General features: G+C 46.7%; 8 protein-coding genes and 1 non-coding gene across 13 annotated transcripts; 3 read left to right on the top strand and 6 right to left on the bottom strand.

Annotated features, from left to right (window-relative positions):
• Positions 1–7,930: 7,930 nt before the first annotated feature.
• Positions 7,931–15,186, bottom strand: LOC100836134 (endoribonuclease Dicer homolog 3a). Of its 3 annotated transcripts, XM_014899557.2 has the most exons (16): positions 14,863–15,185; positions 14,290–14,395; positions 13,952–14,164; positions 13,551–13,819; positions 13,297–13,418; positions 13,147–13,200; positions 12,552–13,048; positions 12,369–12,466; positions 11,938–12,155; positions 11,635–11,844; positions 11,070–11,546; positions 10,674–10,955; positions 10,086–10,409; positions 9,839–9,989; positions 9,591–9,702; positions 7,931–9,482 (listed from the first exon to the last, which is right to left on the bottom strand). In XM_014899557.2, the coding sequence occupies exons 1-16, from the start codon at positions 14,978–14,980 to the stop codon at positions 9,275–9,277; spliced, it is 3,459 nt and encodes a 1,152-aa protein (XP_014755043.1). In that variant the 5' UTR covers positions 14,981–15,185; the 3' UTR covers positions 7,931–9,274. The 3 variants fall into 3 exon arrangements, with proteins under 3 accessions (XP_014755043.1, XP_024315034.1, XP_010231293.2); XM_024459266.1 differs by having other exon boundaries at positions 9,591–9,690; positions 13,147–13,418; positions 14,863–15,186; XM_010232991.3 differs by having other exon boundaries at positions 13,147–13,418.
• A 237-nt stretch (positions 15,187–15,423) lies between these two features.
• On the bottom strand, positions 15,424–16,644 carry LOC104582643 (endoribonuclease Dicer homolog 3a-like). Its single transcript, XM_024458783.1, has 4 exons — positions 16,390–16,644; positions 16,136–16,295; positions 15,798–16,016; positions 15,424–15,700 (listed from the first exon to the last, which is right to left on the bottom strand). Exons 2-4 carry the CDS (start codon positions 16,234–16,236, stop codon positions 15,424–15,426), a joined length of 597 nt encoding a protein of 198 aa, XP_024314551.1. The 5' UTR covers positions 16,237–16,295; positions 16,390–16,644.
• Positions 16,645–16,652: 8 nt separating this feature from the next.
• Positions 16,653–35,461, bottom strand: LOC104583148 (endoribonuclease Dicer homolog 3a). Its single transcript, XM_010234903.2, has 9 exons — positions 35,339–35,461; positions 32,488–32,593; positions 32,207–32,390; positions 32,018–32,131; positions 31,700–31,765; positions 31,457–31,526; positions 17,231–17,383; positions 16,899–17,073; positions 16,653–16,769 (listed from the first exon to the last, which is right to left on the bottom strand). Exons 1-7 carry the CDS (start codon positions 35,406–35,408, stop codon positions 17,379–17,381), a joined length of 615 nt encoding a protein of 204 aa, XP_010233205.2. The 5' UTR covers positions 35,409–35,461; the 3' UTR covers positions 16,653–16,769; positions 16,899–17,073; positions 17,231–17,378.
• Positions 35,462–37,602: 2,141 nt separating this feature from the next.
• Positions 37,603–40,032, top strand: LOC100840117 (very-long-chain (3R)-3-hydroxyacyl-CoA dehydratase 2). 2 transcript variants are annotated; one of them, XM_010232994.3, is made up of 9 exons: positions 37,603–37,807; positions 37,922–38,013; positions 38,127–38,174; positions 38,280–38,377; positions 38,520–38,573; positions 38,821–38,888; positions 39,256–39,305; positions 39,402–39,499; positions 39,604–40,032. In XM_010232994.3, the coding sequence occupies exons 1-9, from the start codon at positions 37,749–37,751 to the stop codon at positions 39,706–39,708; spliced, it is 672 nt and encodes a 223-aa protein (XP_010231296.1). In that variant the 5' UTR covers positions 37,603–37,748; the 3' UTR covers positions 39,709–40,032. The 2 variants fall into 2 exon arrangements, with proteins under 2 accessions (XP_010231296.1, XP_003568300.1); XM_003568252.4 differs by having other exon boundaries at positions 37,604–37,807; positions 38,280–38,368.
• Positions 40,033–40,434: 402 nt separating this feature from the next.
• On the top strand, positions 40,435–42,952 carry LOC100841328 (50S ribosomal protein L17). Its single transcript, XM_003568256.4, has 6 exons — positions 40,435–40,642; positions 40,774–40,828; positions 40,952–41,002; positions 41,813–41,904; positions 42,029–42,106; positions 42,542–42,952. The coding sequence occupies exons 1-6, from the start codon at positions 40,587–40,589 to the stop codon at positions 42,696–42,698; spliced, it is 489 nt and encodes a 162-aa protein (XP_003568304.3). The 5' UTR covers positions 40,435–40,586; the 3' UTR covers positions 42,699–42,952.
• A 556-nt stretch (positions 42,953–43,508) lies between these two features.
• LOC100839815 (probable monofunctional riboflavin biosynthesis protein RIBA 3, chloroplastic) lies at positions 43,509–46,726 on the top strand. 2 transcript variants are annotated; one of them, XM_024458967.1, is made up of 7 exons: positions 43,509–43,761; positions 43,907–44,166; positions 44,844–45,065; positions 45,174–45,499; positions 45,696–45,825; positions 45,967–46,263; positions 46,354–46,726. In XM_024458967.1, exons 1-7 carry the CDS (start codon positions 43,743–43,745, stop codon positions 46,600–46,602), a joined length of 1,503 nt encoding a protein of 500 aa, XP_024314735.1. In that variant the 5' UTR covers positions 43,509–43,742; the 3' UTR covers positions 46,603–46,726. The 2 variants fall into 2 exon arrangements, with proteins under 2 accessions (XP_024314735.1, XP_010231297.1); XM_010232995.3 differs by having other exon boundaries at positions 43,514–43,761; positions 43,863–44,166.
• On the bottom strand, positions 46,701–47,585 carry LOC100841029 (histone H2B.11). Its single transcript, XM_010232997.3, has one exon. It carries the CDS (start codon positions 47,262–47,264, stop codon positions 46,821–46,823), a length of 444 nt encoding a protein of 147 aa, XP_010231299.1. The 5' UTR covers positions 47,265–47,585; the 3' UTR covers positions 46,701–46,820.
• Positions 47,586–56,659: 9,074 nt separating this feature from the next.
• TRNAV-AAC lies at positions 56,660–56,733 on the bottom strand. Its single transcript has one exon. It is a non-coding gene; the product is annotated as a tRNA-Val (tRNA).
• Positions 56,734–57,295: 562 nt separating this feature from the next.
• Positions 57,296–60,642, bottom strand: LOC100840726 (ubiquitin-conjugating enzyme E2 7). Its single transcript, XM_003568254.4, has 6 exons — positions 60,440–60,642; positions 60,238–60,340; positions 59,039–59,136; positions 58,857–58,957; positions 58,175–58,252; positions 57,296–57,768 (listed from the first exon to the last, which is right to left on the bottom strand). Exons 1-6 carry the CDS (start codon positions 60,489–60,491, stop codon positions 57,691–57,693), a joined length of 510 nt encoding a protein of 169 aa, XP_003568302.1. The 5' UTR covers positions 60,492–60,642; the 3' UTR covers positions 57,296–57,690.
• Positions 60,643–60,948: the final 306 nt, after the last annotated feature.

Here is a 60,948-nt window from a genome sequence, read left to right on the forward strand (position 1 = left end):
GCCGAAGAACCAATGAAGGATATCTATATATCTATGAAAAAAGCAAAACACATTGAATAACCGTTTTTTTAAAGGATGCAACACCTCCGGAATAAATGTCTTATGTCCTACAGAGTACGATTGACCTCCAGGCCACTGAAAATTCAGAGAACTAGTAATTCTTACCTGCTAGTTAGCTAAGCTTGCTTGCTTGTTTGTTATTGGGGATGTCTAGTTACTGCGCACTACTAATATTGATGAACTTGATCAAGCTATGCGATTGGGTATTTGGTTGTGCCATCCTCACGTACGTGTTGCCTCCTTTCCAAGCTGCATGAATACAAAACATAATGACATGCACCTCGTTATAGTATTCGCCAACACTAATTCATGCAAGATGTCAGAAAAATCAACGAGTTCTCTATTCATATCTGCAAGTTAGTATAGACTATTTTCTATACTCAATACCCAGGCCTAGAATCCTCAAAAATGATATGATTAAACTTACCCGAGATATACTGCACTTACCATAGAACAGAGAAAATGCCACAAGAGACTTGTTCTATCTTATTGTGGTGTATGGAACCCCGGCCGTCAGCTCAGTCATGCTGAGAAATAGCCCTAGGTCTCTGGAGTTTGTTCCTTTCTTCTATAGTAGCCAGTAGGATTCACAATACTGTCCTTTTATACATTTGTCCAGATTGCAGGCGTACTCGGAAACTTCCTTGGCTGGCGAACCAAATATGCACCAGTTCGCAGTGCGCACATCCTAAAAATTCAGGCTGCACTAGGACCAGCCATATACACAGCAGGGCTCGATGAGCATCGACATCATCGGTCCATCGCGCAGAGACCTACTGCCGGCGTCCGCACCTCCCAACTCCCAGGCGCCGCGTGGCCCCTCGCTTATCAATTGGTTCATAATCACCAGATAAAGTTTAGAAGTTTGCATCCTCCAACTCACAACCAATTATTCATTGAGAGAGAAGACGCGAAGGTCGTGGAGCATGAGCAGTGCAGCAGAGTCCTGTGAGCTCTTTTTATCTGCGAACCCGTCTCCTCTGAGGCTGATCACATCACTATTTGGCACATGCAATGTTATGTTTGAAACGAAGGAGAACTCTTGGGTCGTAGCTTTCATCGACGAACCACCAGCGGTGCTACTGCAGAAGAAGGGAAAAATTATATGGTTAGTTTACACAAGCAAGTTACTTCAAAAGGACATTCATCAGTTACCACAGCCACAGATCAGTTCGAGGCAAAAGTACCTTGGTTGTACTTTCACAGAATCATTAGGCGCTGGCTATTGTAACTTTTTACACAACTCACACAATGCTATGCAAGGTCCTCCTTTACTCGTTTTCACCGAGAAGTGCACTGCATAAATGAGATAAAATACTCACTTGTGAAATTCGTGTGTATACTATAGACGAGGTCCAGATATGAATGAAGAACTCCGCACTCAGGAAAACCAACAAAACAGAACTTCTGAGAAATGGGAACACACCTGGTTTATCAAGTACAGGACCAGCTGGTTCCTTTCCCCTGGCTGGTGTTAGATCCTGTGTATCCACTGCATCAAACATGTTGTAGCAACAATTTGCACTACCACATTGCTGCTGAAATTGTTCCGTTCTGATGACATTCTTTGATATTATAAGTCCTTTTTCCTAAAGAAAAGAAATTGAACATCGAGGCATTGAACTGCTGTACCATAAACAATCACTGTAACAAAACGATGTCAAAACAGTGAATCATACAAAAGAAAAAGATGCCTCAAGGTCCCTTTAGTAACACGGAAGATACATGTGCTTTAGCATCTTTTTTGTTCTTGCCAAAACCACGCCTGACAACGAGCACGTCCTTGAGTTGTACATCCAGAATAGCCTGTATTTTGTCTCCATCTTTTTTTTTTTGCGGATAGTATTTTGTCTTCATCTGTACACCTAGTGAGCTGCCCCGGTGCAAGCCATCGACGAGGATCAAATGCAGCATCACTTATGTAACCCTATGGATCACATGCCACCAATTGTGGAATTAGTCCATGATAACAAATGCAAATGTGTACAGATTGCCTACAATCAGATACAGTTTACCTGTATTTTGTGTTCAACTCCAAGCCTATAAAGCGCCACATTAGATATTATATCAATCCTACTGGATGATAATTGACATTCATGCTTATTAGGATATTTCAGGAAAAGATGACAACTCACTGCATACTTCAGAACAGAATCCACCAATAATTCCAGACACTCCATAGAGAAGTCCTCAGAGCATTGCAGTGTTGTAATAGCTTCCAGAGTCTGAAGAACATGTGCAAATTGATTACGTCCATTTTAATAAAATAACACGTGAGTATATAAGTCAGTTCTCACCAGAAAGCTCGATATATTTAGAATCATATGCGAGTTAACTTCTTAGTTGACTGGCTAGCATTAGTGTCTCCATACAATACATCAAAGATGGGAACAAATAAAATGCTCTCAAAATGTCCTCAGCTGGTAAATTAAGGGGAATCAGCAACTCCGGGGGCATGTGAACACAGGTTGTTCACCTTAATTACATCTGCTGTGCCATCATTTTTGTTCTCACCATTACCTAGAAAAAACAACTAGCAAAGATGAATAATAGGAACAGGCTCCTAAAAAATAATCAATTAGGCATGAACATTGAGAACACAGTATATAAAGAATCTACCCATCTAATCAAATGAGCTTATTGTCAATCATGATTGGTGTATGAAAAATAAAGAAGCTTCGAGTAATAATCCTTCAAAGAACTACGAAGTTACCGAAATCAAAACTGCCTACAAATGGAAACACAAGGACCTTCATCTCCGATCTTTGAGGAAAGAAGGTTGTGAGGATTATGACTAGGTTTCAGCACTAGTAGTGGCTGTGAGGGATGAAGATGAACTATGCCATACCTGCACATGAGATATATCAGCCCAAACTGACTCAAACATATTAACACTTAAAAAAGTACATGAATATGCATACAAATAAGCATAAGCGAGTACACGATTATGCACAAGAATAAACATACTTCTTTTAAAAATATTCTGTATATGTCTAGAACCCTGTTTCTTTCTTATCTGATACACCATTAAATCCTATTTGCGGTTAAATCAGTAACATGAAGAGCAGTATATATCTTCCCTGTGTGAACTGCCAGCACTGCCACATTTCGAAGGACATGGGCCTCACATGATGTGTTAGCAAGATGAAGTAGATCTCCATTATTTTGGTCGATATCAAGTATTGCAAGTAAGTTCATTTTGTCATCAGAATGAACCTTTCTCATTAGTCTAACAGCTGTAGCAGCTTCATCGATTACTCTGCAGTAAATAAAAAACGGTCACGAGAGTCTAGAGTAGGATCCATAGGTAAAAGCAAATACATATTTGCATCATTCCAGATCAGTGTGTTGTCTTTGTTGAGAATAAACTCCCTCGGAGAGTTAGATGATTTTAATCCAGTGACAACTTTCCAAACAGGCCATTAAAGATAAGTGCTTGAAATAGCTTTGCCTGCTCCATCTAAGAAGAAGAAAAAACAAACAGTATGTTTCATATTAAACCAAAAGCAAAGAAGGAGCAACAAAGGTAGCAAAAGGAAAACACAAACTTGAGCTGGCCTGTTGAACATATAACTCAAGAAGGCCACATGGAGAGACTGAAGCTTTTACCATCTTGTCATGCAGGTATAGATTAATATCCAAATTAGCAGCTTCATTTGCTATTATTTTATCAATTAACAGAACCAAGAGTACTTCTGACCAACTTGATCACAAGAAAAGTTCAACTTGTAGCCTTGAAGCTTATAGCAGTTCTCTTGGATGCCCAGATACCAGACAAGGCACAGACTCTGGTTGTACCATGTAGCTCCTTCCGTTTGGTTGTACCTTCAACAAGCCAATAACAGATTGCCATCAGACATATATAGGTTACCTTTTTATCAAAATTATATCGAGAATCAATATTGCAAAAAAGAGCTCTAATATACATGACATGGTTTTAGAACTTAGCAACCACATACCCACACCAGCATTAGATGTGAGAACACTTGCTTTGTTTACAATTTCTAGCGGTGGCGGTGGCTCTTCAACAGATGGACAAAGGCAGTCATCAGGCACTTCTAGCAGGTCCAGCTTCTTACGTGTATCAAGACAAACAAGTTGTTTTGCTTTCTGCTTGCTTCTTGCTTTTGGAGCCACCAAAGGCGGTAGCACATCACTAGATGTTAGTGTTAATGTATACACAAAACCATCATCATGATGGGTACTCAAATGAAGGTCTTGTGGTGTGATACCTCTTACATGAGCAGAAATTTGAGCATTCCATACAAAATTAACAACTGGCATTTCAGATTTCCAGTTACCAAAAAGAAACATAACTGAAATGTGTATACACAAAACCATCATCATGATGGGTACTCAAATGAAGGTCTTGTGGTGTGATACCTGTTACATGAGCAGAAATTTGAGCATTCCATACAAAATTAACAATTGGCATTTCAGATTTCCAGTTATGCCAAAAAGAAACATAACTGAAATGTGATAACCATACTTGTCTGGAAGCTTGTCACAGTACTCGAAGATAATACTAATGCAAGAATAAACAGTTTGCTCCTGCGCAAAGCAGTCTCTGTTCAAATCAGTCTCGATCTTCGACGTCTTGCTTCTTGAAATGGCAGATGCCAAATTATTTTGTTCTGCATCCACCCTGAAAAAAAAACACTGAATTATGGCGCCTTGTTTTTCTTTTTGCAATCCCTTTCTGCAGCAATTTTAATATCAGAAAGCACCATCACACGGACATTACTCTGTTTTCTAGATCATCCGAAGACAGTAAATATATATCTGAAAACAAAAGAAAAACAAATTGTGTCGTACCTTGACTAAAACAACCTATGATATGCCTGTAAGAAATAGGGTATTTGCAGTTCCAGTCCAGATTGATTCACTAATCCTCGTAAACTTGGCAAAACACTTACAAGGGCAATGAATTCCAAGATAACATCCCTGAAGATGTCCGAGCAAAGATAAAACACATCAAAAAATTGGATAATTACATATGTATTCAACGTTATTATCATGTGACTCACCGTGAATGCAGAAAATTCATTTTTGCGCTTATTATACCCTTTTTTTTCTTACTATATGTTCGGCCATGAAGAGTTTGTACACCGTCAAGAATCACAAACGATGCACACGTTCACAGAAATTATGATATTTCCATTAATGTTTTTATGGATGAGTTTGACGATCCATAGCAACACAGGGACACATGTAAAGCGAAACACATTAAGAGGCCTGTGCAACAGACAGGTACTTAACTACTATTAATAAAATGTATTTTTGTCAAAGCTAGCCTTATGTTAACGAGCCAATACACCAACCTTTGTGAGAAAGAGTAAGTATGATATATTGTAAGGAGCAAAAGCACATAATATTTTCTTAGTTCTTGAATCTTATAGACATCTCAATACATTTTCCAAAACACACAAGCAGAAAATAATAATTCATCAGGTTCAAGAAAATTGCCGGAAGTAAACTTTTTATTGACACAAATCATAATTTACATCCAGAAATGCATTTAATACAACCAAGCCAATCAGCGAGCTGGTTCTAGATCTAGATCCAGAACGCTACGGGACAAAATGAGTTGATATCCTTAGACACTACATAAGAGTTGGTGGTGGTGTTGATGGAGATTTGTAGCTCTTCCTTGTGAGAGTACCTGAGGCCAAACTTGGTGATATGGAGCATGCAACCATTACAGTCACCAAAAGCATCCTCGTACTCCATTCCCTCGCGTACCACACACTCCACAAGGCAAAACCTTGCGTCGCCTCCCATGTAAATGAGCGTGGCAGTTGGGGCCGCTTGTCGCCTCTCCGGAATCTTGTGGAACAGCTTCTCCTTGGTCATCTTCCAGTATGTCTACTGCATCATCCTACTTATGCCTCTGCGGGAGGGAACCTGGCTGGCACAGACGTAGCCTTTATCGTTAAGCCCGACCCATGCGTCCAGCGTGGTGTCATAGTAACCTTCTCCATAGAAAGGAAACACCCATTCCTCATGGAACCTCCACTCGCAGCGCCTGGTATCAAAAGAGAAGGTATGGTATGGCAGATCATCACTGAGAGAACGTATGCTCTGCGCAGAAAAGAAAATGGTGCATCCGACTGGGTGCATGGCGTAGGAGCAGATCTGTTCATGCGGCTTGAAAGACGGCGGCGCAGGCATACTTTTCCAGGACCAGTCCATGGTTCTTGGCTCCTGAGGAGACAAGGACCACGGATGATCTTGTGTGTTACCCTTGGCTGTGGGCGACATTGCCTCGAAGGAGTGCTCGTGGTAAGATGTTAATGCATACAGCGTATCAGAAGCAGCCACAGAGATCCGGAAGCCGTGGCCTAGGAGTGAGCCTGGGAGAGGAGGGCCGACGGCCAGTGCTCCTATCTCCGTGTCATAGACGAGGGTGGGAGCCTCTTCGCAGCCAGGGTCGGTGGCGATGAGGATGTTGCTGCCCAGGACAGAGAAGCACATGTCGTTGGAAGGTACCCGTAACCTGAGGACGGCGGTGTGATGGCTGAGGTCATCCCCATCGTCGTTGTAAGCGTCGAGCTTATGGATGCTGAACACATCTTCCAAGTCATCCAGCACCAGATAGAGGTGCTTGTTCTTCTTCTGCACAGGGCGCTGTAGCCTTTTGCTGCCAGAGCTGGAGTGCTGACCCTCCTGTGCCCGCCGTTTGGATATACTTTCTTGCAGATTGCTCCCGTAATCGATCCCTTCCGCGCGCCCCGCGGCATAAGTTATACTCAAATTTCAATTTCTGGAAGCGAGGAGGCCAAAAGAACGGATTTTTATTGTGCCTGGGCTTTACTTTTCCGAGCAATTCAAGTTGGAATCGAATCCGAATTGCTACCTGATATCCACAGAGGCACAGAGCCCGAGCCAGACGCGGTCTAGGCGCTGGGCCGTGGGCCGTGGTGCTACCACGGCTCCGAGAGGAGAGATGCCGCGGATAAGATTCCGGCTGGGACCGGCGGCTGCGGAGGGCGTCGCCGAGGGTGGGGGTTGAATTGGAGCCCGAATCCGTCCGGGACCGGCTGCAACGGCGTGGCGGCGCTAGGGTTGGCTCTCCATGGACGAAACGGGGCGATTTCTGGGAGATCGGGTATTATCCGGAAGCTCCTCGCCGCAGCTCTCCATCACCGTCTCCGGCTCTCCGCCTCCGGATCTCCGCCGCCCCGCACCATCTCTGCCGGCCCCGTCCCGCCCCCATCTCGCGTCATTAACCGGGACTAGGGAGTTCAGGTGCCAAGTTTAAAATAGATTTTATTTCATTTTATTGTAAGGAAAACCCCACCGCGGTTCGGCACCCACCTGCTGCAGCAGACCGTGAAGCGAGAGGCCCGGTCTGCGAGCTTCAAGTAGGTGCAGGGGCCGCCAATGCAGGGGTCGTAAGTGACGAGAGCAGAGATTCCTCGTCAAGCCTCAACTTAGCACGACCAAAGGAGAGCACCATGAGGGAGGGTTCACCAGAGATGGAGGAGGAACTGAGGAAGGAGGGGCTCACCATTTGACCATTTGTCTATCCAAATTTTCCAGAGCTTGCTTATAATTTCACAACACCCAGAGTGTTCTAAAATTTATTTGGCTTGTGGATTGGTGGTTTCAATTCGTGGTATGTTCACCATGCCGTGCAATTCCTTTCGATCAGATGTACGTGTGCGTCCATGACATAGTTGAGTCCAGTTTACTCTAGCTGCGTCCAAGCACTCAATCGCCGCAACTTAACGGGCATGCATAAATATTACTCTTTTCGTTTCTAAATACTTACTCGTCGTGCCACCAGCAGAGGGAGTAGTGCCGCCGGCAATACAGTAGCTTTACATACGCCTTGTCCAGCTGCTGTACAAAACACATATATTCATCATAATTCCAAGTGCGTGCAGCCATCACGCTTGCCTCTGACCAAAATCAATATTATCATACAATGCCAGTGCCAGACTATATTACTAACAACCGGCTAAGCTCAAAGCTCATATTATCAGGAAAAACACTCAAAAGGCCAACAACCTTTCTGCGCATCCAATTGATGCATATACAAGGAAAAACAATATGCACATTCTGTCTGATGTAACTGGCTCCTTTACGCACGTTCAATCTGAATATGGTTCTTTCAGCATAGCTAGGCTCAAAAGGCAACATTCGACTCCACAGAAGTAGCCTAGTCCAGCTGATGCAGACAGCAAGGTTACACAGGAAAACTAGCGATTCATATCCTAATCATTTTTTTCTCAAATAAAGAAATGAGAAAAAAAAAATCCAGTTAGTGTATTGTCTATCAGCTGTCATCTCATCGAATGCAAGACCCATCACATTGCCGAAGTCTTGAAATACCCCGCATCAAAAAGTACCTTCTGCAGATCTGACGGTAGGTCCGGATACTCAAGCAGTAACACAGCAACCGGAGAGCCATGCAGAAACTGAGCCCTGTGCTCCCAACAGTTCCTGATTAATTGTAGCAGAACTTTACATTCTTCTCATAGATGACTCGTTTGCCTAAAATGTCTCTCCAGAACTTGTATTATTGAGAAGTCTGAAGCTGAAGTAATCGTATTGCCAGGATTCATACTTCACCATCGGCTTAGACTTCAGCATTCTGTTGAACTTGGTCCTCTCAGCATGCTCAAACTCTAAGAAGCTGTGGTATAGCGATATAATGCTCCAAAAGCCGCTTCTCTTCGGTCATCACAATATGGTTCAATAGCAAGTCAGCCTGCCAGAAATTAACCCCTTTCGAGATTAAAGACAGCCAGGATGAAACATCCCCAGGGCATGAAGGGCTGTGGTAAATCCCTCTGACCATTGCAACAAAGCTGCTGTAGTCCTTATCAGCATCCAAGTAACTGCAAGGTATCAAATTGAGGTGTTGAAGTGACACACTGCAGTCTGATAGATGGATCACAAAGTCCTTTGAACTGAACAACCCGGCCAAGGACTTGCGTTGCCAAGGTGCCGCGTGGCCCCTCCTTAACTCCCTTATCAATTGGTTCATAATCGCCAAAATAAAGTGTAGATATTTGCATCCTCCCACTCACACCCATTTATTTATATCCAGAAGACGCGACATATTTAGGAGCAGCCAATGTCTCTCTCTAAACATGCCCAACGAATGGGAAATAATATTTGATAGCATCCCCAAATAAAAAAGAAGAATAATTACTACATCATAGCTTTCACGGGCGACGATCTGTGGTTGCTGCTTGGATCATACCTACGGACCTACCTCCTGGACTTGCAATCTACCTTGCCGCTGAAGCTCGTGGAGCATGAGCAGTGCAGCAGAGTCCTGTGAGCTCTTTTTATCCGCGAACCCGTCTCCTCTGAGGCTGATCACATCACTATTTGGCACATGCAATGTTATGTTTGAAGCGAAGGAGAACTCTTGGGTTGTAGCTTTCATCGACGAACCACCGGCGGCGCTATTGCAGAAGAAGGGAAAAATTATATGGTTAGTTTACACAAGCAAGTTACTTCAAAAGGACATTCATCAGTTACCACAGCCACAGATCAGTTCGAGGCAAAAGTACCTTGGTTGTGTTTTCACAGAAACGAACTTAGGCGCTGGCCATTGTAACTTTTTACACAACTCATACAGTGCTATGCGAGGTCCTCCTTTACTCGTTTTCACTGCCAAGTGCACTGCATAAATGAGATAAAATACTCATTTCTGTTTAGGTGATGCCATTGGTGTGCATAGATGAGGTCCAGATATGAATGAAGAACTCCGCACTCAGGAAAACCAACAAAAAATAATTTCTGAGAAATGGGTACACACCTGGTTTATCAAGTGGTTCCTTTCCCCTGGCTGGTGTTAGAACCTGTGTATCCACTGCATCAAACATGTTGTGGCAATGATTTGCACTACCCCATTGCTTCTCAAATTGTTCCATTCTGATGGCATTCTTTGATATTATAAGACCTTTTTCCTAAAGAAAAAGAAATTGAACATCCAGGCTTTGAATTAAACAATCATTGTAACAAAGTGATGTCAAAACAGTGAAGCATACAAAAGAAAAAGATACCTCAAGGTCCTTCAGTAACATGGAAGCTGCGTGTGCTTTAGCATCTTTTTTGTTCTTGCCAAAACCTCGCCTGACAACGAGCATGTCCTTGAGTTGTACATCCAGAATAGCCTGTAGTTTTTCTCCATCTGTACACTTAATTCCTAGAAAGTACCCATTTCTGTTGCACCATTCAAGAAGCTCTCTGAATGGAGGCAACTCCAGGTTCTCAGGTGTGACGATAGGGGAAAGAAGAGGTTTAAAAACACCCCAAACTACATCCAAATCAAGTTTGGTATCTATAAGAATTGCACCCGCAATGCTTTCTACAATATCACCTAGAACCTACATGGCAAAGACAAGCAAACTATGACATATTCGCATAGATGGGTAGAAAAACATACTAGTTCCAAAAAAAGTACTCCCTCCGTCCCAAAATAAGTGACGTGAATTTGTATAAGAATCTATACGAATCCACGTCGCTTATTTTGGGACGGAGGGAGTATAATGGATGATTTTTCATTTTTGGCAGTCCATAGAAATAGCAATAAATATATTTAAGCTAACTTGAGTAAATCACAGATCAAAAACAAAGGAACGGAAACATACTTTAGGCCCCCTTAATGGAGCATCCGATGAAAGGTTAATTTCATCCATGGATGAATTTTCCAGACTATTTGCGTATTCAGTAATTTGGTCCAGTAAAATCTCTGAAGAATGCTGGAGAAAGTGGTGGAATTTGTGCTTTACTGCAACTTTTGCAAAGTTTTCATTGTTTACTGATGCAGACCTTAAATCTGTCAACTCCCCCTCATCGGTGTCTTTATGACTATTGAAAAGATGCCATGTTAAGAGAATATCCAAGGCAGCATCGCCAAGGAACTCTAGACGCTGGAATAGAGAAAATAGTGTAAGTTTTCCAGTACAGAAATTGCATAAAGAATGAAAGATAACCAATACGAATAACCAGCTAAATAAAGTTCATATTCAGACATAAATTAATACCTGGTAGGAGTATCTTTCTTCTGATTCCTGATGTGATGGGTGGGTAAGAGCCTCTAACAGAAGACCTTTCACCGAAAATGCATAGCCTAGTTTAGCCCCAAGAGCTTCAGTTAGATCAATTTTTGGAAGATATGTCTGCATAGATGCACTCAAGATGGTCTGCATAATCAATTCTTCCTCAATTTCAGCATCAACCCCCAACCATCTGAGAAAAGCCACAGCTGCTCTTAATCCACCTCCTACATAATATGCACCAATAATAGCTTCGACACAATCAGAAATTGTTTTGGAACACATCCATCTATGTCCCTTATCACATGCCTGGCCTATTTTAATAGTAGGTTTGTCATCAATGACATGAATATCCTTAGTTACAACCTCAGAATCAACTGGGCATTTGCAATGAAAAGGACGATTAGTGAGCTGCCCCGGTGCAAGCCATCGACGAGGATCAAATGCAGCATCACGTATGTAACCCTATCGATCACATGCCACCGATTATGGGATTAGTCCATGATAACAAATGCAAATGTGTAGAGATTGCCAACAATTAGATACAGTTTACCTGTATTTTGTGTTCAATTCCAAGCCTATAAAGCGCCGCATTAGATATTATATCAGTCCTACTGGATGATAATTGCCCTTCATGCTTATTCGGAAATTTCAGGAAAAGATGACAACTCACGGCATACTTCAGCACAGAATCCCCCAATAATTCTAGACGCTCCATAGAAAAGTCCTCAGAGCATCGCAGTGTTGTAATAGCTTCCAGAATCTGAAGAACATGTACAAATTGATTATGCAGATTTTAATAAAATAACAAATGTATGTATAGAAGTCAGCAAAAATATTAATCTCAATTTCTCACCAGAAAGCTCGATATATTAGAATCGTATGCAACTTCACTTCTTAGCTGACTAGCTAGCATTAGTGTCTCCATACGATACATCAAAGATGGGAATAAATAAAATGCTCTCAGAATGTCCTCAGGTAAATTAAGGGGAATTAGCAACTCCGGGGGCATGTGAACACGGTTGTTCACCTTAATTACATCTGTTGTGCCATTATTTTTGTTCTCACCATTACCTAGAAAAAACAACAAGCAAAGTTTAATAGTAGGAACAGACTCCTAAAAAACAATCAATTAGACATGAACAATGAGAACACAGTATCTAATCAAATGAGCTTATTGTAAATCACGATTGGTGTATGAAAAATGAAGAACCTTCAAGTAATAATGGTTCAAAGAACTATGAAGTTACTGAATTAAAAACTGCCTACAAAGGGAAATACAAGGACCTTCATCTCGGATCTTTGAGGAAAGAAGGTTGTGAGGATTATGACTGGGTTTCAGCACTAGTAATGGCTGTGAAGGATGACGAAGAACTATGCCATACCTGCACATGATATGTATCAGCCCAAACTGACTCAAACATATTAACACTTAAGAAAGTACATGAATACACACAAAAATAAACATACTTCTTTTCAAAATATTCTTTAAATGTCTTGAACCCTGTTTCTTTCTTATCCGATACACCATCAAATGTGCTATTAGAAGATAAATCAGTAACATGAAGAGAAGTATATATCTTCCCCGTGTGAACAGCCAGCACTGCCACATTTCGAAGGACATGGGCCTCACATGATGTGTTAGCAAGATGAATTAGATCTCCATCATTTTGGTCGATATCAAGTATTGCAAGTAAGTTCATTTTGTCATCAGAATGAACCTTTCTCATTAGTCCAACAGCTGTAGCAGCTTCATCGATCAATCTCCAGTTAATGCAAAAACTGTCATGAGACTCTAGAGTAGGATCCATAGGTAAAAGCAAATACATATTTGCATTATTCCAGATCAGTGAGTCGTCTTTGTTGAGAATAAACTCCCTCGGAGAGTTAGATGATTTTGATCCAGTGAACAACTTTCCAAACAAACCGTTAAAGATAAGTGCTTGAAATAGCTTTGCCTTTTCCATCTAAGAAAAAGAATGAAGAAAAAGTGTCGTTCATATTAAAGGAAAAGAAAGGAAGGAACAACAAAGGCAGCAAAAGGAAAACAGAAACTTGAGCAGACCTGTTGAACATCTAACTCAAGAAGGCCACATGGAGAGACTGAAGCTTTTACCATCTTGTCATGCAGGTATAGATTAATATCCAAATTAGCAGCTTCATTTTCTATAGTTGTATCAATTAACAGAACAAAATCAGAGTATTTCTGACCAACTTGATCACAAGAAAAATTCAACTTGTAGCCTTGAAGCTTAATAACAGTTCTCTTGGATGCCCAGGTACCAGACAAGGCACAGACTCTGGTTGTACCATGTAGCTCCTTCCGTTTGGTTGTACCTTCGACAAGCCAATAAAAGATTGCCATCAGACATATAGGTTAATTTTTTATCAAAATTATCTCAGGAATCAGTATTGCAAAAATGAGCTCTAATGAACATGACATGTTTTTAGAACTTAGCAATCACGTACCAACACCAGCATTAGATGTGAGAACACTTGCTTTGTTCACAATTTCCAGCGGTGGGTCTTCAACAGATGGACAAAGGGAGTCACCAGGCACTCCTAGCAGATCCAGCTGCTTACGCGCATCAAGACAAACAAGTTGTTTTGCTTTCTGCTTGCTTCTTGCTTTTGGACCCACCAAAGGCGGTAGCACATCACTAGATGGTAGTGTTAATGTACACACAAAACCATCATCGTGATGGGTAAACTCAAATGAAGGTCTTGTGGTGTGATACCTATGCATGAGTAGAAATTAAGAAAGTGGAATTGGAGCCTTCCATGCAAAATTAACAACTGGTATTGCAGATTTCCAGTTACAATATGTGTTGACAAGAAGAAACAAAATTGAGAGAATGAGATAGCCATACTTGTCCTTTGGAAGCTTGTCACAGTACTCAAAGATAAAACTGATGCTAGAATCAACATTTACTCCTGATGTGCCTACATTGCATCCATTTCTGTCTTTAACAGAAGACAGATCCGGGAGTAGATCCCTGGAATCTCTGTTCAAATCAGCCTCAACCATTGACATCTTGCTTCTCGAAATGGCAGATGCCAAATTATTTTGTTCTGCATCCACCCTGCAAAGAACATTGGAATTATATGTCGCCTTGTTTTCCAGATCACAAAGCACCATCACACGGACAGTAGTCTATTTTCCACACCATACAAAGACAGCGAATATGAAAAACAAATTGTGCCGAACCTTCTCGGAGTGAAGTCCTGACATTCTGTATTCTGCCGTTTCTGCCTGTCTGCTTGATCATCTTCAACAAATGGCTCCAGGGACCTCTTCAGGGGATTCATATTAACTGCCAATCCAACAACAGTTCATCGAGAGGGGTCAATGGCCATTCACCATTAGGTACCCCCACACCAAATCGAATGTAATCCATAACTCATCAGGGGGAAACGGAAATGAAGTGCCAGAGTTCAGAGTTCTGACAAATGACAAGCTAATTCGGGTCACTAAACCCCTCAAAACCCTCCCAACAAAACAGAGACCCGAAGTAGAGACTACCGAAAACAAGGTGCCGGAATGTTCCGGGAGCTTAAGGAGACTCCTAGATGGCCCGATTAAGCACCATGGCTTCAAACACAAATCGCGGCGCGCTCCAATCCGTCCGCCCACATTAACCCCAACGAATCAGGAATCAATCAGGTCGAGCACGCATTGCCAAACACAGACTCTCTAATCGGCACAAAAACCACAGCCGCTAACTTGGAGACGAGAAAAACACAAAATCCCAACGGGAAAACCACGCGCAAGGTTAGTTACCATCGAAGACGCCGGGGGCAGACTCCGGCAGCGCAGAATCGACGGCGCCCATCACCGTCGCAGCCGCAGCCGCCTTGCCTCCCCCTCCGCCCGCCGCTTCCGCCTCCGCCTCGTCCATGAGGCAAATCACCTGCCGCCGGCCAAATCGATCAGCAGTTACTGCTCGGGCTTCAAGCGAGCCTGGGGTGGGTTACCAGGACTCGGCTCGACTGGGATTCTGGGGCATGGGGGTTGGTAGCGGGGTCACTGACACGTCCTGGCGCACTGACAGGCCTCGGAACCCTTGTGACGACAGGCATGCGGGCGCGTTCTCTTTCCGTATCAGGTCATGGGCCGGACGTGGGCGCGGAATCTGCTTGTTTTCTTACCCAGGAAAGCAGAGGAAACTGGCCCGCACAAATCTTATTGCTTTTATTATTAGGTACAGACTTATTCCTCTCAAAAAAAAAGTACAGATTTATTATTTATTATATATTTCTAAATAACCGATCGAAGGCTTTCCAAATCAGAATTTATAAATTTCTTATCTACCAAATATGACATGCTTTTAGAATTTAGCAATCACGTACCTGCAACAGAACTAGATGTGCAAGCGTTGGCTTTATTCACGGTTCCCATTGATGGCTCTTCAACACGAGGACAAAGGCAGTCGTCAAGTGCTCCTAGCAGATGCAGCTGCTTGCATGCGTCAAGGCATACAAGTTGTTTCGCTTTCTGCTTGCTTCTTACTTTTGGACCCACCAAAGGCGGCAGCACATCGCTAGATGGTAGTGTTAATTTACACACAAAACCATCACCATGATCGGTGAACTCAAATAAAGGTCTTCTGGTGTGGTACCTATGACATCCACAAACAAAAATGGATTTTTGTGGACTTTTGCAGGTAGTATACGTGTAGCTAAGAAGAGACAAGATTGAAAATGTGATCATCATACTTGTCCTTGGGAAGCTTGTCGCAGTACTGGACGATGACATTAACGCTAGAATCAGCGGTTACTTTTGCTCCTGTTGTGCCAACACGGTATTCATTTATTTCTCCAATAGGGAAGAAAGCAGGGAGTAGATCCTCGGAATCTCTGTTCAAAGCAGTCCTAACCATAGAAATCTCACTTCTCAGAATCGTAGACATCAAATTATTTTGTTTCACATTTCCCCTGCAAAGAACACCAAAAATTACGGCTTCTCGTTTTCTTTTTTACCATCCCCGCAACCATTTTATCATCTCACAAGCATATAAAGTTTAGAATGGATGGCCAAGTGAAGAAGACTTCACCGTTCAATCATTAGTATGTACTGAGAGTCCTTCTGGCGTGCTCGTCCACGTGACTGCACATAACTACGAGTAGTCTTTGGCAAATCAAATCTTTCACGCATGAGCAGTCTGGGACATCAATACCCTCTTCTGCAATGTCTGTACTAAATAATAAGTTGACCTACATTTAGTTTAGAATGGAAAGAAAAAACAGTGTTAGATCACGTACGAATAATATGTTTCAGTTTTTCTCGAAATTAACAATTCTCAAGAACCTTTCCGGAGCGAAAAGAATCCAGTGTGTCCTTTTGCGTTTTAGGGGTCAGAGCATCCACCGAAGATCTCCCTCCAGTAAGAAAAGAGACAGTAAAATGTGAGAGGTGTCCAATTTTCTTCATTATCCGCTCGATGGCTCTAGCCGTGATCTTACGGTCCACGAAAATGAGGCATCGGAGATGATCAGATTTACTGTCAGGCACAGAAATGTGTCATTTTAGTGTGAAGGTGCATAGTTATATGTTATTATGTCAGGTAAAAAATAGCATTTATCTAAAAGAGTTAAAGATTTGGATGAGTTCGTAAAGCGTTGGTGAAATATAACCCTTTTTTGTTGCCTCCGCACATCCACTCTCAGAGTTCAGAAGCACGTCGATACCTGAAACAGGAATTCATCAAACAGATGATATAGTATGATTCATTTCATAAAGCGTGTCACAATGCAACTCTGCTTAGATCCTTTGGCTAACAGCGTAAGGTTGCAAAAATAAAGCATCAGCAGTTGCACCTTGCTGGAGGCGTTTCTGAAGTAGATGTGACACATCCCCCAAGAACTTCATATGAATCGCTGATATTTCTGCAATCTGTAAAGAACCATTTGCATCATTTTGCATATTTGTGGCATTACAAACTTCTTCCATCCAACCTTTCCTCTGGCCCCTTTCAATGCAGATTTTGGTGGCCTGCAAGAAAGAGGGATTAGTTAACTATATATGCCATGAAGCTCCAAAGGTCAAATGGTGGTAAAAATAGACGAAAAGTGCAATTAGCATTCCAAGCTAACAAGAACAACAAAGATCTCATTCAAAAGAAATCGGATCCAATGAAGCCAAGCGCTACCTCAGTTGCACATAGAAGACCAACATCATTGAGGCAATATAAGATTTTTGCTGAAGAAATAGATAGATGCCTCCGTGTTTCTGTAGCTATTTTACCACCTTCTTTATTCTGGTAGTTTGGCTTATTCTGCAACATTGTTATGGACGCATCATACTGCACAAACAAAAATGACTGTCTTTAGACATAAAATATTGAGCCACAAACTTTAGTAACAATAGAGCAGGGAAGCAAACAGATGTGGAACCTTGGACAACAGAAGTCCCGACTCTTCGTTCAAATCTTTGAAAGAGATTGTTCTGGGGTCATAGTATATGTTCACATCTTCTGCCGTCGGGGCGCAAATGTCTAACTCTTCTCTTGTCGCACCAGTGGCACCCAGGGTGCCACCGTTGCACGACGCGTGGGTCGCATCGCTTGGTCCCTAGGAGGATCGCACCCTGGGCGGCAACGTGCAAGCCGCCCGGCAAGCTACCAGCCCGGCAGAGCTAGCGGGGCTTCGGGGAATAACCCCGCCTGGGCACCTCCCGGGAAGGCACTTGCCGGGAGGGGTGCTCCCGGGCGCAGGTTTCCGCCCCGAGGGCGGGGCCGAGCAAACAGAGCAGCAGTGCCATGTGGGCGCACGGCAGGCGCCCAGTGTGCAGGGTCGCCAGGACGAGGAGTGAGGCGCACGGCGCATTTAATGAGCCGACAAGAGGGGGGTTATCCGTCTAGTCAGGCAAACAGTGGCTGCCCAGGGCTAGTTCTTAGGCCTTAGACCCCTAGTCGCGGGGCTGGCGCTCTTGCATGTATGCCAGCGCACCGAGGAGGAGCTGCCCGAGCTCCTTGCTCGCCACTTGTAATCCATGCACCGTGGCACCTGTAGTATCCCCTTGGTTATAAAAGGAGGACCCCCACCAACGGTCAAAGGGTTGGGTTTTTCGTTGGTCTAACTGATAGTCCAGCACTAGCATTAGCTCAGAATAGTAAGGAGTACTTAGCCAAAAAGAAAGCACCCGGAGACCCTTCCCCGGCAACTTGTAAACACACGATCTCCTGGTAATATCAGCTCAGACAGGCAGGACGTAGCGTTTTACACCGCAGGGTGGCCTGAACCTGGGTAAAAAGCGTGTGCATGCGTGTTTATTGTGCTTTTACGCTTCACATTGGCCTCGCCGACGATCGCCGGAGCGATCCCCGTCGCCCATTGCCGAAACCTAAAAAGGGGTGCCCGCGAATCCCCGGTGTCAAAGCCCCGTGCTACGACATCTCTATTGGCCACTGTGTAGATCTGTTAGAGAGAGAGAAAAAAATGTAAGAATTCAACTTGCAACTTGGGCGCGTGAGGGGAGCTCGCCGGTGACCGCCGGCGGCGACATCTACACCAACATCGGCCTCGTCTTCCTCGACGACAGAGCCAACCACCATGCCTCCCAAGCGGGCTGGTGACCCCCGGATCGACCCGCGTGAAGCCCCAGCGGCACACGCGCGATCACATGATGCGCCACCTGCGTCGCGGGTTCAGGAAAATTTTTCCTAAGCCCTCACGAGCGCAGCAATCGCAGCTGCCACCCCCACCTCCTCGGATGTCGGCAGATAATCGCCTAAGGGGGCCGGTGGCCCCCAGTGCCGGGGCCAGTCGCGCGAGCGGCCATGGTGCCGCCCGCGCCGGCCAGCGAGTCGAATCGCGGGCCGAAGACTCGCAGCGTCAACTGCGCCATGAGCACACGGCGTCGCGAGCGACACCGACGGGGTCGCACCCCATGCGCCCGGGGATCGGGCGGAGGGTAGCCGGTCGGAGAATCGTTTACCCCCAGCCCAAACCCCGGTGGAGGCTATCATCGCCGCGCGGGTCATGGTGCGGTACGAGCCGAAGCAGGGAACGCCGGCACATGAGGCATGGAGCGCGGAGCTGGATGCGCTCCTCGCGCTCGCCGCCCAACAGCCTCGCGACAAGGGGAAAATCCTCCCCCGCGGGGAGGCCCGGGAGGCAGGGACCCGGAGGGGTCCTCGGACTCGTCACCCACTGTCACGCGAGGTGACGCGCGCGGCATCTTGAATGCCCGCCAGCAGAAGGATCTGCGTCAGGGCCTGGAGCGCCGGCGTGAGGTAGAGCGCCAACGCCCGCAGGAGCAGGAGGATGCTCCTATGGGCCCCGAGGACGGCTGCACTGCGTTCACGTGCGAGCTGCGGCGGGTGACATGGCCCCGCAAGTTCCGAGCACCCGCGCTTGGTACGTATGATGGAACCGTAAATCCCAAGGATTTCCTCCTGACTTACTCGTTGGGGATGCATGCCATCGGCGCCGACGACAAGGTCAGAGCCAACTGGTTCCCGATGGTCCTAAAAGGATCATCGAGAACCTGGCTGCTCAACCTGCCTGCTGGGTCCATTGCCACTTGGGCGGACCTGCGCGAGCAGTTTGTGAGCGCGTACCAGGGCGGCTACAAGCGTCCGGGAACCATGGCGGAGCTGCACACCGTAGTGCAGAAGCCGGGAGAGACGCTGCGGAGCTTCGTCAACCGCTTTTCTAGTCTCTCCTACTCCATCCCGGAGGCGGAGGCTGCAGCCATCATCAACACCTTCGCCATCAACGTCCGCGACCCCAAGATGCGGCGGCTGGGTTCAGGGGTCATACCCTTCGTGGTTTCACCGATCATCAACAACATGACGGTGACCAAGGTGCTTGTGGACAACGGAGCGGGGCTGAACCTCCTATCAGCCAGGTTGGTGGAGAAACTCCAGTTGCCGGTGGAGCAGCTGAAGCCCACTGACCCGTTTCGGGGAGTAAACCCCGGGATCGTGCGCCCCCTGGGGCGCATCCCGCTGCCGGTGACCTTCGGGTCCCGGGAAGCGTTCAGGACCGAGCACATAGTGTTCGACGTCGCGCACACCCCGTTGCCCTACAACGGGATCCTTGGTCGGCCAGCGCTGATCAAGTTCATGGCGGCGACGCATTGGGCCTACGGCGTGATGAAGATGCCGTCCGTGTACGGAGTCCTCTCCATCAGGTGCGACCTCAAGGATGCGGCCTGGTGTGTTGGTGAGGTCGTCAGGGCCGCCGCCGCAGCCGACGCCGGTGACGAGGACGTGGCCGGAGACGAAGGCTCGCCGGGCGACGGCCCGGCAACGAAGAAGGCCCGCGCTGCCCCGCAAGAGCTTGCCAGGAGAAGCGCAGGCTCGAGCCTGTGCCCCGGTAAGGGCCAGAAGCTCAGGGAGGAGGCCCCCAAGGTGAAGAAGCTGCCCCTCCGAGTCGGCAACAAGGAGCGCACCGTCACCGTCGGTGCAAACCTTACTGCCGAATAGGAAAGCGCCCTCATCACTTTCCTCCGGGAGAATGCCGACGTGTTCGCTTGGAAGCCGTCGGACCTTCCCGGAGTCCCTAGGGAGGTGATCGAGCATCGACTCGCAGTGCGTCCGGACGCCCGCCCCATCAAGCAGAAGATTCGCCGGCAAGCACAGGAGCGCAAAGATTTCATCAAGCAAGAGGTGGACAAGCTCAAGGCTGCGGGGGCTATCAGGGAAGTTCTGTACCCCACTTGGTTAGCTAACCCAGTAATAGTACCCAAGGCGGGGGAATAAGCTTCGCATGTGTGTAGATTTTACTGATCTTAACCGTGCATGGACGATATCGTCATCAAGTCAAAGCGCGGGGACTCGCTGATTGATGACCTGCGGGAGGCGTTTGATAACCTCCGCAGGATCAAACTCAAGCTGAACCCTGAGAAGTGCACCTTTGGTGTAGACTCAGGCCAGTTTCTGGGTTTCTTGGTTTCGCACAGGGGGATTCAAGCCTATCCAAAGAAGATAGAAGCTATCGAGAAAATGGAGGCTCCCCGCAAGGTAAAGGATGTCCAGCGCCTCAACGGCTGCGTTGCCGCGCTGGGCCGCTTCATCTCCAGGTTGGGCGAACACGCCCTGCCTTTCTTCAAGGTGATGAAGAAGAAGGGTCTGATTGATTGGACCCCTGAGGCCAAGGCGGAGTTCCACGATTTCAAGCAATACCTGAAGTTGCCGCCCGTCCTCGTCGCCTCCAAGCCGGGCGAGCCACTGCTACTCTACCTAGCGGCGATTGACCAGGTGGTCAGCTCAGTGCTGGTTGCCGAGAGAGGGGAAGACGTTCCGGGAACTGAGGCTGCGGGGGCAGGGGGCTGAACGGCCCCCAGCAACCGCCTCGAACCCGGGGACCACCCCCGAGCCGGCAGCATCGGCACCGCGCAAGCGGCTCGTGCAGCACCCGGTGTACTTCATCAGCACGGTACTGCGCGACGCCCATACGAGGTACCCGCAGGTGCAGAAGCTCCTGTTGGGGATTCTGCTCGCGTCCCGCAAGCTGCGCCACTACTTTCAAGCGCACCGTGTGGCGAGCCCTCACCAACCGTGAAGCCACCGGGAGGGTGGCTGAGTGGAGGATGGAGCTGTCGGAGTTCGATCTGCACTTCACCAACTCCAAGAGCATCAAGAGTGCGGCCCTGGTGGACTTCGTCATGGAGTGGACGTCGACGGGTGTAGAAGAGGAGGAGGGGCCGGAGACCAGCCTGCCAGGCAAGCTGGAGGAAGGCCACTGGATCCTGTACTTCGATGGTGCGTTCAGCCTTCAGGGAGCCGGCGCTGGGGTCGTCATCGAGTCACCGACGAGGGATCAGTTGAGGTTTGCTATCCAACTCGATTTCCCGAACTCCACTAACAACACGGCAGAGTACGAGGGTTTGCTCGCCGGGTTGCGGGCAGCAATCGCCCTGGACATCAAGCGCCTGGTCATTCGCGGGGACTCCCAGCTCATGATCAACCAGGTCAACAAAAACTACGACTGCCCGCAGATGGCACCGTACGTGGAGGAAGTCCGCAAACTAGAGCGCAAGTTCAAGGGTTTGTGATTCGAGCATGTCAAGCGGAAGGACAACTTCGCGGCCGACGAGCTGTCCAAGATGGCAGCAGAACGCCGGAAGCCTCCGGCGGGGGTGTTCTGCCACAAGCAGGCGGCGCCTTCAGTCGCCCCCAAGCCGGTTGCTGGGGAAGCCCCTCCGGCAACCGAAGGAAACCCCGCAACAGCGGAGGTCCATGCTGCTGACCTAGCAGCATGCGTTGGCAGGGAGACCCCTCCCTGGGCGGTGGAAATCGCCCGTTGCCTGAAGGGAGAGGCCCTCCCAGAAGACGACATCGCCGTGGAACGAGTGGCCCGGCAAGCCAAATGTATGCTGTGGTGGACGGGAACCTCTACCGCAGGCGTGCAAATGGAGTCAAGCTCCTCTGCGTGCCCCGAGACGAGGGGCGCGCACTGTTGGAGGAGATACATCGAGGCACATGTTCCCACCATGTGGCCTCCCGGGCGTTGGCCGGCAAGGCGTTTCGGCACGGTTTCTTCTGGCCCACGGCCCTGGCTTACGCGGAGCAGCTGGTGAACATGTGTGAGGCATGCCAGTTCCACGCGAAGAAGAGCAACCAGCCGACGCAGGCCCTGCAGGTCATCCCGTCCTCGTGGCCATTCGTGGTCTGAGGGCTAGATATCGTCAGCAAGCTGCCGAGAGCGGTTGGTGGGTACGAGTATCTTCTCATGGCCATCGACAAGTTCTCCAAGTGGGTGGAAGTGGAACCAATGCGGAAGGTGACCGCCGAGGCGGCCATCAAGTTCTTCAAGAGCATCGTGTGCCGGTTTGGTGTGCCTAACGGCATCATCACCGACAACGGCACGCAATTCACGAGCGCGGTGTTTCAGGCCTACCGCGAGGGCATAGGCACCAAGATTCACTTCGCGTCTGTTGCTCACCTAGGAGCAACGGGCAGGCGGAGAGGGCCAACGCAGAGGTGCTGCGGGGCTCAAGACGAGAACCTTTGACAAGCTCAAAGGCCACGGGAAGCACTGGATCGAAGAGCTCCAGCCCGTGCTGTGGTCGATCAAGACCACACCTAGTCAGGCAACGGGCGATACTCCTTTCGCCCTTGTCTATGGGGCAGAAGCGGTGCTGCCCCTCGAGCTCAAGCATGGATCTCCCTGAGTACGCTCGTACGGCAACTCCAGCCAACACGAGCAAAGGGTTGATGATCTGAAATTCATCGAAGAGCTTCGATGCCGGGCTGTTGTGCGAGCCACGCGCTACCAGCAGGGACTCCGTCGTTATCACGACAGGCGAGTCCATCCCCGAGGGCTCGAGAACGGAGACCTTGTCCTGCGCCGGATACAAGAAACGAAGGCCAGGAACAAGTTGACTCCGAGATGGGAGGGGCCCTTCCGGGTAGTGCAGGTGACTAGGCCGGGGGCTGTCCGGCTGGAAACCAAAGAAGGCTTGCCAGTGCAAAATAGCTGGAATATTGAGCACTTGCGCAAGTTCTACCCGTGAAGTGGCGGAGCCCGACCCTCAGGTGATGCCGCCGATGCATACCTCTCGAACTAGTGTAGCCGGGCAACCCCCGTTTTTTAACCACTAGTTGCTGGGAATAAAGATAAGTGCTCTTTCTCGAATTTCAAGATTGCCTTGTTTATTTGTATGTTCCTCCCCCTTCCGTCTCCTGCTCTAGGTGCACAGAAGTCTCTTTCCATACTTGGTTGTGAGCAGGGGGCTGCCGGAGCCTCGAAAACGTTAACCCGTTGCCGGATCACTCATGCACTGGGCATGCAGTTGCCGGGCTTCCCGCAACGTGCATCACGGCATGCCGTTGCCGGGCTCCCCGCAACGTGCATCACGCAGTCGCTGCGTCTGGGAAATAAAAGTGCTCACATCCAAGTTTGGAATCGACCCTTCTATGCCCGGGGGCTGGGAGGCAGGAGAGTTATCCATACTGCTCTGTGTTTTTGTGAATTTCAAAAAAAAATTGCAGCGGCTTGGTAAGAATCTAATGTGCAGGGTAAAGGTGGACTCTTGCACACTGTAATGCTCGTGGACCGCCCACGGGCCGTGGCGTGTAGCGGCGCCTTGTGGTGCGGGGTGACCGCATCACGAGGGACTCGCCGCGCTCTTAGGCCCCTGATTCAGGAGGAAGCCGCCACGTGTGCCACAGCAACTTGGCATGCAGAGTGGCGAAGACCGTACCACACTTCAAGGGGCGGAGCGCCACGTGTGCTGCGGTGACCCGGCGCGCATGGTGGCGAGCCCCTCCCCCGCGCCTATAAAAGGGGTGTCCCAGCCATGGGGCAGCTCAGAGCGAACCCAAGGGAGAGGCTGCGAAGGCGAGTGGTGCCGCAGAGGCGCGATGGTGGTGCATGCCATCCGCGCTCAGCGCCGATGGGTGCACTGCCATCGCGCCCTTGTCGCACCCCTCCACCGAGCCCACGTTGAGGGGTGCCGCAGAGACACGGTGGTGGTACATCCCACAAGCGCTCGGCGCCGGCAGGTGCACTGCCGCCGTGTCCTTGCCACACCTCCTCTAGCGAGCGGCTCCGGGGTGAGGGTTGCCGCGGAGACACTGTGGTGGTGCATGCCATCAGCGCTCAGCGCCGACGGGTGCACTGCCACAATGCCCCTGCCGCATCCCTCCAGAGGGCATCTCCGCAAGGAGCGAGGGTTGCCGCGAAGACACTATGGTGGTGCATGCCATCAGCGCTCAGCGTTGACGGGTGCACTGCCGTAGTGTCCCTGCCACACCCCTCCAAAGGGTATCTCCCCGAGCAGCAAGGGCTGCCGTGGGGACGCCGTGATGTCTTCGCCACCCGCATCTGCCGGTGGTGGCGAGGATGTCACGACGTCCCTACTGCACCCCTCAGAACAGGTTCCCCCAAAGGCAAGAGCTCTTCCGAAAGCAAGGGTTGCTGTGGAGACGTGGCGGTAGCATCGTCATCAACGCTTGTCGCCGGCGGCGATCCTGCCGCATCCCTCAAACAGGCTCTCTCAAGGGCGGCGTTCCAGGCGCACCCCTCCGGCAAGCATACTGAGCATGGGACCGAACGAAAAGCTAAGTGCTTGAACCTGAATGATAGACTTTCTGAAAACTAAACGTAACTGAACGTTGCCTCGCTAAGTGTGGTCCCGAAACATGCGTGTAGCCGGGGTGTTAGAAGGACGCTTGCGGGGGGAGTGCGCTCCCGGTGCGGCTTCCGGGTCCGTCCCGGGAGGGCATGCCTGGGAGTAGTTATTCTGCAAGCGGAGTGGCTCGCCGCTACAGCTTGGCCCCAGGTCGGCACTGCGGGTCCGTCCCGGGCCCCTGGTCCGGTTAAGTATGTGGGCGCGAGTCCCCGGCAACACAAAGCACAACACACAAGGGCAAAGGGATCCACCCCGCGAGGCAACCCCGGGAACAAGGAACAATGATCAAGCAGAACTAAAGAGCTGAATTAACAAAAGTAGCAAACGATTACATGGACTAATAAGACAGTAATTGTTCAAACGGCGCCAAGCGCCACACTTGCAGGGAAACGAGAACAAAAGAAGTTAACACAAGGGAACGGCAAGGGCCGGCAGGGGGCTGCAGCAGCTAGTTGTCGGCGTCCTCTGTCGGAGGCTCCGGGGACAGCTCGGGGTCCGGCTTCCGCTGCATCCTCTCGACCACCTCGTCGACAAACCCACTCACCGCCTGGGTGTGGGTAGGTTCGTCCTCGCTGTCCGACCAGCCGTCCAGCAACGTCTCGAAGGGGAACTCCGGGTGTCGGAGGTGCACCCTCGGAAGGATCGTCCCGGCAACCTCCCGGGCACAGTTGGCGACCTCGTCGGCGCAGAACTTGGAGATCCAGACGTCGAGCGCCGCGAACTTCCCACCAAGTCGGAGAAGAACAGGATCAGTGTGGAGACGTCCGTGCCGTCCACATCTGCGGCTCGCGGCTCAAACCGAGGTAGCAGGTCGCGCAGCGCTTGGGCGATCTTGAGCAGCTTCTCGGTCTCCAGCTGTCGCTGCCCGATCAGCGTGCCGTGGTGGAGCCGGGCGTCGAGCGTGGCCTTCTTGGCCTTGCGGAGGCGGCTCGCTAGCGACGCAAGCTCTGCGGCCTTGGCCGTGATGTTCTCACCGGCCTTGGCGAGCTCCTCCCGGACAGCGGCAAGCTCGGTCTCGAACCGGGCCGCCTTGTCCTTGGCGGCATTGAGCTAGATCTCGTGCCGGGCTGCCGCGCCCACCGTGCTTTTGGTGGCCTTGGTCTGCACCTCCAGCTTGACACGCAGGCCTTGGATCTCGCCGAGGTAGTGGCTGATCAGATCGCTCTTCTCGTCGATCCGAGCCTGGGCCGTGGCGAGCACCTCCGCGTGCTCCTTCTTGGCTTCCGCCTGAGCCGCCACCAGCGAATCCAAAGCTTCCTGGAGCTCGGCGTGCTGAGCCTCCAGTCATCGGTAGAGCTCCTCTTCGGGAACGACCTGTGTGGCGGCCTCCTCCAAGGCTTCCCGGGCAAGGCGTGCCTCCTCCCTGGCGAGGCGTGTCTCCTCCCGCAATCGGGAGAGCTCCTGTCGCTCCTTCTCCACGGCCAGCCACACCTCGCCGAGCTGGCTCTTGGCGATCGCGTGGTGCTCCCTCACCTCATTGAAGGAGGTGACGAAGGCTTGCTGCTGGTCCTTGACAGCGTCAAGGAACCGGTGCCCCCGGTCGAAGATGTTCGGATCCCAAGTGATGGGATTTCAAGCCACCCCGGCAAGGGTGCCGAGGTCGGTGCTGAAGGTGCCAGCCGACAACGACAAAGCCCCCGCTGCCACATTATGGCTGGGCGGGGGGTCGTCCGCTTGCGGCGGAGCATCCTGTTGCTCCTCCTCCGCAACCTCCCCCTCACCCGCGCCTGGGGACTGAGGGGCTGGTGGGGTTGCCGCGGCCCCGGCAGGGATCGCCTCCTGCTGGGTAGCGGAATAGTACGTGCCAGCAGCGTCTGTGGCCCCGGGCGCGTCGCTGGACGCCGTTCCGGTGGCGGCGGTGGTCGCCGCAGCAGGGCTTGGCGCCGGGGCTGCCTCCGGCTCCTCCGCCGTCCCTGCGACCTCGTCGTCAGAGTCGAGGTCAACATAGCGCCCGCTTGGGCCTGCAACAGCGGGAAGGGTGAGAATCGGGAAGCTAAATGAGTTGCTTGAAGGCAGACGTGGGGGCTTTGGATGAATACCTTGCGGGGCCACTGGGCTTGCGGGGGGAGTCTCCCCCTCCTCCTCCATCCCGGCAGGTGTCGCCGGGAGCGTTGCCTGCGGAAAAAAAAGGGTACTGTTGCAGGATTAACTGGCAAATGAAAATGCAGGTAAGGAAGCGGGAGGGTGTTGTACCTGTTGCCGGTGCCACCTCCATCGGGGCTGGGTCGCCGGCAGATGCGGGGGCGGCGCCGCTGGCCCCTGTGTCGGCCGGGTCGGCGCCGCTGCCAGCGTCCGTGCATGCCTTCTTGCTCGGCGCGGCAGGCAGAGAATCGTCCCTCCCCCTCCTGCCGGCGCTTGCCGACGAATCAGCCTTCGGGGGGTTGCGCCGGAGCGCGAAGCCCCGGAAGATCCCCCACGCGGGTGGGGCCGTGGGTGCCTGTGGGGTTGCTACGGCTTGGGGCGCCGCGGGAACCATCGAAGGAGCCGTCGTGGCTCTGGTGATCGCTGCGGGGGTGGTCGTCGCTGAGGTGCCGCCGGCCGCCGCCCCACCGCAGGGGCGGATGCCGCCGAAGCTGTCGTGGAGGTAGCCATGGCCGCTTCGCGCGCCCTTGATCTGCGCACAATCAGGGGCGCATCATCGTCGTCCTCCTCCTCCTCGTCATCCTCGATCGGCGGCAACCCGACCCACCTCATCGGAGGAGGACGAGTCGTGGGGTTGGCCGGCCTCCGACTCGCTCCTGCTCCCCTCCTGCGCTTGCTTCCCGCGAGGTGCGGGCGACGGGGAGCACAGGGACAGAGTGGGGGAATCGTCCATCAGCCCCCACTCGTTGCAGGGTGGGAAGGAGCCGATGATGCTGCTCAAGCCGGGGATGCCGACGTGGAGGGCAAAGACCCCCGGCGGCAACTTCGCGTAGGGAGCATCCTCGCCGGAGATCCCCCTCACCCACACCTGGAGTGACTCCTTGTCCATGCCCTCCTCACGGAGGTGCATCCTGTCTCCGGCCCCCGTGTACGCCCACGCGGGGCGGGAACGCCACTGAAGCGGCGCGGTGCACCGGGTGATGTAGACCCGCGCCACGTCGAGATCGGAGAGCCCAGCTAGCCGAAGGGCCTTGATCTTCTCCACGATGGGGAGGAGGTCGGCGTCGCGGTTGTACCGGTCCCGCCAGCCGGGGGCCTCCACCGGCAACTCGGTGGGCGGAAAGATGAACTCCTCGGGCTCGTCCACACGGACCCAGCACCAGTCTGAGCGCCACTCCTTCTCGATCTTCTTTTCCGACCGGACGATGAACTCTGACTTCATCCGGTCGCAGGCACGGAACACTACCCCTGACGACATCGCTTTCTTGTTCTCGATGCGGGGGTAGAAGTAGTGCTGGAACAATGCCACCGAAGGCATCACTCCGACGAATCCCTCGCAGAGGAAGAAGATGGCGAGGAGGTAGAGGGACATGGGGTGGAGCTGCGCCACCCGCAGCTGGTACGACTCCATGAGTGCATGGAGGAACAGGGAGAATGGCGGCACCAACCCGGTGAGTATGAAGTGCGCGAACTCCCGGAAGTCGGTGGACTGGACGTCGGCGTCGGCGGGGAAGATCAGGGTCCTCTCGTGCTCGTTGAAGTCCGAGGCGACGGCGTACTGGAGCTTGCCCAGCGCCTCGCCGTTGTAGTCGGGCCAGAAGAAGGCAAGCGTGGCCCGCATCTCCTGCTTCCTCATCTCTTTCTCTTCGGCGGCCTTGGCGGCCGCCGCGCTCTTGCTCTTCGAGGGCTTCGCCTCCTTCCGTTTCCTAGTTGTGGGGGGACCCATGGTAGCGTGGGTGGGAGATTGGCAAGGTTTTCAGACGCAATATGCGAAAAGATGGAGGAAGAAGGCTGGGGGCTAAGTGTTTACCCCTCAGCGCAGCAGTAAAGCTTTATAACACTCCATCGTTCGGTAACGGCCGTTTCCGCACACAGCGGGTGCGCTGGGATAACTACAGATCGTGGAATAATGCGGTAAGTGGCCTTAACTTACCTGTTTAAGGGGGAGGTTACGGCAGAAATCTCGCACCCACCTCTTCGTCCGTAATGGCGAGGTCACTAGGAGACGAAGAGACACGGGCCCGAGACGAGTCAGGACCCAAGCGTCGGTTGGGGCGTAGCCCGGCAACCGGCCAGGGGAGGGTTCGCCCGGCCCACGCCCGGGGGCTACTGTCGCACCCGTGGCACCCGGGGTGCCACCGCTGCACAACACGTGGGTCGCATCGCTTGGTCCCTGGGAGGATCGCACCCCGGGCGGCAACGTGCAAGCCGCCCGGCAAGCTACCAGCCCGACAGGGCTAGCAGGGCTTCGGGAAATAATCCTGCCTGGGCACCTCCCGGGAAGGCACTTGCCGGGAGGGCGCTCCCAGACGCAGGTTTCCGCCGCGAGGGCGGGGCCGAGCAAACAGAGTAGCAGCACCACGTGGGCGCGCGGCAGGCGCCCAGTGTGCAGGGTCGCCAGGACGAGGAGTGAGGCGCACGGCGCATTTAATGAGCCGACAAGAGGGGGATTATCCGTCTAGTCAAGCAAACAATGGCTGCCCAGGGCTAGTTCTTAGGCCTTAGACCCCTAGTCGCGGGGCTGCCGCTCTTGCATGTATGCCGGCGCACCGAGAAGGAGTTGCCTGAGCTCCTTGCTCGCCACTTGTAATCCATGCATCGTGGCACCTGTGGTATCCCCTTGGCTATAAAAGGAGGACCCCCGCCAACGGTCAAAGGGTTGGGTTTTTCGTTGGTCTAACTGATAGTCCAGCACTAGCATTAGCTCAGAATAGTAAGGAGTACTTAGCCAAAAAGAGAGCACCCGGGGACCCTTCGCCGGCAAGTTGTAAACACACGATCTCCTGGTAATATCAGCTCAGACAGGCAGGACGTAGCGTTTTACACCGCAGGGTGGCCCGAACCTGGGTAAAAAGCGTGTGTATGCGTGTTTATTGTGCTATTACGCTTCACATTGGCCTCGCCGGCGATCGCCGGAGCGATCCCCGTCGCCCACTGCCGAACCTAAAAGGGGGTGCCCGCGCATCCCCGGTGTCAAAGCCCCATGCTACGACATCTCTATTAGCCACTGTGTAGATCTGTTAGGGAACAATTACGGGTCCTAAAACTTTCAAAATGCATGTCTGGTTCTTAATAGGTTCATAAGTTGTTCACCTGAGGTCCTAATGTTGTTTACGCGTGTCTGATGTGTTGGCGTGGCCAGCCACATGGACTGGGCCCACCTGTCGGATAACTCTTTGATAGGAAATATATTTCAGAAACCCCTCTGCCTTCTTCTCCTTTCTTCCTTGCGGCCCCTCCCTCTCTCTGCTCTCTTCCCCCGTATATGAACCCTAGCTGCCGGCGATGATTTGGCATTAACTGTGACCTCGCCGGTGATGAAGCGAGAGAGGAAGACTACAGTGACGGCAGCGGCCGAAGCAGTATCTCATCCTGCAGTCGAGAGAGGGAGGGGCCGCTAGGAGGAAAGGAGAAGAAGGCGGAGGGTTTCTGAAATATTTCTCATCGAAGGGTTATCCGACAGGTGGGCCTAGACCACGTGGGTGGGCACGTCAACACATCAGACGCGCGACAACATTAGGACCTCGGATGAACAACTTATGAAACTTTTAGGACCTATATGTGCATTTTAGAAGTTTTAGGACTAACTTGACACCTTTACAAAAAAATTAGGATGTACATGTATTTTACTCCACCATAACTTAAAATCATTAACAGGGTTGTAGAGAGCAAATAAGGTGGTAGAAAATTTTGAAAGTAAGAGAGATGTCAGAAATATTGCAACAATGAAATCCATGACACAATTTTTTTAAAAGGAAAAAGTCGATCGATGCACACATCCATTTTTATTGCAAACAAATGTTACCGGAGATTATGGCCTTCAAGTGTTACTTCTATGGTTCATGTTTCTTTCACTTGGCCATGACATGTCACCCTTAGTAGTTTAGTACATGACCTAAATGCTACTGCTAATAAGAATGTATCAATGAACTAATCCACTTTGCATTTTGTCAACCATTTTAATCAATTGTTGGATATTGGGAAGCTCTCCTGCCACCACTTAAGCACCTTTCATCATAGTCTCCACTCAAGTCCATTCATGCCATCATATTTAGAAATCATTTTAAAACCTAAGTTATGTATATGACATGAGGTTTATTATCAATTTATTTAATATTTCACATGCATAAGTAGAAAACAATTTAGAGCATGTAGTGGTGTATGAAATGTAGAAAAGGGAAAGAGTGGTCTATCTTTTGTGAATGTTCACCTTTTCTTATAACAGGCGATGCTGTCATGCCGAACACCTTCAGCTTGTGTTCAGAGTTGTGATAGAACTCCTTCACAAAAGATGGCGATGGAGAACAACATTTTCAGAAGGAACAAAGAAGAAGAAAGTGTTGAGCAAAAAATGTACCATGATAAGACGGTGTTTCACAACACCTTCATAATTACTCGTATAAGGGTGATTGCCGGTTGCATGATGGCACTCATCAAATATCATAAGACTAACCTTGTCCAAGATCAGTAATGCACTACGTAAAGCTTGTAGAAACACCTCTGGTGTCATCACCATGACCTGCAATTTTTTTCAATGGCACTACAAATTAAGTTATGAAAACATATGCGCTCAAGGCTTTTCAAATACAAGTCAAGAGAGCACAAAAAAATCATTTAATGGATCAAGTATAATGTAATAATGAACATAAGCAAGTATAATGTCATGAAAATGAGACCACAGGTCAACAATGTCACTAACTTGGATACTCATCTCCTTGAGAACAATGAGGAACCTATGAGCTTTAAAAAAATAAAAATGATCAACACTTACCTGATATTTTGAGACTTTTTCTTGCCATGCAGAAGCCGTCCACGGATCAACCCCCTTAGCACCATAACAGAGCTCCACCTCAAAATCTGTGTGGGTTTTGATGGCCTCAAATTGCTGTGACAAAAAATGACAGTACAAACTAGTTAAGTTAATGTACAACTGCCATCCTACATAATACTATTACACAACCTGTGTGACAAGCTGAACTGTTGTTGCAAGGAATATGATGATCTTTGGATCGTTAATTGCTCTGTCTATCTTCCCCCCGAACTCCTTGATAAGCATCACAGCAATCATGGTCTTCCCTGCCCCTGTGTCAAGCATCACAATCGTGTTTCGCTCCTTCGCAACCTCATAGACATCAAGCTGATATCTGACCGAATTCAATATCACGAAGCACCATCACGGATAATACTTTTGGGATCATACAAGACAATAATCATGCAAAAAAAAAAGGAATCAGGCAAAACCTTCTAGATGTGAAGCCTTGACACTCTATCTTCTGTCGTTTCTGCCTTCTTGCTTCATCTTCTTCAGCAAATGATTCTGGTGGCCTTTTCAAAGCATTCATCTTACCTGCCAATATAACAAAAGTTTACTACTTCATAAGAAAGATAAATATCTATATATATAACAAATGATTCTGGTGACTCTTCTCCTCAATTTTTGGAAAAATGTAAAGAGGAAAACGGAAGAGGAAGGGACAGCGGTTTCTGGGCGTGATTTTTGATCTGGATTCTAGCACATTTGGCTCGGGCGCATGTCTGTTGCCGATGTGGCTATTTGGGCCCACATGTCAGGTGACAAAGTGGACGCCTTTTTGCTAAAAAAAACCCTGACATTTGCTTTCTTCTCCCTGTCAGCCCCTCCCCTCTTTCTCTCTGTCCGTCTCTCCTCCTCATCCGTCGCTGCCGCCATCTGTTCCTCCCCCCGGAGGCACCTACTTCGCTGGGAGCGTGCGCTCCGAGGGCGCGGCGCCTGACAGGCCCAAAATGGGCTCAGCCCACCATGGTGACAGGCAGCGGAACGAGTCGGGTGGCTTGACAGAGAAGCTCGCTGGCGGCGGCGGCGCTAGGCGCGGGGAGCTACGGGGCGGAGGAATCGGCTGATAGAGGGGGAAAAGGAGGGGGCATAACCAGGAACTCAGCGGCGGTCGCGGATGGGGCTCGGAGGAGGCGGGTCGACGGTGTGGAGCGGCCGGCGGCGAGGTGCGTCGCGGCTGGGACTGCTCGGCGTGCGGGGCTCGAAGTCGAGGGGGCGTCGGTCTCGCGAGGTCGAGGCGGAGCTCGCGCGCGGGTTGGAGAGCTCGGGGAGGTCGTAGTCGCGCAGATTGAGACCGGCAACGCTTCCCGCCGGAATTGGAGAAGAAGCGGCACGCGCGGACTTCAAGAGCAGAGACGTCCAAGCGGAGGCCCGCACGTGCGGGAAGGTGAGGAGGCTCTCCCGAGCGCAACGCTGATGGTGTCCAAGAGCCAGAGCGATGATGCGATCGAGTTCGCTGGGAAGAAACAGAGGCGGTGGCGCAGCTTTCTTAGGAGAAAGGAGAGAGGGAAGGGGGCTTCGGGTAGAAGAGAGAATGGAGAGGGAGAGGAAAGCTGAGGAGAGAAATGAGAAGGGGAGGGGCTCGGCAGGGGACAAGAACAAAGGAAGGGGAGCAGGCGAGTAGGCGGAGCAATGCGACGAGGACGCTACAGCGACGGTGGAGGGAGGGAGAAGACGTGAGGACGCAGGGGATTATTTGCAAAAAAGTCCACGTTGGCACCTGACAAGTGGGCCGAAATGGCCACGTAGGCAGCCAACACATCCCAGAGCCACCTTAGGACCTGGGATGAACCACTTATCAAACAATTAGGACTGAAACGTGCAGTTTCAAAAATTTAGGACTAACTTGGGACTTTTACGAAAGAATTAGGACCTCTGGTGCATTTTACTCACAGGACCGCATGGGCGCACGCCGGACGAATGGGCCAACCAGAGATGGCCCAAAAGAAAAGGAATCAAGATAGAAAGAGAGACAAGGCTAGCCGGGCTGGTCGGGTGAGATGGGTTCGGCCCGAGTGAAAGAGATAGAAGAGAGTTGTGTTGTATTTTGGTCCAAAAAGCCTAGGAGAAAATCCCTAAAAAAAAGCCTAGGAGAAAAGAAAAGGCTTTTCCTTTTGAAGTACAGGCTGAAACTCCACAAAACCCAAAATAAAATGCAAACAAACACCGGAGATTCCAAGAAAAAATATCACGATTGCGTATTTTAATAAGATGAATCCAAATAAAATATTTCTCCAATCCTATATTCTTGTCGTGGTTTTAGTTCAAATTTAGAATGGGAGGGAGTACTAACAAACAAAAATATCAAAGAAAACTCAAATCTAAACTCTAGTCGGTTCAATAACTTGAATTGGTAGAAGGATATTTTTGAAAGGTGAAAATATTTTTCAAAAATGAGAAAATATTTTGGAGAAGGTTCCATTTCTAGAAGGTTACTAAGTTTGAGATTTGAATTAAAATAGAAAAGAGGGGTTTCCTATAGTTAGAAAGATAAGAATGGATTGTCATACCTGACGTGACTATATGCTAGTGAGCAGTCAACACCCCATTTACCCCCTTAATCTTCTTGGTCTGCACCGAACCATAAAAAGTAATCCACTACATGCCTCAATGTGCTGCTGTTAGTGTTGGACACCGAGTTTTATTCTCAACAGAGAACAAAGCAACACGCACGTGTGAAAGGCATCGACATCATGCCAGTATCTAGTTTTCAATAATCTAAAGGCTTGCTAGATGAACTGTTAACTTAAATCATGATTTCAGAAAATTCAGCTAAGTAGCTTTGGTGTTGTTAAATCATGTTCCCAAGATAGCATGGACCAGTGTAGCAAATTGACACAATGGTACCACTTTCATCTTTAATTTATCTGCTTGCCTAGCAGGCGATGCGGGCCTAGCAAGATATGAAAGCCCCGTATGAAAGATGTGCCCTGAAGCTTTCCATCTTGCGCCGTTTTCCTGCTAGGTCGCCAAAAGGATTCTCTTTTGCGGCGCGGCTTACGCGCGAGCATCCCTAGCCAAAACCAAGGTGATCTCATCTGGAAGCTTATGGAAAATCCTAGATGGCCCGATTAAGCAACATATAGCAAATAGCAGCGTGATCCAATTAATCCACGCACATCAACGCCAACAAATCAGCAATCAACGAGATCGAGCACACATTGCCAAACCCCGAACGGACCACGCTCTAATCGGCAGCCGCTAATTAAACCAGAAACGAGAGAAACACCAAAACCTCAATGTGAAAAACCACGCGCAAGAGGAAGAAGGTTTGCTTACCATTGGAGACGGGCGCAGAATCAGCGATGCCCATCGTCGTCGCCTCGCCTCCCGCTTCCACCCCGGCCATGAGGGAAACTGCCGTCCAATTGATCGCGGCAGTAATTAACTGCCCAGCCTTCAAGCGACAATATATACTCCTGCCTTGTGAAAAACGAAGAAAAAACCGAGAGTCGATTTGTCTCCGTACAGTGTTTTTAAAGTGGGCAAAAAATATAGAAATCCCGAAAACAAAGGAAACGAGCGTACAGCGAATACAGTACGGACACGATACAAAATCGAAAGCGAATATTTGTTTTTCCTAAAAAAACGAATATTTGTTAAAGCGTAAAATCCATTTTTTCCCTAACTGGTCCATCCTAGATCCTACCTTTCCATTATATACATTCATAATGGAAATGACCAGTCTTACATGAAACTGGAAAAAAAATCGAGTTCATGCATTTTCAGGAAACGCATCACCATCGCTACCCTGTAGTCTTAACGCAAAAGTTTTATCAATACTTCGACACCTTACAAAAAGGACGCTCACAAAAGACTACCACCGCCAGCAAAAACATATAACGAGTTCAATTGTTCAAATGCCTAGCATCCACAAATTATCTTCAGGGATGAAGTTTGAGCAAAACAAAAACCAATGAAACCATTTGTTCTCGTACGCCAACAAGCTTAAGTTTTTTTTTCCGGAAAGGAGGTCATATACCCCAGCCCCTCCAACAACACTAGCTTAGCCTCAGTTTTTCATTGCTAAATTGTGGTGCGTTGAACTTATTTCATAATTTGCTGTGAAAAAATACACATGAAAGTAGGAAAAAATTGGTTACCCAAACACGAAAATAATGAACAGCAGGTGAAAAAAGGGGATTATGAGAATCTACCGCAATACCAAATGCAGCCTTAGTATAGTGGGCCCGCATGCATGTGGTCTCATGGTGAACTAATCGCAACCTAGGTGACTGGTTTCTTCTGGTGGAACCAGCCTACCCAAATTCAAGTACTCCCTCTGGCCGGAATTACTTGTCGAAATATTACATGTATCTAGACACCTTTTAAATATATATACATCCATATTTGGGCAAATTTGAGACAAGTAATATGGGTCAGAGGGAGTACTAAACTTGATATGGATGCTCGCATTTCAAGCCCCCTTTGATTCAAAGGAATTCCGAAGGATTTTTGGAGGATTTGAATCCTTAGGAAATTTTCCTACGTGAATCGTTTGATTCAAAAGATTGCAAACCATATGAATTTTTCCTTAGGATTCATCCGTACTAGGTTTTGTAGGAAAAATTACATCCACTCCAACCTCTTTATAAGAATCATATGTTTTTCCTGTGCTGAATCAAACATCATATTGAAGATGACATGCCACTCTAAGGGCCCCTTTGGATCATAGGATTCCAAAAGCATAGGAATATGAAAATCATAGGATTGGAATGACATGTCATTTTGAATACTATAGGAATTCAAAACATAGGGATTGTTTAAAAGGAGTGTATGGATGTTTCATAGGAAAAATATAAGAATTTTGATATTACATGGAATAAGAGAGGAAAGAGACAGAGAGAAGATGCATTGGAACTTTCAAAGAAAGTTGAAAGTTTCAAAGAGGTTAGACCTCATGCTTGAATTCCTTCAAAATATTGGAGGAAATCTTTCTATCCTATGCAATTCATTTGGTGACAATCCTATGATCCAAAGGGCATGTATAGCAATTGTCTAAAATTCTCTATTTTTCCTCCAAAATTCCTTTGATCCCAAGAAGGCATGACCCTGTATTTTTCCTATTCATGCGCCTTGGAAATCATGTGAACCAAAGAGGCTTCATGGGTTTATTCTAAGGTTTAACCGGCGTAGTTCTTTCAATGGGAGTGCCATAGCCGTCAAATAAGAGACGTCTTTCGTGACTTCGTCAACCCCAAGATTTGCCGACTCAGTCTCTCAAAAGTGTTCACAGGAGTAGAGAGTTGCGACGAGTGTGCGTGTATGTTGTTAGTGAGCGTCTGCGTTTGGACTGTATTTTTTTACTGTATTTTTTAAAAATGGCTTGTTCATATATTCCTTAAGAAAAATCAGCAAACGTCTGTATTTTCTAAAAATGGCTTGTTCATACATTCCGTAAGAAAAATCAGCAAACGTCTGTATTTTCTAAAAATGGCTTGTTCATACATTCCTTAAAAGAAAAATCAACAAACGTCTCTACGATACCGGGTCCGTCCTCCCGTCCGCTTCAGTACAGACGGCACAAAACCTGGGCCACGCAAACTCCTGCCGGCAATAGTTACTGCAAGTCGCTCCTTGCAGTATCCAAGGACAAACCCTCTCTGTTCCAACTTCCAACAAGAACCATCTCAGCGCCCCGCAGGGAAGAGAACGAAGCGAGTCGGCGACGGCAACGCCGGCGGCAGCCATGGCTCACCCTTCGCGGCTCTACCTCCTCGCCTACAACTCGCTCCACTCCCTCGGATGGTACGGTAACCACCTCCCAGCAGCAGCATCAAATGCATCCATCCGCTAATCACTTCCTTCCCCGCCGGAACAAACGCTTCTCTCGTCTCGATCCCCTTCCTCGTCCTTCTCCAGGTTCCTCGCGTTGCTCCGTCTCCTAGCCTGCCTCGCCCTTCCCGTCTCTGCCTCCGCCCGCTCCGCGTACGCCGTTGCCGGCGACCTCATATGTGCGGTGCCCTCCTGTCTCCTCCCAATTTTGCTAGCTCCTCCATGAGTTTCTAGTTTCGTCTGAATTATGCCTGGGCTGATTTCACCCTTTCATTGATGTCTCTATCTACAGGCTTCCTGCAAACTTGCGCGGTTCTTGAAACGGTCCATGCTGCCGTTGGTGCGAAAATGAATTACTGGGCTTAATTCCGTTTCCTCCTAGATTTTCTTTCCCCCTTGTTGGGTGTGTGAACTGAAGTCCGCGCTTGGCCGTTTGGTTGTTCAGGGTTGGTTCCTACCTCGCCGTTTCTTGCCTTCTTGCAATGGGGAGGGAGGACTCACTTCGTTCTCGCCCTTCTTCGCCAAATACCTGAGGTTAAGATGGTTGGTAAATGCAAGAACCAACGGTCATGACAAAACTGCAGTGCCACATTGTGGCGAAACGAAATTTCAAGGATTTCTTCACTCTTATATTTGGGCTCTGTGGAGTTTGGCTGAATAGTTTAGTCTGATGTGCCAAATGCAGGTCCAGGGCAGTCCATCTGTGTTCATAACGTTTATGGCTTGGAGCATATCTGAGGTGTGGCAGAATGTCCTCTCACTTCCTCTCTCTTTTTTTTATGTTCCCTTGTTCTCGCCAATAACCGCACTTTAGGTTGTATGCTCTTTCTTTTGCAATATCCACTTGACGACTATGTTAAGAATATATGTGGTAGCAGAAAAATGGTCCTTATTTTAGATTGTTCATACTATGTAATAATTAGCAAGGTTCATCTTTTATTTGAAGTTTTTTGAACCATGCTTAACATATCATTTTCCTTATACAGGTCATCCGATACTCTCATTATGCTCTGACTACCTTGAAAGTTTGTCCAGCATGGCTGACTTATCTCAGGTTCACCTATCCCTTCACAGTCTTAAGCTCCACATCTATATTTCAGTTTTAAAATTTTAATTCTATATGCTGCCCTAGCTTATGAATCATTGCTGATCGTGAACATATTAAAAAGGAATTCACAGGGTAAACTCAACTGATTGGCAGAAAACCTCTATCGTTTTCTGAAAGAACCGACAGACATTTTGTCTTCAAAACTATAAAATGGAAAACCTACTGTAAAATAGTCATATCATGTGCCACTAATTACACAAGTTTCACAAATTTACGCGCACCATGAGGCTTTTCAGATCATTGCACCTCAAGTCTCAGACCAAACTGTTTTCTTATCCCTTGGAGAAACCTAAGCTTAAACAATTACCTGTAGGTACACCGCTTTTATCCCGTTATATCCAGTTGGGGTAGGACCAGGAGAAAGTAAGCTCAGAAACTCTTCTGCACCACATTATTCCTATAAAAACACTATTCCTTAGTCTTCTTGTTGTACTCACTCCTTGATATTATTACATGCAGTGTGGACTATGTACCAAGCTCTTCCATTTGTGAAGGAGAGGGACCTCTACTCAGGCTTCTTTGCAAAGTTCTTTATGGGCTACCATTCCTTCCTCGTGGTACATTGATGTTAAACCCGCGGGACTAAATCACTAAATACACCCTGCATCCCTTCTTCTTATGCTTGATTAATGTTCACTTAGCTGTGATAATGTGCTGACAGGGTGTGCTGCTGTGCTATCCATTTCTGTGGCTGAAGCTGTACCTGCATGTGTTCAAGCAGCGTAAGTCCAAGCTGGGAAAGGTGGACCGGAAGAAACGGGTATGAGAAAATTCAGTTGAGCTCAGCTGTCACTTTTTCACTGAAAATCGGACACAGGCAACTTGGCGAGGAATCTTGCAGCTGATGCAGTTGGAAGCTTCACTGAGCTGAACAACAACTTATTATACTAGCAGATTACTGGGTTTTGCTTACCTTTTGAGCAACTTATTATACTACTACTATCTATGAGTCACAATGCAAGTCGTTTCAGATGTCGAAGCGGTCTTCATTGTGATACTTTGACTATCAATTTTTATGTAAATATGTTATCTTCAAACAAAACTATGTATAAAGTATGAAAATTCATATTTACTGTTGGTCTTGCTTTTATTTTTGTCTGAATTTTTTTATTGGAAACTACTGGATTTGAATGAAGATGTTCATCAGTTCATGGCTATAACATGTGCGCTTGCAAAGAGTTGAGAAAATATATGATAATCGTCCATATAAGAAAATGAATTATCACCTCCAATCCAAAGCGACACTTGTCTTACACTATTGGATTGGAGGGAGTACTTGATTATATATTTCGGTATCTAAAAGAACTCATTAGTTTTTGGGGTGTTAGGGGGTACTTAATTACTTGTGTTAATTTAAGTTTGTGCAATGACACTATTAGTCAATATGATGATCTTAATTTTCTTGTTCTATTCAATTGCTAAATCTTTTTAGAGCAATTCGTTTTGTAAATTTGGGAGATGCTGCTGAGAGTAGCTAGCCTCCTTTCAATTGATAGGGATGCAGTAGGCCTAACTAGAGGTTTGGGCCTTAAAGGCCCAGGCGTAGCACCCATCCCCAACAAACGAAGCCTGGCAATCTGTAGCAAACAAATCCTGCAGCCCCCAATCGATCACCGCCGGCCATACTCCTTCCCCGCCGCCGCCATGGGGAAGTTCCGCAAGCTCGGTCGCCACGCCGCCCACCGCGTCTCCATGCTAAGGTACTCATTTCTCTTTCTCTCTCTCGTTCCACCCGTCTCATCTAAGTCCTATTCGTTTCCGTTCCACCCTCCCCTCTCTCCCTGACCCACGGCTACCTCTCTCCCCACCCCTTTCCGACCACTCTCGGCAGGACGATGGTGTCGCAGCTGGTGAAGCACGAGCGGATAGAGACCACCGTCGCAAAGGTAGCTTCGTGTCTACCTCTGAGTCTGTCATTTCGTCGAACACCTTACGGTACTGGGAGCAGTGCAGGTTTTTTGCGCCAGGAAATTGGCTCCTTCTTTATGTGAGGCATTTTATCGTTTCAGGCGAAGGAGGTGCGGCGGAAGGCGGATCAGATGGTGCAGCTTGGCAAAGATGTACGTTGTTTAACGTGTTTACTAGAATTTCACCACATGACCCCTAGACCCTAGTGCCTGCAGTGCAAAATCATGGTGATATATTAGACTGTTTACTGTTTAGTACTCCGTAGTGCATATCAAAGTTAGGGGTATTAGAATAGTGAAATCTAACCACTAACCGGACATCTTTTGTTGGTTTTTTCCTCATAATGCAAGATGTGTAGGGAAAAGTAGCATGATTTTCACACCATTTATGCTTGCTTCTGATACACAATGCAACTAAGCAGATCAGTGGAAAAGTGGTATAATTTTGACACCTTGGGTAATCCGCAACAAATCTTCGCGTAAAAGTGAAGTGCAGATCTTTTATTTGAGTTTCTTATTTCCTGTTTTGGCATCTCCGAGCAACTAGTAAACTGGATTTGTGAAGTTTTGACCACCTAGGTAAATATTTAGTTTGCATTTTGCCATTTTCTTAGGTAAGTTGAAAGTATGTTAGTGTGTAATGCAAGGACGCACCCATTCATCAGTGATCATATGAATAAAGATCTCACCCATCTGAATTTGGCCCTCTAGACAAAAAAGTTAACAGTTCTCTCTAAAAAAAATCTAAAAAAAAACACAAAAAAGTGAAGTTGACACTTGCATAACTTTCAGATACGGGGATATTCTTGTACAAATTTGTAGTATTCCCAAGTGCTCCTTGAGTTTAATTGTCCATGCCCAGCCCAGATGTATGGGGGTGCTCTCTGTTATTTCTATCTCTTAAAAGTTCTTACTGCTGAAATTGTTATTATATTGACATGGAAAATATATATTACTCTCTAGGGTACACTAGATGCAGCAAGACGTGCATCGTCCTTTGTTCGGGGTGATGATGTTGTTCACAAGATATTCACAGAGCTTGCATACCGCTACAAGTAATTTTACCTATTTATGGTAGTTTCAATTTTAATTCAGACTAACATGCTCGGGGACTCAGTTGCTTTGACCATTTTGAAGCTCTATCTTGTGTACCTTCTTTATGTTCTACCTTATATATAGGGATCGAGCCGGTGGATACACAAGACTATTGCGAACTAGGATACGAGTTGGCGATGCTGCACCAATGGCATACATTGAGTATGTTTATCCTTAATATACCTTAACTTCACATATTCGTAATTTTATTTATAGAAAATTCACATTCTTATTTCTGTTATTTGTACTTTAACTTCACATTAGGAGTGAGTATTGTCTAGCATCCGTCAGTTATAGTTAGGTATTTCCTTAAAAACTAATGTTATCACTTAACAAAATTCATCCTTCTTTCTCCAATGTACTCCGTATATCACAAAATTCTGTTGAGGTTTGAAATTTCCTACAAAAAGATTATCATTGTTTTTCAAAGACACCGTGATGGTACTGCGTGAAAGATTTTTTTTATCTCTTTCACTTTGGTAAAAGGCCCAGAATTCTATGAAAAAAACTTGGTAGTTTCCAGTTCATTGTAACAGAGAAAGAAATACATGTTGTGATGAGATAGAATCCAATATCTATTGGTCGTTTCATACACAGGTTTGTCGACCGGGAGAATGAACTTCGAGAGGCAAAACCTGCAACACCACAGCCACCCCAGCGGATCCCTCTTGATCCATGGACCAGATCTCGTGCCAGCCAACAGTGGGCAGGACCTAAAGTCAGCCAGAAGAACTCTGGGGCAGAAGGCCTATGAGACCTGGATCATTATTCATCCTTATTTTTGTGTTTCTAAAAGGCTTTTGATCTTTAGACGCTCGAACTAGGAGATTCATCCTGTAAGAAACTAAAAGCTACCGTTTCCACGGAAAGTTTTTCTCATGGGTCATTGTAACATCTGATATGTTTAGTGTTCATGCTTACTGATCATTGTCAGGGTATTGTTTGCCATGTCTGATATAATAGCTACAATGTGGCCATGTTGGCAATGTGCGGTCTCGAGTATCCAGACACTTTCATCAACTTCCGTGGTGGAGATATTTGAGACAACCGAATCACATCGCAGTTTACTCTGATGTCCCGGCTGACTCTGAATTGATCCTGCGTTGTCATGGGTTTTGACCCTACTGTACTGTACGTGCCAATGGTGTCTTGGCGTTCTCCAGGAAGCTGTGCTCCCTCTCCGATCACTTCGTTGCCGCCTTACCCGCTGACACCGACACAGTTCTGCGTGGCAGTCACTGGGTCTGGTCACATACAATTGGATGACACTGACAAGGTTGGAGTTTCCTCTTGCAATGCGGTAACGGTATTTCGCATTTCTACCTCAGTAAAGGGGAGGTGGGTAATCTTGCAGCTTAAGAAAAGATATACACTGACCAAAGGTTCAATACTGGGGAGAAACCTTCAAGAGATTTGAGGTTAAAGGATATCGTTGGCATGTCATTTTCAGGTCGAATCTCTGCTACATTTGACTCTCAGCTCTCAAGTCACCCACACCACAACAAAAGATTTAAGGGGGGAAAGGGCTGATATCTTGGCAGCACCTGCAGTTTGTGATGGGTCGATATGGCTGCTGCTATCTTGCAGCTCAGAAATATGTGGCCAGTTTGCCTGCACCTGGGCACGGCTTTTCTTGTGTTATCCATATTACCAGATAAGTCCAAGTGATAGGCTGAGAGTTGTTGCGACGGTGCAAGCGATTGAGGTATATAAACACATTTTGGAGTTGGTTTATTAGGATCGGCTAGCTGGGATCGTCAAATGGACTGCGTTCTTCTGAGCTCACACTTGTCATCCCATGCCGTTGTTAACGCAAGGTACCATTCTTCCCTGTTTCTTCTCACCGAAATTTCTGCCGAGACCATAGAATTTTTAATTTTTTTCCATGATTCGTGATCTCTCCTGATTATTGTTTCAGGATTCATCAAGGCTCTGTTAACCTCAACAATATTGGATTTGCAGTTTTCAGAAAGGGATGGTTACAATTAAGATGCTATGCAATTGGTGATGCAGGGAGTCTGAATGATCCTTTGAAGGAGAACAAGAATGGGCCTGTTTTGCAAGGACTAAACGGGTCTGGTTCTTCCTTTACAACTCTTGGTGCTGAAATCACTCAGGAAACAGGAGATTTCTTTGTCAGCGATGCCGAGGGTGACCCAGACAAACCTACAGAGGGTTTCTCATCGATCGAGGATGCTATAAACTCATTGCGTGAAGGAAAGGTAGGAGAAAGTAAATACCTTATTTGCTCAAAATAAACCACTCCCTCCGTCCAACAAAGGATGTCTCAACTTTAATTAAATTTGAATACATCTATACACTAAGTCATGTCTAGATATATCCAAATTTTGAGAAACTTGAGACATCTTTTGTTGGATGGAGGGAGTAGTTTCATTCATGCAATTCTTTGACATGGACCCTGCTTGATCATGGCCAAATTGGATATGATAACACGCAAAATGATAATTCAAACGATATGCATAACTGTATAGTAGCTCCTAGCCTCCATTATTCACCTCATTGTGTAGCTTGACTAGGTAAATCCTGCTTCCCCTAGTCTCCTAAGGATGAGACCTTAGTTCTACTATGAGTACACTCATGTATAGCAAATTATATTCTATTACATTTTTATATTTCCAAAGCTTTCAGAAATGATGTACCAATTGTTTTGCACATATCTTGGAGCGTACATTTTTGCCTAATTAAAAATGATAGGATGAACAGAACAGTTGAAGTATTGTGATACTCAAATACTCACATTTCTATGTACCTAGTCTATTTTACTTGCATCAAAATTCATGGCAGGACCTTTATTGCATAAACGCATTATCGTTTCCTTATCTTCCCTATACTGCATAGTAGACTTCAACAACAAAGTTAACTATTCATTCTTCTCCAGTTTGTTATTGCTGTGGATGACGAAAATGGCGATAACGAAGGGGATCTTGTTATCGCAGCTAGTCTAGCCAGTGCAGAATCGATTGCATTCATGATTAGAAATGGTTCCGGCATCATCTCGGTGGGCATGCATGAAGAGGACCTAGAAAGATTGATGATTCCTATGATGTCTCCAGTTACAGAAATCGGTGACATTTCAGCTGCGGCTTCCACAGTAACAGTGGTAACTAACAATCTGTTTTTTCAATAGCAACCCAAACAGGTTTCTACTTCTTAGCTATATATGACAATGTGTTGAACACACTGAGAACACTGTTTCCTATCCATGCAGGATGCCAGAGTGGGCATATCCACTGGTGTGTCAGCTGCAGACAGGGCAAAGACCATCCTTGCTCTAGCATCCCCTGACTCCAAGCCCAGCGATCTCAGAAGGCCAGGCCACATATTCCCACTCAAGTACCGCAATGGAGGCGTGCTGAAAAGAGCCGGTCACACCGAAGCATCCGTGGATCTTGTCGCGTTGGCCGGTTTGCGCCCAGTGTCCGTCCTGTCCACCATCATTGACCCGAAGGACGGTTCTATGGCGGGAACACCAGCGCTCAAACAAATGGCTTCGGAGCATGATATCCCAATTGTTTCGATAGCTGATCTCATCCGGTTAGTATACCTTAAGGTGAAGCCTTTGTGAACCTATAGCCTGTGTTTACTGATTTGAATTTTGTACTGCTTCAGTTACTCTTAAGATCAAACAGATACCTGACATAAAATGTGGTTATGTTCAGTTAGTTGCATGTTGCAGTGATATCCCTTCTGAGAAGATCTCAATTCATTCGATTATTTTGTTGTAATTCAGGTACAGGAGGAAAAGGGAGAAGCTGGTGGAATTGATCGCTGTATCTCGTTTGCCTACTAAATGGGGCCTTTTCCGCGCTTACTGCTACCAATCAAAGCTGGATGGAACTGAACACATTGCTGTTGCAAAGGTACTGTATTAGTTTTCCTTTCCCTTCTGAATAAGCTGTTACAAAGGCAATGGAGTACCCTTTGTGACTTGAGAATTTGAGCCGAAATTAATTAGTGGTCTGCTCAACAATTTGTGTAAAACATTCATACATGATGTACAGGGTGATATCGGCGATGGAGAAGACGTCCTGGTGAGGGTGCACTCGGAGTGCCTGACTGGAGACATCCTCGGCTCCGCCCGCTGCGACTGCGGCGAGCAGCTGGACCTCGCGATGCGGCTGATCGAGAAGGCCGGCCGCGGCGTCCTCGTGTACCTGCGCGGCCACGAAGGCCGCGGCATCGGGCTCGGCCAGAAGCTCCGCGCCTACAACCTGCAGGACCAAGGCAGCGACACCGTGGAGGCCAACGTCGAGCTCGGCCTCGCCATCGACTCCCGCGAGTACGGCATCGGCGCCCAGGTTGGTAACGCGGCATTTGAATTCATCTTCATGCGTGGTGCGTTTTCAGATGATTCTGATGGACTGATGTGTTCTTGCTGGGGGATTCAGATTCTTAGGGACATCGGCGTGCGCACGATGCGGCTGATGACGAACAACCCGGCCAAGTTCGTGGGGCTCAAGGGCTACGGGCTCGCCGTGGTGGGCCGGGTCCCGGTGATGTCACCGATCACCAAGGAGAACCAGAAATACCTCGAGACCAAGCGGACCAAGATGGGCCACGTCTACGGCTCCGACCTCCCCGGAGGCCTCCTCAAAGAATTCCTCAATCCGGAAGACATCTCCAACACAGATGATTAATCATTACACAATTACACGATCCCCTTCCTTTTAACTTCCTTCTAATATACAAAGAATCAAAATTGAGACGAGAGAGAGAACACGGTCAAATTGCAATCGATCGTAGTGAGTCCATTTGTTCATTCATTGTAACGAGAAACAATTACAAACTACGGAGCCTCGATCCCTGACAAGGTCGGGCGGGAAGAGGAGGCCAAGAACAGGACGAAAGCAGGGGCCTAGGAGGAGGTGAACTTGGTGACGGCCTTGGTGCCCTCGGAGACGGCGTGCTTGGCGAGCTCGCCGGGGAGGACGAGGCGCACGGAGGTCTGGATCTCGCGGGAGGTGATGGTGGGCTTCTTGTTGTACCTGGCGAGCTTTGCGGCCTCCTGCGCGAGCTTCTCGAAGATGTCGTTGATGAAGGAGTTCATGATGGACATGGCCTTGGAGGAGATGCCGATGTCCGGGTGCACCTGCTTGAGCACCTTGAAGATGTAGATCTTGTACGTCTCCACGCTCTTCTTCGCCTTCTTCTTGGCCTTCTTGTCCACGCCGCCGCCGCCGCCCTCCTTGGCCGCCGGCAGCCGCTTCTCCGCCTTGGGCTTCTTCTCCCCCTTGGACGGGGCCTTCTCCTCCGCCGCCGGCTTCTTCTCAGCGGGCTTCTTCTCCGCCTTGGGCGCCATCACAAACGGATCGTGCAGAAAATGGCGACGAGGAGGCTGGAAGAAGTGATCGCTTCTTTGTTGGTTCGCGAGGCGGTGGTAAGATCGGGAAATGGATCGGGGCGAGGCGGTATTTATAAAAGGCGCGATGAGACGCGATTGGTGAAGAGGGGGAGGTCGCGGATCGATGACGTGGAGGGATGAACGGTGTGGATGCCTGGACGGTTAAGCCGGCGACCGGAAATTTTGGGCGCCGAAAAGGGAGCGAGGAAGGATTTTTGCCCGTTCTCGGTAGGCTCCGTTATCGATCCATCATGAAAACTCTACTAGCTCTCTTTTTGAGTTAACTTTAGCTCCACCTCAATAATCTAAATTTTCAGCCGAGCCTATTATTTAGAACATACGAAAAAATAATTAGATCCACGTTATGTTTTGTCTAGTTTTGTTCTAAGTGAAAATCAATCATACACGAAGGCGAAGAATCTCTCCATGCAATGTTGTGGCGCAACACTTATTAGATTTTTTCTTGATTATTACTTGTGATTTTTTAGATGAACGTAAAATAAACTAAAAATGTGATGGAGTATTCTACTCCCTGTGTTACAAAAAGACTGGCACGGTTTTGAACTAGTTATAATTCAAAAAAGTGCCGATCTTTATGGAACGAAGCGAGTACAACTATCTTGACTAATGGGATTTGTCATAAATCACCCCTTTCAAGTTACATTAGAGTTTTTTTTTCACTCGCAAAAAAAAAATAGAGTATGGTTTGTTTATTTAGACTCGCCAGAAGATAAGATAAGTAAGGCATTGGGAGGGCTAGTTCACCTCTACTAGCTCTTGGTTCAAAGACAAAGCAAAGATGCATGATGGAGAGAGGTCGGCTCTCATTTTAACTAATAAGATACAAATATTAAGGCCGGGTGGTTTCTTTGCTCTCTGTCGCTCACAGAGGCTTCTTTTTAGTCCGGCGGTTGTTGGCGATTCGATTTTTTTCGTCTGGCCGATCGAGTGGGTGCACCAGACCTTGCGGTAGCTGTACGTGTGGACGCTGACCGTGGGACTTTTCGTGTGGGTGGCTTGCGTCTTTGCGTGATTGAGGTTGCATGCAAGGCAACATGTGCTGCTAGTTATTATTGACTGGCAATCATCAACAAATTTTGGGTTTGCATGTTGTAGAGACCCAACTTATCCTAAGCTTGGAGGAGGTTCACTTTCATTATGCCATATATATCATATTTAGGGGTGTATCTAACTATCTTTTATTTTTATAAGTGAGTTTTACTTTATATTTTAGTGCGTTTGGCTTTTGAGCATTATCTATCTATTATTGTATTACTTTGTGAGTGATTATAATAAAGTCTGAGTAGGAGTTACCTAAGGTTTTATTATATAATGATATAATTATGATAGTAACCATACAATCAACCACTTTTTTGAAAGGTTTTTAACACACCGTGCTTTAGAGATATAGTATTCTTTGCATATGGACAATTCATGACTAAATAATAAATCTAAAATCTGAAAGCATATTATTAATGAAATCCTGAATCTTTCTTTTGGTTTGGAGATATTATCAAATAAAAATAACATGGAGCACTCCAATTTGTTATTATACATTGACATTTTGTTTGAACTAAGTCATCGATCATACAATTTAATAATTAAAATTCTGGTTAGGAGGGTCATATGCAATAATCAAAATTCTGTTCGCAATAATGAACTCACAGACTTCTCCGGATATCCTAAATGGTATCCCCACCGGTTAAAGTATTACATTCGATCAACTGTTGCGCAGATAAGTGGAATGCCGGCTCTCTAGTCATGATAAAGTTAAAAGATTACACGCAAAGAAAATACCTACATGACATGAATAAGCATGTTAAATTCTTAAAAGTTTGTTAACAAGGTTAGGAGAGCCAATTTTTTTACCTAATTTATGCTGATTTTGAACCGGAGCTATCACTCCAACAAGTGACCAATAAACAAACTTACGCAGAACTTTATCTAACTTTTTATCGATCCCGCAATGGGAACCGAACATGGGCTGAAAGAACTCGTAACCAAATCGATATACTAGCTACACAAATAACGTTTAATATTTCTTCTATGATATATATTTTAATGTTTTTATTATACATACACATATATTTTTTTCTAATAAATCTTATAGACATTGCACGACCATTTAATAAATCATCGGTGTTATATATTACTCATGCAACTTGAACGATATGCTATTCAAAGTCACTATATAGTTCATGTTTTAGCCTTTGTTTTTCACTAGTTTATATCAACTACATCTAATAATATATTGCCTATATAGTTATTTTTTTCAGAAACATCTTCATACTTACCAACCTAAAAAGATCTGATAAATATCTTTTAAATATTTAAAACAAAAGACAAGAAGCAACCACGTTTTTCCACATAGGCTAAAAATATATACCCCGTTGATCTTGATTTGATTGGCTAAGATTTAAGCGATTTACATGCATAAGGAAGTTGCATAGAGAAGGAAACCATACTCTAGCACCACACATGTACGTATGTATGCATTTCACATGTTTAAACATGATCCAAATTACTAATACTCTTTAAGAGAGAATTGAGAAAAAAATATAGAAGTTGAGCTTAATAATACAATTATTTTTTTACATAATTCAAAACAAAGAGCTGTTTTTGTGCATATGTTCCATCTGATGTCCATATAACAAAATTTTGAAAGTAATTTTATGTGAAAACTAGAAGTTGGATAAAAAGAACATAACTCGTTTGTTATATGAAATTTGGAATAAACATTATAGATAAATTGACAATTCACATGAAGTCCATATTAGTAGTTCCAGAATATGAGGTCGCGTTGAAGTTAATAAGTAATTGACTGGCATTCGATATCCATGCAATGTGTATGCATGAGAACTCATGTGAATGTAATCTAACTCGGTTTGGATGAGACTTGTATCTCGTGTGAGTGCGGACTACACAGATCGATCTCTTCGATTGCATCCCAAAAAAGGTCCAACTCACTCCTGCTAAGTTGGTTGGACCTCCATTGAAATCGACTTTGTAAATAAGTTAGGGAAGAAACGCTTCATGAGGTGTGACCGAAATGATGATGAAACAGACGAACTCTGCAGACGGAAGACAACTTTTTCTTTAGAACCGCGACAAATTGCTTTTTGAGGTTATTTGAATTCCGAGAGTAACCGCTGAAGCCAGTCACCTCTCTCGGCCCCTCGCTTCCCCCCTTGACCGTAGCCCATCTCTCTCTCTCTTTTTCTTCCTTTTCTTCGGAAGCCGCATCCCACCTTCTGGCCCATCTTGTTGCTGAGCATCCTAGCCCTCTCGGGGTCCTACTCCATCTGCGACTCCGCCTCCGGTGACGATCGTCTCTGTTAAACTACCGATCCATCCTCTCCTGGAATTCCTATCTCCGCCGGTTCTTGGGTTGATTAAGGGGGCAACCTTGGCTGTCTACCCGGCCTTGGTTCTTGCGAAGATCAATCTAGGGTTTTAGATAGATCGCTGATACATCCAAAATGTATCCACTTTTCCAAGTACTTTGCATATGAAATGTTTTCAGAATATCACCAATCAATGATTAAAATGGCTAGAACTAATGCTGTTTTTAGCAAAATCTTCTTTCTATCTGTATGACACAGAAAACGGTTGAAATAAAATAAAGTATATAATACCGATCTTTCAAAAGTGATTTGTCCTAATCTTTGTTCTATGCAGCTGCATGCGCTTTGTCAATGCTAAGTGTTAGCAGCATGTCTTCCAAACTCTAGAGAGGCAACAATTATGTTAGGCACAAAAGTCGGGTTTGTTCGTTGCTTCATGCATATAATGGTGGTATGGTAGGGCCTTCTTCCGTTGTGCTTTCCTGACAAGGTTTTTTTATAGCTCAAGCTAGTGATTATCATTTTGCGTGTCATGTGAAGGATCAACTATGTCTATGTCTATCAGAGGAGGGATGAATACAAAACTTTCGATTTTTAGCATTAGTCAATTCGTGCCATGTGAGGATGTAACCCTTGCACATGCCATTCTGCCAACAAAGAAACATACATCAATCTACCCGCAAAAATCTAAAGTGCTAAAAAGAGGATTTGATTGAGTTCGGGTTGTTAGCGTGATCATAAGGCGTCGTCATCACAAAGAACAACAGACAGAGTCCCCACATTTAACCTCCTTAAGTTATGACACAAAGTCCATGCCCATCACTCGGGTGAGAAGGGGCTCACGGGAAATTCCCAAACTATCACAAATTTATTTGCTTCTTTCCATTCATGAAGACTTCCAAGCAAAGCGGCGATTCTAGCGGTGCCGGTATGTGCCGGCACCGCTAGAGACAATGAGAGCCTCCCTCGTGCCTGAGAAAAGCAAAGCCTCCCCTCCCCCCTCACGTGCTCGTGGCAGAGAAGGAATGGGATTGTGATTGGACTTTGTTTTTTTTGCACTAACACATTTTGTGGCTTGTACAAATTATTTAATGGTCCAAACAATATCATAATTTTATGAAAATTTGAGGATGGTCTTAAGATGGTAAAATCCACTTTCAATAAAAGTTTCGAAAATTTTAGAGCAAGTTTGAAAATCTGGCATATATTTATATTGGTATATGACATATGAATGATATATTTACTGGTGTATGATGTATGAATTGTATATGTCATCGGTATATGATATATTTGCCGGTATATGATAAAAGAATGGTATGTGATATGTGTTATTGGTGTTTGATATATGATATATGAATGGTATATGCAATTCATATATGATACACGAATGGTACATGTCATTGATATATGGTATATCAAATTTACGTCATTCATATATGATATACGAATGGTATATGTCATTAGTATATGGTTTATCAAATTCCAATGGTGGATTTTCAAACTTGCTTTAAATTTTTTGAAACTTTTACTAAGGTGGATTTTTCCCATATTAAGACTACCCTCAAATTTTCATAAAATTCCAAGTTTGTTTAGACTATTAAATAATTTGTACAAACAACAAAATATGTTAGTGCAAAAATAGCAAAGTTCAATCCCAATCACATTCTTCCCATGACGCACGAGCACGTCAGGGAGGTGGGGCTTTGCTTTTGCTCAGACGCCTGGGGAGCTCTGACTGGCTCCAGTGGGAAACGACTTTCGTGACTTTCAAGCACTTCTAGCCTCCTAAGAGACGTCACACCTCTTTAAATTAGTATAATTAAATCCATCATAATATATATCTTCGAAGAGACGGAACGGGCTGGGTAGCCGGGTGGAGCGTGCTTGTTACTGCGAGAGAAAACAAAAGTCCTATCAATCTGCAGGCCGTATTTTAGTCAAACTCCAACCGTCTTGATGCAGCGTATGACACGACTACTCTGAGCAATCGTAGGATGCGCCGAGCTCGCGACTTCTCGTCGTCCTGAAATCTTCCTAAAACCCTTATGCCCACGGCTCAGATTTTTGACCAGTTGCCTGCAATGCGAGTCGGAGCAGCTCCCTCCAGTAAACATTAGGTGTCGCCGCGCCAGACGGAGCAGGGCGTTGTGCCACGAGGCGATAAAATTCCAATTTCTTCATTTTGAAGCCCCCAACGGAAGGTGAGATTCTGCGAGAATTGTGACTTCATAGCCATGAAAAGACAAAAGGTATATAGTGTTCCGATTGTTCTTTTGACAAATCTATACTGGCATGTTCCGACTCTGAAAAAAAATTCTAGCTCCGCCGTTGTATCTCTGTAGTATATGAGATGATTTGAAGAGCTTCATGCGCTAGCCAACGCAACCAAAAGACCGATCTGATGGAAGGGGTTAGACAATCCACTTATACTTTAACACTCCCCCTCACGTGTGGCTCCCGCAGGCCTAAACGTTGATCGAAAATGCGCTGCAATTTAATTGCGGCAACCGGATCTCGAACTCGAGACCTCTTGGCTCTGATACCATGAAAGACAAACGAGACGAGTAGATTTGTTGGAATGGCGCAGCTCCCAATCGGGCCGTCCCAATCCTTTATATAGCTCGAGACTAGCTCGGCAGAGATTACAACGATACAATCTTTCGGTTTGAACCACCGAGTATGAGATAGACTAGAAAGGTTAGTTTATATCACATATGTGCAAAGCTAACTTATTCCTGAATTCTGACACCCTCCCACAATCGAAACCATCGGAAGGCTAAGGTTTAGATTGCGCATGCAATTCAGGAACAACTGAGCTGACAGTGGCTTGGTGAAGACGTCAACGATCTGATCCTTTGAGGAGATAAACCTGATCTGAAGTCGTTTTTGAGCAACTCTCTCTCAGACGAAATGAAAGTCCACCTCAATGTGCTTCGTCCGTGCGTGAAACACAGGATTTGCAAAGAGATACTTTGCCCCTAAGTTGTCACACCAAAGTACAGGAATTCTGTTGGGAAGAATTCCCAATTCAGATAAGAGTGACTCAATCCAGACTAGTTCAGCAGTAGCGTTCGCCAATGACTTGTACTCTGATTCTGTACTGGACCATGACACTGTAGCTTGCTTTCCTGCACTCCAGGCAACAAGGTTACTTCCATAGAAAATAGCATGCCCTCCAGTTGATCTACGGTCGTCGATGTCTCCTGCCCAATCTGCATCAGAGAAGGCTGACAGCAGTGTTGAATCTGATTTGGTCAATGTCAGACCAAGTGAAACTGTATCTCGAATGTATCTAAGAATTCTTTTCACTGCTGCCCAATGCACAGTCTTTGGTGGAGGAAGAAATTGTCAGACCTTGTTAACTGCAAAGGGTATTGTAAGCCCCTTTGTAGTGTGTAGCTTCATCAGGTGAGAGGAGACTCCCATCTTCACGACTCAAGTGCTCACTTGATGACATGGGTGTTGCAGAAGGTTTGCTTTTGTCCATCTTGGCACGCTTTAGCAATTCTTCTGCATACTTATTTTGCGTTAGGGTCAGGGACTTTTTGTGCATATGAACCTCAATGCCCAGAAAATAATGCAGTTGCCCTATATCCTTGATTGCAAAAGCCTTGCCCAACTGGACTATCAGTTCATCGGCAGCTTGAGACGACGAGCTGATCATGATGATATCATCAACGTATACTAGTAAAAACATTGTGATACCTTGTTGATGCTTGAAGAACAGCGAAGTGTCAGCTTGGGAGGCCTTGAAGCCGAGCCCCTCAAGAGTAGCACTCAATCGTGCATGCCAGGCACGAGGTGCCTGCTTAAGCCCATATAGAGCTTTCTCCAAATAGCAAAGATGCGATGGATATCGTTGATCATGAAACCCAGGATGTTGCCTCATATACACTTCCTCTTCAAGGTAGCCATGCAGGAATGCATACTGAACATCAAGTTGCCGCAGATGCCACCCCTGAGACACTGCCAATGAGAGCAAGAGACGGATGGTTGTAGGCTTGACCACTAGACTGAACGTGTCCTCATAGTCGAGACCGTATCTCTGCTTGAAGCCTTTCGCAACTAATCTTACTTTATAGCGCTCAATTGATCCATCTGCTTTCCGCTTGGTCTTGAATACCCACTTACAATCAGTGATGTTGACCCCCGGTCGAGGAGGAACCAGACGCCAAGTCTTGTCCTGAAGGAGAGCATGATACTCAGCCAGCATAGCATCACGCCAGTGTGGCATGGTGAGAGCATCCTAAACCGAGTCCGGCAAATTTTGCACGTGTGATACATGTTCCTTCTATTTCTCCAAGTAAAGCTCTTCGCAAGGCAATACCGACGGTATCCGCTTGACCTTTTATAAGCGGGGACAGAATGAAACGACCATAATAAAGACGCTTACTATCTACTCTTGATTCAACACACTTCCACTGTAATGTTTGAGTGGACTCCTGGGCAGGGTTAGTCGTGGCGAGGTATGTGACCGTCCCGTCCGTACAAATGTACGTTTTGCGGATGTTGTTCTGAAACCTGGTGCGCGGACGAGGCGGAGACGGCGGCGCTGGTGGAGGTGAGCCAGCCGGCGATCCTGCTGCGGCAGAAGCGTCAGGAGATCCTGCCGCAGCAGACGCGGCAAGAGATCCTGCCGCGGCAGGAGAGTTTGCCACACAGGCGTGGCAGGAGATTCTGCTGTGGCAAAGAACTCAGTCCCCGCGCGGCTCAATTGTGGAGTGCCAGGAGGTGATGGATCCTGATCATCTGTCGGTGTAAGATCATGAAGCCTCATACCACGAACACCACCTGCACCATGGTTAGGCAATAACAGTGGAGAATATGCGACATCTGCAAGTTGGTCACTAGATGCAATATAAGGAGCAGAAGTGGAAGATGAGACGGGGTGTGGCAGTGTTGAAAACGGAAACACCGTCTCATCAAAAACGACATCCCGGGAAATATAGACTCGACTTGAGGGTACATGGAGACACTTCCACACCATGAAGAGTTTCATGCGCTAGCCAACGCTATACCTGGGCAAACCTCGGGCCGGGCTTCATAAAAGCCCGACGTTCAAACCTGAAGCCCGAGACCGGCCCGGCCCGGCCCGAAACCCCGAAAATATGCCATTTAAGCATTAAAATAATTATTTTCGGAATAAATAAATGATTTTTTATATCTATTTTTCCTAAAAATATCCGTTTTTGTTCATTTCGGGCTTCTTTTGGACCGGGCTGGGGACTAGAAACTGAGGCCCGAACCCGGCACGATACGTCGGGTTTCGGGCCGGACTGGGTCACCCATGCCAGGTATAGCCAACGCAACCAAAAGACTGATCTGATGGAACGAGTTAGAGAATCCACTTATACTTCAACAGATTTTCTACTTGGTCCCCCATGAGATGGCCGGTTGGGCTGACCAATAAGAAAAGTAAAAAACAGTAGAGCGACCGACTAGTTAAGAAAAATCCTTTGCGTATATACAGGTTGTTGTTTGTAGCCTCATCTAAGTATGCATGCACGCACTTCCCGATCTGATCAACCTCTGCAAGACTGTAAGCTCCATTTGAGTGTTCAAGCTAAGCTGCCGCCTTAACTTCGATTCATCGACCAAACATTCGTGCGAGCTTCAGACTCCCGGCCTGCACCCGTCGAAAGGGCAGATTCTTCACGCAAAATAAAGAAGAGATAGATGTCCCCTGTTTAATTTTGAGCCTTGGTCTAGATCTGTCTCGCAGGTTGTGGCGTCAGTTTGACCTACCATCGCTCATGATGAGTTCAGTTCAGTACGGAAAATTTTGACAAAATGTAGAGAGGTGATTCTAGAGACTGTGTTACTATTTGCGTATGATTATATGAGAAGCAATCAGTGCTTACTGTTTAGAACATTTACTGGAATGAATTTGCGTATGATTATATGAGAAGCAATCAGTGCAAATCATGCAGGCTTAATAGTACACAAAAAAAGGTAACTCCTCATCCCCCAAAATCATATGAAAAATGGTTCCGAAAGAAAACAAAACAATGGCTTCGCCCGGGTTCGAACCGGAGACCTTCAGTGTGTTAGACTGACGTGATAACCAACTACACCACGAAACCAGCTCTGTTTTAAATGCAACGTAAAATTTTATATAATCGATAATCGCCCTTATGAACCATCCTCAAGCTGTTGTATAGTTGTTTCATCCGCGTTCTCAAATTACAACATTGGATTCCCAAGTAATGAGCGTAGCAATTTGTGGACCATGGCTCCTAGTTGTGCTTGTGCCTCGCACGCCCCCCACCCCACGATTTGTCTATGCATTTTCTTCTGCTTTGACATCTCATCCCAATAACTTGCGGCAATGGAGACAGGGTTTTGCGCATGCGACCGTGAAAGAGGAGGCATAATTGCGATTGCAATGGACCGTAAGATTTGATGTTCCAGGTCAGAGTCTCATTGACAGTTATGAACTTGTGATCCTTTTAACTGTGGACTTGTGGAGGATTTGAAGGGACTCAATTCCCCCGATATGTGATGGCAATTTTCATAGCTAAAACTATAGAAGGAAGGATTCCAGATGTGAAAGTAGGGTTTGGATGACAGCTGCATATTAAATTAGACAAGAGTAGACACATCTAAAGCTTGTAGCAAACTAGTTAAGAGTTATGAACTGAACAATGTTCCAAACAAACTTTACGGTTTGGCGTTCCAATTTCCAAACATCACCAGCACTCATGAAAATGTTCATGATGAGTCTACGATTCATTCGACAAACAGACAATTTATCTGTTACGATGCCTGACCAGAATTATGATCAAGTATCGACATACCAAAATATTTCTTGAAATTGACCACTCCATGCCACACAATACGATCAAACATTTAGAATACTAGCACTTAGGAGTACATAGAAGACAAGACCAACATCACTATTCGAATGACATTGAACGGAAAATATACAGGGGGGAAGTGGAGGCGCTGGCATCAGGTGCCACATTTGCGGAAAGATTGTGAAAATATATTACGCCTGTAGCAGCACTTGTCTAACTTCCCCCCTGTATGACCCTCCTCTTTCAGAGCATTTCCTGAGATTTGCGAACAAGGCGCCTAACCTTTTTCTTGAATTCGTCCCTCTTTTCTCTCCAGTCCTTCTGTGCAACAACATTCAATGGATAACTTCAGAAACCAAATGAGTTCAACATGATCCAGAAAAATACTAGAAAATTTTCAGAGACGATGCTAATCACCCCAAACGTTGGTAAAACCACAAGGAGAAATAGTACGCTAGGTTGCTAACTGCAAGAAACAGCACAATTACTTTGCTAAATAACATAGCCCAAATAGAAAATGATAACCAGGATCCATGCTCAATTGGTAATGTTGCAGATAATCCATGCTCAAGAAACAGCACAATTTTGAATTTTGGAATAAAATAATAAATTTCTTCTTCAGTTAGTGTAACTGAAACTAGCTATTGCAAATCAGATAAGTGTGATTGATGCATCCAGGACACACAAAAGAAAAATAAAGTTAGCAATAAATCATGGGTACACTTACAGCTGCTTCGATATTTGCTGGAGACTCATCGTTTGGGCTAGAGAGCATCGAAATAATGCTCAAAACTATACTCTCAACCTGCATGATATGGACACAAAATAAATTACTAAGACAATATGCAAGTTAGCATGCAATGTGCAGAATAAGGATCTCAATCCTCTCAATTTTTTTACCCATATCCAATCTTTTTGACCGCACAATCTTCCAAACCAATTTTGATATGGTGTTAATAAGCTACACGTGATTTGGTAATTATTTGGTAGAGATTAAACTGCAGTCACTGTTACAAAAATAAAGCAACCAAATTTAACAATTAATAATACAATTGCAACCTGGGTGAACTCAGCACCTAATATTCTGATACTGAGTCTTGTGGTCTGCAACAATCTGTTTCAGAAATAACTGGTTGTTGATAGAGTTAAACAGTTTGAATGATATGAACCCCAAAATATTGGAAACGGGTCTAAAACCAGCCTAGAACCTCTTTTGAAATCAATGTCTCCAGGGTATCTCCAAAACAAACTTTGAATTCGTCCACTCCGATAGATAAACCTCTGATGTAGCATAAAAGTGGGATTTGTTCTAAATTTCTAATCAGTACAGGTACTTACCATGATAAGGGTTAATAGATTTAAATTTCATAGAAAACAAAATACTTGTATAAATATAGAAGAAACCCTACTGTGTGCACTGGTGTCCACCGTTCGCTTGCAAGCTCATAACCATTTGGATCTTCACCAGGTGGATGAAGAATAGAAATGCACACACGCCCATCAGGATAGACTGAGAATTGAACATAGTAGACATTGTCAGAACAAAGACGTGATGATATAGCATCACAGAGTGAGCTAGCAGATAACTCACCGTTTGGATGCCACATCTCAGAAGTAAATCTTACTGATGGTGGACTGTTGGGATAATTCTGGGGGAAGGTCATTATTGCGTTGAAGTATCCCCCATCACTGCATATAAAAACAACCTTTAGTTTTAACTACAGTAAAGAAAATTTATAAGCAAAATACATCTGCTTTTCATCAGTGTGTTTGGAGCCTTCATGGTTAAGCCATTTGGAGTATGCATTGTAAACTGTTTGACTCAGGGATACTTCATTAAGATCTAAAAAGAACAAGGAATATATCCTTGGATGATGCGAAGTACATTTGTACATGCTAGAAGTCTATGAAGATCTTGCATCAAAGATTAAAAAAAGACTCCTAGCCCCCTAGATGGGCAGGATTGACGCAGCTTACAAAGAAGAGCTGAGGGTCAAATTTGCATCCTTGTCACTTAGGGGGATAAAAAAAGCAGGTTAAAATGCTTTTAATCAAAAAATGGGTTCGGGGAAAACATGTGGTTCCAAGATATAAAGGTAGCTTGTGAATTTTACAATTTATATCTTGTTTCAATTGTCAAAGTCCTTGTTACATACTCATTGTCGATCTAGCAGTCTCATAAAAATAGACAGAATCATTATTTGCTACTGGTTACATATACTCTTCTAAAATTAAGATCATTGATCCTGATCCATACCCCCAAATCAATTCTTTTGAAGCAAATCACAACAGCCCTCAGGAGAGGAACACATATCCATATGTGCAAGCTACTTTGTTGCCCCTCCTATGTTTAATGATATTTGCTAGACAAGATGGCATCTTTCTCTGTATCAAAGACAGCTGATAGACATAATGAAAGAAATACCTCTCTGCACTCTACTTCTGACTCGTTTATGGTATGTCATATGGGTACTCTCTATTTTTCAATCATAGCACCACAAATACATAAGGCCTTGTGGCTTTCCCCTGCTGCAATTGACTAAGTAATTCCACAGTTTGACACTGAAATATGTTCCATATATTCTTCTAGAATTAAGATCATTGACTGTAACTAAAACTCAATACGTATTCTGTTCGCGGCAAGAGACATATTCACTATAACTAAATTCTTCAATAAGCGCTGCGGATCGGCAACCGAATATGAGTACGCCCCCGCACAAAACCAGATGATGCATAACCACATAACAGTCTTGCACTAATTACAATTGTAGTTTAGAAGATCGAACTCACTATAAGGTTTCGGGCGGGCCGATGATGGTGACCTGCCACTCAAACACGTTACTATCGTCCACCAGCCCCGCCGAGAACCCATCCACGGGGTTCTTCGATAGATCTGCAACAATCCCGGAACGTGGAGGCCGAGATCAGTGCCCGATCGCGGCGAATCGGGGGAAAAAAGTAAAAGAGAGCGCAAGACCGTCCGGATCCATACCTCTAAGCTGCTTCTGGAGCAGGAGGCTCGCCTGGCTTGGGGTGGTCGCCATGGGAGCAGAGGCCGATCGGATCGGGGCTAGGGTTTTGGCGATGGGCCTGGTTCGCCGCCCTCGGGGCGACCTTTATTCGTGGACGCGTGAGCGTTTGGAGGTGGAAGGGAAGGGGTGGACTCAATCCGGGACGAACAGAGAAAGCAGGCCGGATGATTTATAACAAGCTTGAGAGGGTTCGTTAATGATTGCAACCCGGCTAATTTTAGATGGGATACGCATCGTTATTATTTGAAAGTCAAGATGTTCTATTTTTGTCATAAACCAAAATAAAACAAAATTCGATCACATTAATTACTAAATAAACCTGGTTTAAAATTTGACCAAATTTATAAAAAATCTACTCAATAAATTTGATCAAACTCTAAAAGTTTGATTTAGGATAAAGCTAAAACACTAGATCCAGAAATTAACGGAGGGAGTATTTCGTAGAAAAAAATATCATACTCCGTATGAT

Source organism: Brachypodium distachyon, chromosome 2 (genome assembly GCF_000005505.3).
Source record: "Brachypodium distachyon strain Bd21 chromosome 2, Brachypodium_distachyon_v3.0, whole genome shotgun sequence".
In the NCBI taxonomy this organism is placed as follows: Eukaryota; Viridiplantae; Streptophyta; class Magnoliopsida; order Poales; family Poaceae; genus Brachypodium; species Brachypodium distachyon.

What these genes read in the sequence shown, in the direction of transcription:
- LOC100839815 (XM_010232995.3), top strand. Translation starts at nt 43,706, where the DNA reads ATGGACTGCGTTCTTCTGAGCTCACACTTGTCATCCCATGCCGTTGTT. An exon ending in CGGCTTCCACAGTAACAGTG is followed by an intron (nt 45,066 to 45,173) that starts GTAACTAACAAT and finishes CTATCCATGCAG; the next exon opens with GATGCCAGAGTGGGCATATC. An exon ending in AGTACGGCATCGGCGCCCAG is followed by an intron (nt 46,264 to 46,353) that starts GTTGGTAACGCG and finishes TGGGGGATTCAG; the next exon opens with ATTCTTAGGGACATCGGCGT.
- LOC100841029 (XM_010232997.3), bottom strand. Translation starts at nt 47,264, where the DNA reads ATGGCGCCCAAGGCGGAGAAGAAGCCCGCTGAGAAGAAGCCGGCGGCG.
- LOC100840726 (XM_003568254.4), bottom strand. Translation starts at nt 60,491, where the DNA reads ATGGCGACCACCCCAAGCCAGGCGAGCCTCCTGCTCCAGAAGCAGCTT. An exon ending in GGCCCGCCCGAAACCTTATA is followed by an intron (nt 59,137 to 60,237) that starts GTGAGTTCGATC and finishes TTTTATATGCAG; the next exon opens with TGATGGGGGATACTTCAACG. An exon ending in GGTGGACACCAGTGCACACA is followed by an intron (nt 58,253 to 58,856) that starts GTAGGGTTTCTT and finishes CATATCATGCAG; the next exon opens with GTTGAGAGTATAGTTTTGAG.
- LOC100836134 (XM_010232991.3), bottom strand. Translation starts at nt 14,980, where the DNA reads ATGGACGAGGCGGAGGCGGAAGCGGCGGGCGGAGGGGGAGGCAAGGCG. An exon ending in CTAATATATCGAGCTTTCTG is followed by an intron (nt 11,845 to 11,937) that starts GTGAGAAATTGA and finishes CATGTTCTTCAG; the next exon opens with ATTCTGGAAGCTATTACAAC. An exon ending in GAATTGAACACAAAATACAG is followed by an intron (nt 11,547 to 11,634) that starts GTAAACTGTATC and finishes TGTGATCGATAG; the next exon opens with GGTTACATACGTGATGCTGC.
- LOC104583148 (XM_010234903.2), bottom strand. Translation starts at nt 35,408, where the DNA reads ATGGCCGGGGTGGAAGCGGGAGGCGAGGCGACGACGATGGGCATCGCT. An exon ending in AAAAAGTCTCAAAATATCAG is followed by an intron (nt 31,766 to 32,017) that starts GTAAGTGTTGAT and finishes AAAAAATTGCAG; the next exon opens with GTCATGGTGATGACACCAGA. An exon ending in CATTACTGATCTTGGACAAG is followed by an intron (nt 31,527 to 31,699) that starts GTTAGTCTTATG and finishes TCTTTTGTGAAG; the next exon opens with GAGTTCTATCACAACTCTGA.
- LOC100840117 (XM_010232994.3), top strand. Translation starts at nt 37,749, where the DNA reads ATGGCTCACCCTTCGCGGCTCTACCTCCTCGCCTACAACTCGCTCCAC. An exon ending in TCGCTCCACTCCCTCGGATG is followed by an intron (nt 37,808 to 37,921) that starts GTACGGTAACCA and finishes GTCCTTCTCCAG; the next exon opens with GTTCCTCGCGTTGCTCCGTC. An exon ending in TGGGGTAGGACCAGGAGAAA is followed by an intron (nt 39,306 to 39,401) that starts GTAAGCTCAGAA and finishes TATTACATGCAG; the next exon opens with TGTGGACTATGTACCAAGCT.
- LOC100841328 (XM_003568256.4), top strand. Translation starts at nt 40,587, where the DNA reads ATGGGGAAGTTCCGCAAGCTCGGTCGCCACGCCGCCCACCGCGTCTCC. An exon ending in TAGAGACCACCGTCGCAAAG is followed by an intron (nt 40,829 to 40,951) that starts GTAGCTTCGTGT and finishes TTATCGTTTCAG; the next exon opens with GCGAAGGAGGTGCGGCGGAA. An exon ending in GCACCAATGGCATACATTGA is followed by an intron (nt 42,107 to 42,541) that starts GTATGTTTATCC and finishes TTTCATACACAG; the next exon opens with GTTTGTCGACCGGGAGAATG.
- LOC104582643 (XM_024458783.1), bottom strand. Translation starts at nt 16,236, where the DNA reads ATGCGTGAAAGATTTGATTTGCCAAAGACTACTCGTAGTTATGTGCAG. An exon ending in TACATACTAATGATTGAACG is followed by an intron (nt 16,017 to 16,135) that starts GTGAAGTCTTCT and finishes TGTTCTTTGCAG; the next exon opens with GGGAAATGTGAAACAAAATA. An exon ending in GACAAGCTTCCCAAGGACAA is followed by an intron (nt 15,701 to 15,797) that starts GTATGATGATCA and finishes TGGATGTCATAG; the next exon opens with GTACCACACCAGAAGACCTT.